Here is a 72089-nt window from a genome sequence, read left to right as displayed (position 1 = left end):
AAACTCACTAAGCTTCGAGCTTACAGTTGTTGATTTTATTTCAGGTATTTATGATGACTGCGGTAAGGCAAAGGCGTGATCGTGCACCTCCTTATATTTTCATGATTGATTCTGGGGATACTCTGATGTCTAAACTATTTTGAAAACAAATTGTAATGACTTAACAGTTTTAAATGTTTTAAAAAGTTTTAAATTGGCTTGAATTTTTGGGGTGTTCCAAGTTGGTATCAGAGCCTTGGTTTGAGTGAATTAGAGGAACACTCATGTGAATCCAGTCTCAAATCAAGGAAAGGATTTTAAATTGAATTTTTAAATGGTTTTCAAAATAAGTAAAGGAGGATGCAAGGTGTACGATCAGCCAGAGCTTGTAAGTAGACCCCAAAATACCATACAGTTATTTGATTATGTGATATGTTAGAACAACATGTTAGTACTAGGCTAAGGATCTCCAGGAATTGCATGATAGAATTGTCTGATTACATGATGCCTGCTAGCCTAGGGTTTCTTTATATGAGATTGACATATTACTGTAGTTACTTGTGTATGCATCACAACTGTATATAATTAAGATCTTATAGCCTGAGAATGTTTAATTTGGCCTTATGTTCTATTCTTATTGATTAGGGCTTAGGGTAGGATCGAATATTCAAAAGTCTATGGGGTCCAGCGTTATGTATGGCTAGCATACACTAGTGCTGCAGGGTTGATGGAAGTTTCATAGATGGGTGGGTTGTGTGAGGCCGGGAGACCAGTTATGAGATATTTAGCATTCCTCTAGGAGTGAGGATTGAGCGCTCGCTATGTTTATGTATATTGTTAGGGCGTGGTGATGATACTTGAGACAAATATGGGTAGGTGTGGAAGGTAGTATGGGCTCGTACTACTGAAAGCACAGGACCCTTACGTATAGCAAGGAAGTCACAACCCCTAGGGTTTGGTTGGGGATTGGCTCTTTGTCATAATATGGGTTATCAGAGACCTTTCTAGTGTGTTACCAGAATGGTGGTTCCGAGACGTCTTGAGAGCGGATTCGAGTTAGGATTGGGAGCTGGCAGCCAGGATAGGCCAACATTGTCAGTGGATCGTGTCGGTGAGATGATCCGGGAGGAGGTGATCGAGATTTGTCCGGGGTCAGATTCCGGAGATGTTTGGGTCTATCAAGACCGCCATGGTTGAATACCTTGATGAGCGCTATGTAGCCATTGTTGAGACGGCTGCCGCAACAACTTCAACAGCTGTAACGACGGCAGGGGGAGGATCCGGTCGAGCTTTGTAGTACCGAGACTTGTTATTGGGACTTATTCTGATGAGCAGAGGGCTACAGTTATCTGGGATCAAGAAGACGATTTGTGCTCGTTATATTTCTGCGGGTGAGCGGGAGAGGATAACACCTTAGTTTCTAGATTTAAGGCTCGGGGGTTTTGCTCGGGGGTTTAGCTCAAGGTCGGGTGTGATTCGCAGGGACTCCGGAAAGGAGTAATGATTGTGTTCAGCTAGAGTTATGCAACTGGAATTAAAAATGGTTTATTGATAGGATTGGAATGTCGTTTTCTAGGGCAAGGATTGTGCCCTTTCAGTTTTCGAGCTCGAAGGAGTGAGCAGACCTAGGACCCTAGGATTAGGTTGTGTTCCAGCTCGGGTTAGTTGGTCGTTGGGATTGGTGACCATGGTTTAGCGCGGGTAAGCGCAGGTGGTTCGATGTGGCATAAGTATTTTGGAGGTCCATTTCACCTTGGATCTCTTGTATCGGATGGTAAGGACTGATTGTGAAATCTATTGCATTTTCGGGATTGTAGACTATGTCTTGGGAGTGGTTGTAGCCTGGTTTAGGGAAAAGGTTGTTTCAGCTACTGCAGTTCATATGTGGATGATTGAGCTGGTGAGTGAGTCAGGGTGCGAGGCCCTGAATGATATGATTTCTAGAGCCGAGAGCAGGAGATTTGTTGGAGCACCTTGGGAAGAAGGGTATTGTATGGGAGGTCTACGGACAGGGGCCCACATGATGGTTATCCAAAATTGTCAGGATTCAGTGGTTTTAGTAAGCGTTATTGATTGGCGGAGGAAGCACCAAGGGAAGTAGCTCATTGTTGAGACATTAGTTGGAGTATCTATCTTTGGACTTTAAGATTTGGGAGTGGGATCATTCGAGCATTGGGGACTGTTGGTGTCCTTGGGATTTAGAAAGTGTTTAGCTAGTTGTTAGAAGTGTGTGATCACTGGGGATTGGCTGGTAATGGAGCATTAATTGGTAAGAGTTGGTTGTATTTGGGTCCATCGTTGGTAGTGAGAAATATTGGAAGTTCTCCAATCTCCATGCATTGTGAAGACTTAGTCGAATCTAAGTGGGGGAGAATTGTCCTGTGATATAGAGGCAGGATTGGTTTTGGAAATAGGATACGTTTCGCATCATTGTCATGAAGGAAGACAACCTAAGTGGCTGTTTGGTTTGTGGGTTGTGTGTATTGGGAGTTCGCTAAAACTCCTGAGCATGTGTATCACGTTTCCTTGGTGATTGATAGGAGAAGTTGGGAAACCAGGTTGGAGTTCTAGTCATGAATTGTGTTCAGTTCAAGTATTCGATCGGGGTGTGCTCGATTCTGATGGATTTTGGATTGATTGATTAAAGGTTTGTTAGCTGCCAGGGCTCGGAAATACCTTCAGCACGGGTGTGCGGGTTATTAAGGTATGTGGTAGACACAATGGTCAGGGAACAGACCATGGATTTCCGAAATGATGGGCGATCGACAGGAGACCTAGGGTTAGGTCGGGGTTAGAATCCACGAAATGGATCAGGAGTTCGGAACCCTAAGTGGGGGAGAGCAGTCTGTATGGAAAGGATCACCAGGGGTGGTCCAAGGAGATGCTCAACTGTTTAGAATGGTCCAGATGACTGAAGGCCTGGTGAGGTGGTCCAGTCATGTTGAAGACTCTATATGTGTTTGTAGATTTATGTGTGGGTATTGAGCATGCTGCTATCCTATATCAATTAGTAGGTCTGTTCCTAAGTATTGAACGTGTTGCTAGAGTAGTGTGAAGACTCAGGTGTAATTTTTGTTTGATTGGAAGTTGTTATTAGAAATCGGATGGAGTACAGCGGATCTTGATGATCTCATCAGTTCGGAGTGTCTCATGGGATTAATCAGTTTGGATCAGGTAATACTCCAGTTAGAGGACTGGGAGTAGATCTAAATGGGTATCCATCAGTTCTAGGAAGGCTTGGGATTAGAATGTTCGGTCGTTCAGGTTTTGGGAACCGGATTAGACCTGGTTAAGCAAATGATAGGACTGTAGGAGCGCCACTACAGTTATGAGACGAAGGGAGCAATGGATTGCTTAAGGTTGCGTGTGATGTCAGGCTACCATTGGTCATGTGGCAATCGCTTCCAGTCATGGGTTGGTAACGATGGGATTCGACGCATGGATCCGATCGGTTGGATCAAAAGGCTATTAGGGCCTCGGTGACATGATAACTAGTGGCAACTAGTTCTAGAGAAGGATTTTGTTCAGAAGTCGAATGAAACAACTATGTGGGAGTCCTTTAACTCCACGACCGGGCCGGAACCCGGTATGTCATATGATTGGTGAATGAATTGAGACCGGAGAGGTCTCGGTAGGTTCTGGAAAGTAGCCGTGTGGCAGCTTACTGCTTCAGGTAGATCAGTTTTCAGACAGTCTATGTGCTTAGGGCGGTATTGACGAATTGGGTCTTCAGGTGGACTGGGATCAACAATAATTATTGGGTATCTCGAGATTTCAGGTTTCGGATTGAGTAAATGTGATCATATTGTAAGGGATTCGTTTATCTCCAGGTTTTAGAGCCCTGCGAGGGCTGGTTATGATCGCCTTGGGAAAGGCTAGGGTTATGTTCAGGATTGTAGCCAAGTAGTTCAAGTTGTTTGGTGTGTAAGGAATGATAAGAAACGATTTCGAGGACAAAATCAAATTTAAGTGGGGGAGAGTTGTAACATCCTGATTTTAATGGAGTAATTAAATAATAAAGCAGGAGTCCCGGAAAGTAATTTTATTATTGTTTTATATTTTTGTTGGAATAGTGTCTAAGGCTGCAACTATATTAGGCAAGTATTTGACCCGGTTGTGCATGGTCCTTTTGGGTTGCCTTCACCATAGCAACTTGATAGGATGATTTATAATGAGAGAAGAAATATTATTAATATATTATGAGAATAATATAAGGAATAATAATATTATTATTTGATTAATATAAGTCATAAATTAATTAGGAATTAATTTGGTGACTTAAAGAGATTAATTAAATAAAAGGGCATAAACTGTCAATTGTATGATAGTTGTACTTTGGGCTATAATCTCTTAAGGATAAGGGTTGGACGAATTTAGGGTTTAGAAGAGCCTAGAATTCGTCCAAGGGCTTATCATAAAGGGATTGGATTGCTTAGGGCTTAAGTTATCCAATTAGGGTTTAAGGGTGAAACCCTAGGAGTCTCACTAGTATAAATAGACCCTAAGGGTTAAGGAAAATCGGCACCCTTGTCTCTAAAGAAACCCTGGCCAATTTCTTCCTCCTCTCTCCTCTCTCCATAATCATCCTCTTGCTAGTTGGTGTTTGTAAGCCATTAGAGGAGTGACACTTGTGACTCTAAAGCTCCAAGGACAAGAAGATTCAAGCAAGTGATTCAAGGTAATCTTCCAAATCTGATTTCTTATGTTATTATACTAGAATTATCATTAGAAGTCTTGGATTCAATGCATGTTCAATTAGAGAAACCTAGATCCAAGCATTAGGGTTTGTATGTGCACATAGGAATGTTCATATGACCAAAACCCATCAGTGGTATCAGAGCCTTGATTGGTTTCTATTGAATTGATGCATTTGGTTGCTTGTTTGTTGCTTGCAAAATTAGAATTTTGTCATTCTGCCTGATGAACTCGGCGAGTCCATTGTGGTACTCGGCGAGTTCGAGCGTCAGAAAGAGCTAATTTCGGGATTTCTTGCTGTTTATCTTTTGGGAACTTACCTTAATCTTAATAGGTCAATATAAATCCGATTTTGAGATATATTTGAGTATATTCTTGACCTAATTGAAGATATTTATCAATTAATTGAATATTAATTTCCTTATGTGATAATTGATTAATTATTTTAATTAAATTGGTAAATTGTTTTGCAAGAAATAATTAAATAAATCAAATATGGATAATTATGTGATTAAATGTTAATTTGGATTATTTTTTATTTGATCCCCTATGTTTTGAAAAGTTTAAAACTTGCCCTCAAGTTTTGAAATTTATGTTTTGTGATTAAAAGTTTAATTTGGACAATTTAAATTTCAAACCCTAGAATTTTACAAGTTTAAAATTCAATCATATACTAATATAATATTACAAGATTAATATGTATATATATGTATGATTAAAAATGCTAGTCTTACCGTTAGTAGGCCTCATTCACGAAGCCGGTCTATAAGGTGGGTATAAGGTTGCGGCCTATAAAATGGCGCTTAATGGGTGTACACTCACACCCACCGCTTGCTTGATCGGTGGAGGGTCGTTAGCCGAACGGGTAGGATAGGGCAACCTCATCTCCTTATTAAAAGTATAATATGAAATACAAAGTAACTACATGTTTTTCAAAATTCCCAATCCTAGTTACTTTAGAAAAAGTGAATTGATGCAATCCCATGAAATTACACTTTGCACCCTTGCTAAGAAGTTAGTGGAGCGTGTGTGGTTTACCGGCACACTAATTAGTTCTAAGCAAAGGTGGAAAAGGGTGATTCATTGTTTATCATAGTTCGATGGAGCGTGTGTGGTTTACCGGCGCATCGAATAGGTGATTGTTACAATGAAGGCACCATGTGAATTTGCATGGTAATTCACACCCACTTTGTGATCCTCGGTATCCCAGTCACAAACGAGAGGGGCATATCGAGATTTAAACATGCCATTGAAAAGTTCAATGAATCTCATCCAAACCTAGGAATTCTCAATACATTTAGAACTTAAAGTTATGTTTTCATGGTGGAGAATTAGTGAATCGTCATTCACTTACCTTCAAATTGTTTGCATGTTAGATTACAACATCCCTTTTCTAATATGTAAATATTGTTGTTGGATCCTAGCCCTAATTTTTCTTATTGGGTGATAATTAGGGATTCAAATTATAATCTATCTTTGTCCTTTCTATTTGTACATGTCGAACGCAAACAACGTTGTTGCTAGCTCGTTCACATTGATGAGCCTTTGCCAAAAGGTGACTTTCGATGGGACGAACTTTAGCGAATGGATAAGATACATTCGCATGACTGCTCGCTACGAGGACAAGGAGTATGTCCTCGATGAGAAGCTCGAGAAGATCAATCCTTAAATCGCTACTCTAGCTGAAATGGCTGCTTTTGAGACTCATGAACGTGATGCGGTGAAGGTTCATTGCATCATGATAGCCACAATGAACGCCGAATTCCAAAAGTCCTACGAGGACATGTATCCGTACGAAATGCACCAAGACTTGTTGGAGAGATACCATCAGAACGCGAGGCAGGAACGTTACAAGATCTTCACTAACATGATCTCCGCTAAAATGGGACATGGAGAATCTCTAACCGTGCACCTGCAAAAGATGCAAAGGTATGTCGATCGTCTTCGCAAGTTGAATGTTGACTTTGGGGAAGACTTGGCTATCGACATGGTGCTTCACTCCTTGCCTCCGTGTTACAATCAATTTAGGATGACCTACCACATGAACAAAGAAGAGGTCACCCTAAGTAAGCTCCAAGGTCTCCTTAGGGTTGCTGAGAGCAACCTCAAGGACAAGTCTGTTGCACCAACTCCCAATCCACCAGCTGCTCCTGTTTTGGCAATTGGGCAAGGTAGGGGTAAGAAGAGGAAGGCTCCATCTAAGAGCCACCGTAAGGGAAAGTCCCGAGATGATTCCTCTTCTAGTGGGACCAAAGTTGATCCCGCTAAGCCTAACCCTAACCCAAAGGAGGCAGAGTGCCATCATTGCCACAAAATAGGGCATTGGAAGAAAAGCTGCCCAGACTACCTGCAAGCCATCAGAGAAGGAAAGATTAAGCCGTCTTTCGCAGGTATATACACAATTAAATCTAATGATTCATCTCATGCTATTTCTTGGGTCCTCGATACCAGGTGTGGTTACCACATTTGTTCTGAATTGCAGTGACTAAGAAGAAATAGGGATGTGGAGCATGGAAGAATAAATCTAATCATGGGGAACAGAAGATCGTCGCCTGTGACCAAGATTGGAGTGTACTCTCTGGTGCTTAGGAATGGTTTATGTTTAGATTTGAACAATTGTTGCTATTCACCAGAAATGGCAAGAAACATCATTTCATTTCATGGTTTGTTTAGACAAGGATTTAGATTATCTTTTAATAATGAGAATGGTTCTATTTATGCTTATCTAAATGGTGTCTTATATTTTGAAGCAATACCATGTAATGGAATTTATGAAACTGTTATGATTGTAGATAACCTAGGAAATGATGTTTTATGCATGGATTCTTCCAATAGTATAGATAGAGCATCCTTGTGGCATTGTCGTCTTGGACATGTCAACAAGAAGCGCATAGACCAACTCCAAAAGGATGGAGTGTTGGAGTCATTCTACCTTAGGGAAGATGACACATGCGAGTCTTGTTTACTTGGAAAGATGACCAAGTCACCCTTCACTAGTACATGTGAAAGGGGTGGGGATCTATTGGACCTCATACATACCAATGTATGTGGACTGTTTAGATCAACCACAAAGGATGGGAACCGCTTCTATGTGACTTTTACCAATGACTATAGTAGATATGGGTATATCTATTTAATCAAGCAAAAGTCAGAAACGTTTGAAAAGTTCAAAGAGTTCAAGAATGAAGTGGAGAATCAATTGGGCAGGAAAATCAAGATGCTTTGATCCGATCGAGGAGGAGAGTACCTAAGTCTCGAATTCCACGACTATCTCAAGGAGTGTGGAATAGTTTCACAATTGACGCCACCTAGGACACCGCAGTTGAATGGTGTGGCAGAAAGGCGTAATCGAACCTTGTTAGACATGGTCCGCTCTATGATGAGTCGTGCTTCACTACCTATCTCATTCTGGGGGTATGCCTTAGAGACTGCCGCCCATATCCTTAACCGAGTCCCTACTAAGAAGGTTGCCAAAACACCTCACGAAATATGGACAGGGAAAGCTACCTCATTAGTACATATCAAGGTTTGGGGTTACGAGGCTTTCGTAAGACGAGATACTCACGACAAGCTCGAACCTCGTAGTGAGCGATGTATTTTCATCGGCTACCCGCAGAAATCCTTTGGATATCTCTTCTATAGACCGAAGGACAATGTTGTCTTTGTTGCGAGGAGAGGAGTTTTCCGAGAGCAAGAACTCATAAGCCAAGGAGACAGTGGGAGGCAAATCGAGCTTGAAGAGATTCAAGATTCGATCGATGAAGGAACCTCTACCGTCGGCACTCAACCCGAGGAGGAAACTCCAGTTGAACCGATTGACGAGTCATTACCTCTTAGGCGTTCCGAAAGAGTTAGAGTTCAACCCCAGTTTTATGGTTTTCATATTACTACAGAAGGGGACACGTATATTAGTGATGGTACACTAATAAATCTAGATGAACCTAATAGCTATAAGGAAGCCATGGCAGGCCCGGAGTCTGCGAAATGGAAAGAGGCAATGGACAGCGAGATCCAATCCATGTATGATAACCAAGTTTGGAATTTGGTTGATAATGTGCCCGGATGTAAGGCCGTTGGGTGAAAATGGATCTTCAAGAAGAAGATCGACGTGGATGGAAACGTACACACATATAAGGCACGATTGGTTGCAAAGGGCTTTACTCAAACTCCCGGAGTTGACTATGATGAGACCTTCTCACCAGTTGCGAAGATAAAATCTATTAGAGTGATGCTAGCAATTGCCGCATTTCATGATTATGAGATTTGGCAAATGGATGTCAAGATCGCTTTCCTTAATGGGAAGTTGGCTGAGGATGTTTACATGGCTCAGCCAGAGGGTTTTGTTGATCCGAAGCATCCGAATAGAGTGTGTAAGCTTGAGAAGTCCATTTATGGACTTAAGCAAGCATCTCGCAGATGGAATCTTTGCTTCGATGAGAAAGTCAAAGAGTTTGGATTTGTACGAAGCGAAGATGAATCATGTGTATATGTCAAAGCCAGTGGGAGTATAGTAAGCTTCCTCGTTTTGTATGTCGACGACATACTACTCATAGGAAACGAAATCCCGACTCTGCAGGAGGTTAAGTCCTGGCTCGGGAAGTGCTTCGCTATGAAGGACCTCGGAGAGGCTTCCTATATTTTGGGAATAAGGATAGTGAGAGAACGAAGTAAGAGACTAATAGGACTTAGTCAGAACACTTACTTAGATAAAGTACTAAAACGTTTTAGTATGGAAAACTCGAAGAAGGGAGAATTACCGATACAAAGTAATGCCAAGTTGAGTAAGACTCAAAGTCCGAGTACCGAAGCTGAAATAGCAGAAATGAGCCGAGTTCCATACGCTTCCATAGTTGGCTCAATCATGTACGTTATGACTTGTACTCGCCCTGATGTAGCTTTTGCTTTGATCATGGTTAGTAGATATCAAGGGAACCCTGGCAGAGCCCATTGGATTACAGTCAAGAATATCCTTAAGTACCTTCGGAGGACGAAGGAATGGTTTTTAGTCCTTGGAGGGAGCGATGACTTGAAGGTGCGAGGGTATAGTGACGCCAGTTTTCAGACCGACAGGGACAACTACCGTTCGCAGTCAGGCTGGGTCTTTACCCTGAATGGAGGAGCATTGACTTGGAAAAGTTCCAAGCAGGAAACCGTAGCTGATTCAACGTGTGAATCAGAGTACATTGCAGCGAGCGAAGCGTCGAAGGAGGCAATATGGTTGAAGAACTTCATCGGTGATCTTGGAGTTGTACCTGCCATAAAGGAGCCCATGGAAATTTTCTTTGATAATGAAGGAGCGGTTGCCTTGACCAAGGAACCGAGGGATCATGGTAGATCTAGACATATCGACAGAAAATATCACTTTATTAGACATCAAGTAGAAGAAGGACAACTTGTGGTTAAGAGGATATCATCATAAGATAATCCAGCAGATCCACTTACGAAGGGACTGAGAAGGGTTAAGCACTTGCAGCATGCTAGGAGTATTGGGTTGAAGGATGATATTAGTATAGATTAGATAGTATTAGAAACGTGTAATCGATAAATGTAATTAACATTTGATGATTGAATAAAAGAGTATTATTTATGAGTAATGTTACTATCTTATGTTGATTGTTTAACTATTGTTTCACTTTGCATTTTTTGACTTCCAGAATAATTGAGTTTATTAAGAATAATCAAATTATTCAAATTGTCCACAATCGTTCATATGTTGGAAGTAGGTATGAATGAAGATTGTCATGAATTGGTGTGTAGATTGTCTAAATGGTATTAGACATAGCTAAAGTTTGCTGCAACGTTCAAATGAGTGCTTATGAACTAGTTTTGAGCATTGGAACAAACCCGCGCTTGCTGGAATCACCTTATGGAATATGATAAAAAGGGTGATCGCAAGACGATAATATCATATGGTCTTAAAACCTAGATATATGGTTTGTTATTTATTAATTGGTTGTACATTGATAATGCAAAACCGCATCAGTAACTTGATGTTATAAAACGCATTGTTGTGTATGGTTGATTAATGAATACGTAAATGCATATAAGTCGAAGTTTATCTGTTAGTTTTATCCTAAGAGGGCAAAAGCGATATCTCGGCCGCTCGACGATTTGATTTAACTTATGTGTCAGGCCCGGTCAGAATTGAATTGATGTGTTCGATTAAGTTCTATGTCGAATAAATCTGAGATCGAGAAACCAATTGCTAGACAAATTGGTTCCATAGATTTGTCAGCATGATATCTAAACAGAGGACTGTACGATCCCTTATCTAAAGGACAGGATTGATAAGATTAGAGTTTGACAGCGTCTTTGAGAGCTACGATTGCTAATCGGATTATACTTGTATATAGTTACTAGACTTATCCAAGTGGGAGACTGTTGGAATAGTGTCTAAGGCTGCAACTATAGTAGGCAAGTATTTGACCCGGTTGTGCATGGTCCTTTTGGGTTGCCTTCACCATAGCAACTTGACAGGATGATTTATAATGAGAGAAGAAATATTATTAATATATTATGAGAATAATAGAAAGAATAATAATAATATTATTTGATTAATATAAGTCATAAATTAATTAGGAATTAATTTGGTGACTTAAAGAGATTAATTAAATAGAAGGGCATAAACTGTCAATTGTATGATAGTTGTACTTTGGGCTATAACCTCTTAAGGATAAGGGTTGGACGAATTTAGGGTTTAGAAGAGCCTAGAATTCATCCAAGGTATTATCATAAAAGGGATTGGATTGCTTAGGGCTTAAGTTATCTAATTAGGGTTTAAGTGTGAAACCCTAGGAGCCTCACTAGTATAAATAGACCCTAAGGGTTAAGGAAAATCGGAACCCTTGTCTCTAAAGAAACCCTGGCCGATTTCTTCCTCCTCTCTCCTCTCTCCATAATCATCCTCTTGCTAGTTGGTGTTTGTAAGCCATTAGAGGAGTGACACTTGTGACTCTAAAGCTCCAAGGACAAGAAGATTCAAGCAAGTGATTCAAGGTAATCTTCCAAATCTGATTTCTTATGTTATTATACTAGAATTATCATTAGAAGTCTTGGATTCAATGCATGTTTAATTAGAGAAACTTAGATCCAAGCATTAGGGTTTGTAAGTGCACATAGGAATGTTCATATGACCAAAACCCATCAGTTTTTTTATATAGTCCAAAATCAATTTATAATTATTGGAATGTTAGTTTCGGGGGTTAAAGGATAATATTGGACTTAATTTGAAAAGATCTTAAATGATTGGGGTTTAAAGAGTAAATTATGGACTTATATCGAAAGGATTTTATGGAGTTAGGGGATAAAGTGTAAGTTCGGACCTGGTTTGAAAAGAATTATAGAGGGCAGGGTTTGTAAGGTAAATTATGGGTTAGTTTTGAAAGAATTATGGGAGTGACGGGCTAATCCTGTCAATATGGGATGAACTTGTATGGGACTCGGGGTATAAAATCCATCATCCCGGTGAACCCTAACCCTAGTGATGAGCAGCCGCCAACTTCACCTTCACCCTCCTTCAAACCCGGCGCCGCACCACCACCCGTTTCCCTCTCGTTTTCCTACCGGCGACATGCCAAACGACCGCCTGCGGAGACGTCGTCGCAACCTGGTTGTGCTACCCTCCTGTTGGACGTCGTGGATCACCGGGAGAGCCACCGAGATCGGTGGCAGTTGTCGTTTCCACTGCTACTCCCCTTTCGTTGAGTCACAACCATCATCGCTGGAGTCATCGAGCAACACCACAACGCCATGCTGACCGTGACGTCGTAAATGACCGCCATACGTCCCTGTCGCCGCCATGTGACTGTGACATCGGTAGCCGCTGCTGCTGGCCGTTTTCCTTGCTAGTGTTATATGATGTCTATGTGCACATGATTGTCCTGGTTATAGGATGATGCTATGTTAGTGACCGGTTAGGTCTGTATCCCGGTTATTGGGATGTTGCTATGATTGGTGATTTGTTAGATCGGTTTGACTATTATATGAAATGAGCTAGCATATGATATTTATGTGTACATGTTTGTTTGATTAAGGGTTGGGTTGAGGCGGTCCTGCTTTGTGCTGTAGGCCAACATACCCGGCGAGCGGTCCGGATAGGCTATAGGCCCTGCGTGGCGGTCCAGACGTGCCGAAGGCTCGAAGAGCTGTCCAGATAGACTGAAGGCCTGTGAGGCGGTCCAGTCAGGATGATAACTCATAATGCATGCTGTTCTATATTGGTTATATGATATGGTTATGTTTGTATGACGTTGGTATTTTGGGGAAACTCACTAAGCTTCAGGCTTACAGTTGTTGATTTTATTTCAGGTATTTCTGATGACCGTGGTAAGGCGAAGGTGTGATCGTGCACCTCCTTATATTTTCATGATTGATTCTGTGGATACTCTGATGTCTAAACTATTTTGAAAACAAATTGTAATGACTTAACGATTTTAAATGTTTTAAAAAGTTTTAAATTGGCTTGAATTTTTGGGGTGTTACAGTTTTGGGAGGAGATGAGCCAAGGAACAACTTAATACCTTCAAAAAGTGCTCCACAGAAGTAGATCTTGAATCCCCATGAACCCTTTGCTTCCTTTAACTTGTTTCCTCAAGTGCTTCCTTCACCAAATCCTTCCTTCAAGCTTAAAATCACCAAGAAACACACTCACACTCGAATCAGGGTTTTTGGGAGGAAAAGTGCTGTAAAGGTGAGGCTAGGGGAGGCTAATGACCCTTTAAATAGGGTGCAATCCCCCGAAATATAGGGTTTCATCTGCCAGCATCTACTAATCGAGTCCCATAACGAACTCGGCGAGTAGATCATTAAACTTCACGGGCAAACCCGCTACTACTCGACGAGTAGGGAGGCGAACTCGCCGAGTAGGCTCTAAAAAAACAAACCAAAATATCATTATTAATACCTGAGGATCAGGGTGTTACAACTCTCCCCCACTTGAATTAGGCTTCGTCCTCGAAGCCCGCTGGTTCAAATAACTCCAAGTAGAAACCTCGCATTTCGTCTTCCGATTCCCAAGTCCATTCGGAACCCATTCGGTGCTGCCATTACACCTTAACCAACTTCACTTCTTTATTTCGGAGCTTCTTTCTCTTCCTGTCCAAAATCGCAACGGGTCTTTCGACGTAATTCAGGCTCCCATCCAACTGAATGTCGTCCAAGGGTATGACTGAGGATTCGTCGGCAACACACTTCCGAAGCTGGGATACATGGAAGGTGTTGTGAATCCGACTAAGCTCCTCTGGAAGCTGTAATCGATATGCCACCTTGCCCACCCGGGCTATGATCCTGAATGGTCCTATGAATCGGGGCCCTAATTTGCCCCTCTTGCGGAACCGAATAATCCCTTTCCAGGGTGACACCTTTAGTAAAACAAAGTCCTCTTCTTGAAATTCGAGGTCTGATCGCCGTCGATCCGCATAACTCTTCTGACGGCTCTGCGCGACCCGCAACCGGTCGCGTACCTACTGAATCAATATGGTGGTCTCGAGTGCCACTTCCATGCTCCCCAAAACCCGATGCCCAACCTTGACCCAGCACACTGGGGACCTGCACCTCCTCCCATATAACATCTCAAATGGTGCTTGGTCAATACTGGCATGATAGTTGTTATTACATGAAAACTCTGCCAGTGGAAGATACGCATCCCAAATTCCTCCGAAATCCAGCACGCATGCCCGCAACATGTCTTCTAGTGTCTGGATTGTCCTCTCACTCTGGCCGTCGGTCTGGGGGTGATATGCCGTACTAAAATGTAGCTGAGTAGCTAGTTCCTCATGGAACTTCTTCCAAAACCTGGATGTAAACTGAACATCCCTATATGAAACCACCGATACCGGCACCCCGTGCCTAGCCACCACCTCCCGAACATAAACGTCCACCAACTTTTCTGCAGATATGCTCTGGGAGATCGGGATGAAGTGGGCACTCTTCGTCAGTCTATCCATGATTACCCATATGGCATCTACTCCCCTCGATGTCCGTGGTAGCTTTGTGACGAAATCCATAGTGATCTCTTCCCACTTCCACCTGGGAATGGGTAATGGCTGAACCTTGCCATGAGGTCGCTGGTGCTCAGCCTTGACCTTCCTACAGGTCAAACACCGCTCCACATACTCGGCGATTTCTCGCTTCATGCAGGGCCACCAATAGCCCCACCTCAAATCCATATACATTTTTGTTGCACCTGGGTGTATAGAAAACCTGGACTTATGCGCCTCCTCCAATAGTCTCTGCCTCACTCCTCCTGACATTGGTACCCACACTCGGCCACACTATGTCAATAAGCCGCGACTATCCTTAACATACAAAGGATACTGCCCCCGAATTCTTTCCATTTTCCAGTTCTCTTTCTTCAACCCCTCGACCTGAACCCCTCGAATCATGTCTATCAAGGTGGGACTTACCGTCATCCTCATACAAATACTCCTGATTTGCGACCCTATCGCCTTACGACTCAATGCATCGGCCACCACATTGGCCTTCCCTGGATGATATAGTATCTCGCAGTCATAGTCCTTTAGCACATCCAACCATCTCCTCTGTCGCATATTCAGGTTCTGCTGGTCCATCAAATACATTAAACTCTTGTGATCGGTATACACAATGAATTTCACCCCATACAAGTAATGCCTCCAAATTTTGAGGGCAAACACCACTGCCCCCAATTCCAGATCATGAGTGGGGTAATTAGCCTCGTGAGGCTTCAACTGTCTCGAGGCATAAGCGATCACGTGCCCCCTCTGCATCAGTACTGCACCCAACCCTGAAATAGATGCATCACAATACACTACTAAGTCATCGAATCCCTCAGGAAGAACTAGAATCGGAGCCTCACATAATCTCCGCCTCAGGGTCTTGAAAGCCCTCTGCTGGTCTTCACCCCATCGGAAAGTCACATTCTTCTTGGTCAAGCGGGTCAATGGCACGGCAGTCTTGGAGAAATCCTGGATAAATCTCCGATAATAACCCGCTAAGCCCAAAAAGCTACGAATCTCAGAGGCATTCCTCGGTACTTCCCATCGCATCACCGCCTCCACCTTTTCTGGGTCAATCGAAATACCCTCTTGATTGATGACATGACCCAGAAACTGCACTTCCCTCAACCAAAATTCGCATTTAGAGAACTTTGCATACAGCTTATCCGTCCTCAAGGTCTCCAATACCTCTCTCAAATGCGGCTCGTGTTGTTCCCTGGTCTTAGAATAGACCAGGATGTCGCCAATAAAAACAATCACCGACCGATCCAGCATCGACCTGCACACTCGGTTCATGAGGTCCATGAAAACGGCCGGAGCATTAGTGAGCCCAAATGGCGTCACCACGAACTCGTAATGCCCATAACGAGTCCTGAAAGCTGTCTTCGGTACGACCTCATCCCGAATCCTCATCTGATAATACCCTGACCGAAGATCAATCTTGGAGAACCACAATGCTCCCTGAACCACAATGCTCCTCGGTAGTCAGTTGGAATACGCGACTCTTCACTGTTGGAGCTTCCGCCTTGGGGCGGCCATCAGTAATCCTCATAATGGCGGGCACGGGCACCGCCACAGATCCTCCTCCTCCACCCTGCAACCTTGGACAATCGGCCTTTTTATGATCTGTATGGTTGCAATGAAAACATATCAAGCCCTTCTTGGGGCAATCCTTACTCAAGTGGCCCTGTTGGCCACAAGAGTAGCATCCTGACATCCCAGTTGTCCGACAAGCCCCACTATGAAATCTCCCACACTTGGCACACCGGCCCCAGCCCTATTGGCCCTTACTCGAAGAATCAGAGGTCTTAGGCTTCTTAGCCTGAGTCCCCGCTACCTGTACCTGCTCAGTCTTCCACTTTGTGCGGGACTCCAACTCCATCTCCCTTTAACGGGCCTTCTCAACCATCTCATTCAGGGTTTTGCATCCTGTAAAACTCACAAACTCCCGAATGTCCTCCCTCAACATAGAGTGATATCGGGTCCTCCTCATGTCCTCATCTGTCGAATACTGAGGAATCAGCAAAGCTCGCTCTCGAAACTTGGCGGTGATTTTCGCCACAGTCTCAGTAGTCTGCTGTAGATCATGAAACTCTCTCACCATCCATTGCACCTCAATAGGCGGTGCAAACTCCTGATCAAAACGTCGAACAAACTCAGTCCACGTCATGCTATCCACACCGGCTTTCCCCATCTAACTAGTAACCTTGCCCCACCAATCTCGGGTCATGTCCCTCAGCATACAGGAAGCAATCCGACCTTTGTCTCCTCCGGGCAAGAACTCGTACGTTGAGCATTTTCAATGTCTGCCACCCAGCGTCTACTCACAATGGGATCCCGGACCCCCAAAAACTCCAGAGCTCCACACGCCTTGAACTCCCTAAACGAGGAAGTTCGAGCTCCACCCTGGCTCGCAGAAATATCGGCCCTGAATGCTCTAAGTCTCTCCTCCATGATCTCCATTATGCCCTCCTTGACCATCCTAAAGATGACTGGGGTAGCATCAAGGATGCCCCTCGTAACCTCGGCCGCGATCAGCTCGCACAGCCTCTTGTCAATACCATCGGTAGGGCCGCCTGACCCAGCCCCGGATCCCGATCCCGATCCCGATCCTGATCCGTGCTCCAAATCGGGTAACCACCATGCTGAACCGTCATAACACAAACATAAAGATCAGGATTCCCATATCGAAATTGTATCCATACCAAGCTTCTTTGGAATTCCCAGGTAGAACATGGGTTCGGGTACGGGTCCTGTGCTTCCAATAGTATAGGACCAGAACTACCTTCCACACCTAGCTGTACCTTTCCCCCTGCTTTACCCAGTACCTCCAAATCTATCATAACCGTAAAACTATGACTCACAGCCCTCGCATGAATCAATCCCTAAACACCCTATGATTGTCCTACTCATAACAATCATACCAATCACTGCATGTTGCTACTAGGCATGCAAATTATACACCAAAAGGATCAAATAGAATTTTGAATAATAGATTCTACCCTAAAACCACACCCAAACAAGGAAAAGGAAATAAGGCTAAATCACTCATTCTGAGGCTGCAGCTCCTAACCGTATATAATTTTTTAACATACACTTAGCAATTTCACATAATCAACAGAGCTCATTTTCAGTATAACATGGCTATTCGAATTGGGAAACTACTTACTTGGCTCGGTTGATCACGCGCATTGTACTCTCTTCTTTTGGGCTTAAAATCCTTTTTAAGTTACTTTTGAAAATGTTTACCACTTCCTCAGTTTGAGTCCTGACACATCCGAGGATGTGTCCGAATCTCTCAAACCAAGGCTCTGATACCAACTTGTAAGAACCCAAATTTTACAAAGAAAATTTTTCGTTTTAATTAATCAACCGATTACATACTCCATAGGTTTTCAAAACATTTGTTTTCAATTCACATTCATTACATCATTGTTGTGTTTTTATGAAAACATTAGAGAGTCCCAAAACATCCAAAAGAGAGGTAGAGTACATATCACATCATCATGCCTTGCCTTTGCCCTTAGGCTCCGAAGTACCTGCAACAATCAACAACCTGTAAGCGAAATGCTTAGTGAGTTTCCCAGAGCATACCACACACAATCCATACAACACATATCCTGATAGCCATAAAAGCTACACACATAACACATAAGCCATGCATACATAAAATCTGTAATAGTGCCATGGACTACCCCACATGGTCTTTACCTAGGACAGCCATGGGCTCCCCCACATGGTCTTACATCCAATGTCATGGGCTACCCTACATGGTCTTCACCTAGGACTGCCATGGGCTACCCCACATGGTCTTACATCCAATGCCACGGATTCCCCCCGGGGTCTTCATACAACATGCAATCACATATCATAGCAAACACAGAGTATCTATCATATTTACCATAATCACATGATGGGCCAGCCTTGGTGCCTTAGACCCAAAGGTATGGTGAGAAGACTCACCTGACACGAATGTTGAACTAACACTTTTTCGACTGAATATACCCCACGAACTGCTCCAACTCAACTACCTAAAAAGTGACATATAATAACCAGTCATTAACCTTAAAGTCCACCCTGGTCCACTTCAGTTAGGATCAAGTCAACAGTTCATGTTGACCCTAACTCGCCGAGTACAACTAGTGACTTGCCGAGTTTCCCGGGATAACATCTACTTGCCGAGTCATCGAGGTGACTCGCCGAGTTCATACGGTCTTGACTGATAATCTAAGGTCCATTCGTCGAGTTTCCTTGCTTGCCACTCGACACATTTATGAACATCTAATCAATTGGGGAATCTTACTTGACTCGCCGAGTTGTTCCTTCAACTCGTCGAGTTCTAGGAAATCTTCATCTGGCTCGCCGAGTTGTTCATCCAACTCATCGAGTTCATAGCAATATTCATCGGGCTTGCCGAGTTGTTCATCCAACTCGCCGTGTCCATGCCTGCCTTCATATGACTTGCCGAGTCTCCCCCTGCGACTCGCCGAGTCCCATCAGATCTCGAGCCATACATACTCCTTTAAGCCATACAATGCTTCCAAATTACAGATCTAGGCTCTTAAGGTATGCTTTCCACGTAAAGTTGCAAACTTTACGTGCATGCAAGGCTTTAAGGACCTAAAATAGCAAATCTAATCTTGGAATTGAGTCATACACTTGAGGGGAGGCACATGCTAGTCTCAATTAATAACTTTATGCATCTCAAGGCCAAAAGGAGTCCAGATCTGAAGTTACAACTTCAGATCTTGGCTTAAACACAAAAGCCTTTTCCTAGAATCCATGCACAAGAGGGTATTGGGAGGAAATGAGCCAAGGAACAGCTTAATACCTTCAGAAAGTGCTCCACAGAAGTAGATCTTGAATCCCCACGAGCCCTTTGCTTCCTCTAACTTGTTTCCTCAAGTGCTTCCTTCACCGAATCCTTCCTTCAAGCTTAAAATCACCAAGAAACACACTCACACTCGAATCAGGTTTTTTTGGAGGAAAAGAGCTGTAAAGGGGAGGCTAGGGGAGGCTAATGACCCTTTAAATAGGGTGCAAGGCCTCGAAATCTAGGGTTTCATCTACCAGCATCTACTCGTCGAGTCCCATAACAAACTCGGCGAGTAGATCATTAAACTTCACGGGAAAACCGCTACAACTCAACGAGTAGGGAGGCCAACTTGCCGAGTAGGTTCTAAAAAAAACAAACCAAAATATCATTATTATCAGGGTATTACATGACGGCAAAAGTTATATGGGATAGATTGAAGGAGTTATATTCCACCGATGAGGATCTTGAGCATTCTATCCAAACTTTACAATTCCAAATCCTTATTTCACAATTCCAAATCCTTATTGCAAGTGTAATAATTCCAAATTCTTGTCACTGCTAGAAAGTGTTAGATTCTAGACTTATCATGCAATGATTCTTTTGTAATGTCTAGGTGCCAAAAGTCACAGAGACTTGACCAATAACATTACAAAATATTCGTTTGGAGATTGTTACAAGACAATTCCATGGAAATGAAGTCTTAGATTCAAATTACATTCCTTTGAACATCCTTCTTGCATAAAAGTTTCTAACATTCTCATCTATTCTTCTACTCCCAATATGGAAACATTCCATATTTTCCATACGACAATTCATTATTAATAGACTCCTGTCTATTCATAATAATGTCAATATGGTCCCTCCATTACTATACTTCCAACTGTCCTTAAGCGACCAATCTTTAGCGAACCCTAGATTGTCTTTAACAGTTGTTTAACCACTTTAGTCATATCCGGTTCTATACCTTTCCCTCTAAATGCCCTAGGCATTTGAAAAATTAGAACACGAGAATATTATAGCATATGAAATCGATCCTATACCCAAAGCATATGGGATACGATTCATAATGTCTAACATAAAGACATGACACTTGATCAGTCTTTTGCTATAATATTTCTATTTACCATGTTCTCATAATTTTGAGTATGAAGAGGGATGCCGTAATCATAACCAAATTTTGAGAACGCAATTAACCTTTCCATATATAGAATTTCCTTATGTTGAACCATTTCAACATAACATTCATATATATATATATATATATATATATATATATATATATATATATATATATATATATATATATATATATATATATATATATATATATTTGACCAAACGTGATTAAAATCTCAATCTAAGCTTTTAGAATTGAAATGAAGTATATTTTCCTCTCCCTTAATTATAGCAAAACAACTTTTCAAACTCTGCAACTTGCAAATTAAAACTTTTGTTTTCTATAGTTAACATTGCCAATTGATTATGCTCCCACTAGCATAATAATTATTATCTTGCTAGCATAACACTTATACTCCCACTAGCTTTGACATGTACTCAAAAATCAGCTAGACTTCTAGAAATCAACACTTTGTTGACTTTCTTACCAAGGTTCAGATTTCTAATATGAAATGATTTGATAAGACTTTATCTAGGCTTCTCAAACTCATACACCTTTCCTTAGATAGCTCACATGTGTCTAAACAATTTAAGAACTTATAGCAATAAGTCTCAAATGTTCAACCCTTTTGCCATTTCTCACAATTCGAATTATGAAAAGGGATGTCGTAATCATAATCGCATTTGAAATTGCAAATATCACAATTGCTATCTCCTTAAATCCACTTAGCAAAAGTGTTTCCTCCCAATCATTTTCATAAAGCGGAGAGAAACCTTATGACACTTAGATTTTATGGTGTATGTGTTCCTATCCATGTGAATTTGTCAAAACCATAATCACAAGACAAGGTTAGTGACAAATCCAAACTCATATGGACTGAACTTGTTCAATCTTAATTTCTTGCCACCTGGCAGCACAAGGGCCTACCATTGCTTCCAAGTAGTTATGAAAAAAACTGAGAACTCATAGAACTCACATTCATAGTCATCTTTAACTGGGATGGGCATAGAAATAAGAATATGTCAACACGATAAATTAGAAACCTCAAGTCGTGTGCTAATGTTTAACCATAGGTTTACTCTTGATTAGTTCTTGAAACTTGTCAAGATCTTTAAGACTCCCACTGCCATCTTGTCATATAAGATTCTCTTGTCAAATCAAATATTCAAGAGTTAGTGCGGATTCTTATCAAGATAAACACTTCACATAATGGCCTTAGTTGGTCTTTGCTTTATCCAAAACATCACAACTTACCAATTTCAAATGTACAAGAGTAAGAAACATATTACTCTACATTTGATGAGTGTTATAAACCTTCTTAATTTAATGTCACTCAACACATAATCTTGGAGTATGACTCTAAGACTTGTTTTTGGAATGAAGTATGACTCATCTTCTTGATATAACCATTTCAACAATTCAGAGTTCTTCTTCTTAGCCATACAAGTGCACTAAGGTGCCCTTAGAGGATCAATTGCGATATGGCTTTCCATAATCATTAAGATGATCATAAAACATGATACTAAAGTACTCTACCATCCTTTCAGATTGGAGAAACTTTTATCCTTCTGCCTAATTTGATTCTTCTTATTCGTCTTGCCATACATTGAAACTTTTCCAATGTTCGGAATTATAGTTGAACTTGTAAGCATAACCATGTTTACTAAACTTTATTAAATCTTGACGAATAGTCTTATCGATCTTTGTGGTGGATCTTGACCAGCGCACACCCAGTGTACCCGATCCCCTAGTCCTTCACTTGACTAACATATACATGTGAACAAGGAATTAGTCTTAATTTACCAAAGATGAAAATTCACATTCATAATACAAGTTGTATGATTCCAATTTTCTATCCAATTGAAACTTGGATGATGAGAATCTTTCCTTAGTTGACAAATTTTGACATTACCACAAACGAAAGAATTAAATTCATATTGCTAACATAGAAACATACAAACATCAATTTCACAAATGCCATTGTAAGGAGATAAAATAAAACAAAATTTTATTTATTATAAAATGCGGAATTTTTTTTCCTTAGAATGCAATTATAAATGAAAACTATGTTATTACATATTTCCTAGCAATCTATCATAACTCCTAAGTAGCAACTCAAAAATCTGATCTCCGAACCATGCGATTGAAATCTATCTTCATGATCAGATTCAGCATACTCTTCCTTTAAGCTTCTTCCCTTTGTATGATCCTACAAAAAATCAAAATGCAACCTTGTCACATCATGTATTAAGAATCAACAGTTAGGAACACAATAGAGTTAGACAGTAGACTTACCTAACGCAAAGTCAAACTTTTCGATTCTACCTTTTCTCAGATGTTTCAGGTAGTCAGGGCAGCTTCGCAACCAATGCCCCCTTTCTTGGCAATAGAAACATACAGACTCTTTGGGAATGGTACACGGGACAATCTCAGACTTAGCCTTTCTCTTTCCCTTGGAAAGAGAAATCTTTTCCGGACTTCCAGTGTTTCCATTGTCAATGTCCATGGAAGTTTGAGGATTAGATCTTCAAATCAAATTTGCTTTTCCAGTGCACCAAATCATTGTTGATTCAGCAACAACAAATCATAGGTAAGATCAATAAGGGTCATGTCGTGGTCTGTCACATAGTAGTCCTTAATGAACTCACTATATGACTCACGAAGTGATTGAAGAACCCAGTCAACCACCAACTTCCTCGAGCTAACGACACCTAATACTGTCAGCCTGTCAATATGTAACTTCATCTCCAAGACGTGAGTACACACAGGCCTTCCATCTTGATGTTTCATTGCAAGTAAGGCTTGAGTGACCTTGAATTTTTCAAGTCTTTGAACTTGTGGGTTAGGGAGAATTATTGGAGGAGGTGGAGGAAGTGAAGTATGACATCCACGATCCAACCGCGAGACATCATCTTCAAGAAGAAATCTTGTTCCAAAGGATTTGGGAAGACCACAGTTGTCTGAACTAGACATCTACAATGAGAGAAATTCAAGTTAGTTGATTTAATCCTTAATATAACACCCAAATGAAATATTAAGGCTAGGACCCAACACAATATTTTACAATTTGAAAAAGGGATGACGTAATCCAAACTGCAAAATATTTGAAGGTAGGTAAATGACGATTTACCAATTTCCACCACGAAAAACGAAAAAAAAAAAAAATTTAGGTTGTAAGTGAATTGAAACTCCTAGATCCTTTGAGATTCATTGAAGAATTCAATGGAATGTTTAAATCTCGAGTGTTCCCTTCAAGTTTGTGACTGGGATGTCGAGGATCACAAACAAGGTGTTAATAACCATGCAAATTAGCTTGGTACACCCAATGTTACAACCACCTAATCAATGTGTCGGTTAACCATACACGCTCCATTGATCTATGATTAACATCAAGCTACCATTTGCCACACACTGTCAGTCCATATTAGTGTGTCAGTTAACCACACACGCTCCACTAACGGCTTAACAAGGTGCAAACTGCAATTTCATGGGTTAGCACCATGTTCACATTTTCCAAAGTAACTAAGATTTAGGAATTTATAAGTGTTTACTTACTTTATATGTATCATTATACTTTTAATAAATGGAGAATTAGAGTCCTATCCTACCCGTTCGGCTAACGACCCTCCACCAGTCAAGGAAGCGGTGGGTAAGAGTGGACACCTATTAAACTGTCATTTTATAGGAAGTAACCTTATACCCCCCTTATAGACCAGCTTCGTGAATGAGGCCTACTAATGGTAAGTTTGACTTTACTCTTATATATATATATATATATATATATATATATATATATATATAATGGTAAGTTTGACTTTACTCTTATATATATATATATATATATATATATATATATATATATATATATATATATATATATATATATATATATATATATATATATATATTAGACCTATAATATTATAATAGTATAAGGATTCAATTTTAAATTTTTAAAATTCTAAGGTTTGGAACTAAATGTTTCAAAAGTTAGACTTTTACATTTACAAATTCCAAAACTTGAGGGCAAGTTTTGTAACTTTCAAAACCTTTAGAATCCATAACTTACGAGTTTAATAAAGGTTTTATGAAAAGACTCTTGATATTTCATAACTTGAGGACAAGTTATGGACTTCATAAAAAACCATTTATGAGGAAAAGACTCTTCAAGTTCATAACCCATGAATTTAAAGATTTCTTTAAAAGAAAACTTTTCATTTTCCATAACTTGAGGACAAGTTATGGAATTCATCAAAATCATTTAGATCAAAATTCTAACAAGAAAATCAAATAATTTTTCTACGATCTAAATTAAACTCATAAGAACAAGACAATTCACATCAAACAAATTTCATGTAATTAGCCTAATCATATAAACTAATACAAAATATGAAACTTTGACAATTATCTTATAAATTGGATAAGCATGATCATTACCACATCAAAAACAGGTTTATAAGTTCAAAACCAGTTTAGGGTAATGATCCTAGTCCAATTCCAGCAAAACTCGAAAAACTGCATTCTGGGGGCACCAACTCGTCGAGTGTATGAACCAACTCAGCAAGTTTGATGACTTTGTACTTAGACTCGGCGAGTCCCCCAGTGGAATCGTCGATTCCACTGTCGAGAACAATAGAAAATCGATTTTTAAAGCATTTCCAAGCAAGTAGCATCAAGTATAATTAAAAACAAGCCTAGGCTCTGATACCACTACTGTGTTTTGAGCATTCTAACACTCCTAAGGTGTGCATGCAACCCTAAATACCTTGGATCTATGTTTTCTCTATTATACATGCAAACTTGAGCTTTCCAAGGTATTACCATAACTAGCGTACAAAACTTTATACTTGGGTAATAAAACAAGTTAGATGACATACCTTTTTTTGTAGTTGCAAGCCTTGGACATTTAAGAACTTAGTACCCCAAGTGTTGCACCTCAAATGGAATCACACAACACCACTGTAACACTCTAAAAATTCAAACCAATTTAAACTTTGCAAAAACTACCCATTTTCATTAATTCATTACAAAAAGGTTTTCAATTCATTTATTATCAGAGTATTTCCCGGAACCACATCATAAGTACATAAAACATGAGGAGCGGTACGATCACGCCTTCGCCTTGCCACGATATCCTAAAGTACCTGAAACAATACACTGAAAACTGTAAGCCCGAAAGCTTAGTGAGTTACCCCCAAAATACCAACCACAATACCATACACATATCATAACATAAACACAGAACAGAACAGCCATGCACTTCGGGTCTACTGTGTGACTTGTCCGCCCGCATCGGGCCTTTAGTCGGCCTGGTCCACTCCCCGAGCCTCGGCATGTCTAGTCCGCCCTCTCGGGGCCTACAGCCTATCCGGACCGCTCGTTGGGCCTTCGGAATATCTGATCCGCCCTGGGTATGTTGGCCTATAGCACAAAGCAGGACCTACCTCAACCCAACCCCAGACGAAACAACCATGTGCACATAAACATATAATCATATAGCAATTCATAACCCATCAACCAAACTAACAGATCACATAACATAGCACATCCCTACCAGGATACCGATCTAACCAGTCACTAGTAGAGCATCATCCTAAAACCTAGATACCGACCCTAACCAGGTCTCAAACATATACCATCCTAACTACCAGGATGCAAACATAGCAAAACAATAACATAACAATGATGGAACATGGACCTCCGGCAGCGGTTCTGGTCTTCTGCTGCGGCGGAGATCTGCAAGTCACAATCATAGAGACGCGTTAGAGCCGTCCCATGGACTGTGCCCCAGGAGCGGACTCCGACGGTCAAGTTAGATCAGCTAGAAGATCTGAGATGGCCCTCCATAGCTGGAGAGAACCATCTTGGTGCTGGTGGCTGACGGCGGCGGGTGGCGGCTGAGACATGGGGGAAGAGTCTAGGGAAGGGGTCCAGTGGTGGCTGAACCACTCGGGAGAGAGTCCCCCTCCATGGAGGAGGTACTATTCATTATATAGGGGACAATTAGTTCAGGCCTTGGGCCAGCCCAATTCAGGCCCAACTAGCAAGGAGTTGGGCAAGGCCGCCCGAAGGCGCCGGGCGGGGCTGGCGGGCGCGCCCCAGGCAGGGCTAGCGGGCGCGCACCAGGAGAGGATGGCAAGGGAGTGACAGGCAAGGGAGCGCCTGGCCGATCCTGCAGGAGAGTCCCCAGCAGGGCTGGCAAGGGAGTCCGCAGCAAGGGATGGCAAGGGAGTCTCCAGCAAGGGCTGGCAGGAGCACGCCAGGCCAAGCTGGCGCGCTAGAGCAGTCTAGGCCACACTAGTGGACCATTCCTCATCAATTCCCCCCAGTCTGGTGTTATTGGTACGCGGCCAATGACATCGGACTGGAACTAGTCATATAAGCCAACAGGAGAGTCCCCAGCGAGGCTGGCAAGGGAGTCCCCGACAAGGTTGGCAAGAGAACGCCAGGCACGGCTGGCGGGAGCTCGCCAGGCTAGGCTAGCACGCTAGAGCAGTCTGGGCCATGCTAATGGACCATATCTCATCAAGTCCCCCCAGTCTGGTGTTATTGGTATGCGACCAATGACATCAGACTGGACTTAGTCATATAAATTGTGCGTCGTCAAGTCCCCTTAGTCTGATGCGATTGAGTTGCTGACAATCGGATCGGACTAGTTAAAGCACCAAAGCATTTAAATAATAAAGAGAAATGACTGAACCTCGCCCATGAAAGTCGTGGGGTTATGCGATGAGCCAAACGCTGCTTGAGTTGATTTGATACTCCTTCATTGAGAGGAGTGCGAGCTGATCGGTGAGATGCAACATAACTGTTGTTGCGATCGTGCAGACCGAGGCTGCTACAGAGTGTTACGCGACACTGATGTCGGTGGAATGTCGGACCGGGGTAGCTAAGAAGCATAAGCTTGCCATTCAGTCCCTGAGACTACTATCCGACGTGATTTTTGTGGTAGTCATGTGAGATGGGATGCCACCAGTAACCATCTACATAGTCTGCATTGCGGCGTACCAACCCTATCCCCCCCCCCTTTCTTAGGGGAGGCAAGGAATAGATTCCGAGAGCTTAGCGACTAGGTTGCTTAGCGAGGGTCACGTAGTAAAACTATTGTCGATAGCCAGACAATAGAATTTTTGAGGAACATGTAGTGAGGCTATAGGTAGGGTTACACAGTGGGATTGTTTCCGAGAGCCAGGAAACAGAGATGACGTGGGCTATGCGACGAGGCTACATGTAGTAGGTCCGGATTTCCATCCGATAAAAGGGCCAGCCTTGGTGCCGTAGACCCTGTCGATATAGTGAGGATAACTCACCTCGCAATTGCTGAGTGAAGAGATAAGATCACGCTACTCCAACCTCCGACACGAACTCCACCACTGGACAACACCAAAATACTGAATTCAGCAAATATCAACAATTACCAAAATACCCCTGGAAGTCAACTGGTCAACTCTTGGTCAAAGCCAAAGTCAAACTTCCTGACTGACTCTACTCGCCGAGTCAACCCGCTGACTCGTCGAGTCCCCATGCTTTGTAAACTCCCATATCGCGACTCAACTCGCCGAGTCGCCCCAAGACTCGCCGAGTCCAACAAACTCTGAGTCCCTTCATGCTCAACTCACCAAGTCATCCCTCGACTCACCGATTCACGACTTAACCAGAAAGGTTGGGGTTCCATGACCAGACTCGCCGAGTCCAAGAACAGACTCGTCGGGTCCTAGGCAATATTCAACAAAATCACCGAGTTGTTCTTCCAACTCATCGAGTTCCTGCCTATCTTCATGCAACTCGTCGAGTACACCCATGTGACTCGCCGAGTCCCTACGCGACTCATGTCTAATCTCTAGTCCGACTCGCCGAGTCATCTCCCAGACTCGCCGAGTCCATACGTGAAGTTCCATAATCTCGAGTCATAGAGCCACTCCCTTACTCCAAACACTAGATCAGGGTTCCTATGGTTCATTAGCAACATAAAGTTGCTACCTTTATGTGCTTCCATGACCCATTCAACAAAAACCAAGTTAAAATGGAACTTAACTCATTAGGGCTGGCTTTTGCATGGCTAATCAAAGGGCTTTCTTCACATAGCATCCATATGGGACTCAGATCTGGAGTTTCAACTCCAGATCTAACTCATGCATCAAGATCTCAACATAATTTCTTCCAAACAAACCCTAAAGCTCCAAAAAGGTGGATCTAGAAGGAGTAAAGCCAAGATGACGAATCCTTACCTCAAAACAACCTCCAACTGAAGAGTAAACCAAATCTCCTCAAGCCTCCTTGATCCAAGCTCCTTAGCCTTCAAGATTTCCTTCTTAAATCACTTATCCAAGCTCCAAAATGATCCCAAGGCTCTTCTCTTATGACTTTTAGGGATTATGATCCTCAGAGGGGTAATAAGGGGGCGAAATTGGGGCTTAAGGCTCCTTAAATAGGATGAAAACCCCTAGAATTAGGGTTTCTCATTCCAGCACTGACTCGCCGAGTCTAGCCGCCGACTCGCCGAGTCAATCACTTAACACGTGACCAATCGCGACTCGACTCGCCGAGTCTATCCATAGACTCGCCGAGTCGATCTTCCTTATTTACACTAAGAACCCTAAACTTGTGTTTTTGAACTTGGGGTGTTACAATTCTCCCCCACTTAAATTAGGCTTTGTCCTCGAAGCCTGCTGTAGCATACAATTCCTAATAATACTCCCACAATGCACCTCATGGTATCGACTGACCCAGGTTCTTCCGACCACTACTATCGAACCTCTATAAAGTCCAACTCTTCTCTCCCCGAGTTCCGACAACTGATTCAAGCCGGCCACCGGCTACTTTCTCTGATAACAACACTCATTAACCAATGATCACCTGATGATACTTTCATCACCCCAAATCACAACAATCACTTGACCCTTACAAAGCTAGACATCACCCTGAACCACTGGGTCCTGACCCGGTACCAAGCTGCTACCCCTATACTCAACTGACATATCCAATTGTAACAACCCAAAACTGAAATTGTAACCACGAAGCTTAGTGAGCTCCCCTAAACTACCACATACCATACAATACATATAAATCACATACTGGGCCTTGCCCACTGCATCGGACCGAAGTCCGGAAACTACATCGGACCAAAGTCCGGAACTGACTGGGACCTTGTCCCCTGCATCGGACCGGAGTCCGGAACTAGCTGCGTCGGACCGAAGTCCGGAACCGACTGCATCGGACCGAAGTCCGGAACTAACTACATCGGACCAAAGTCTAGAACTGACTGATCATAGCATAGCATAAACACATATAAACTAGCATAACACATATCATCTAGCATAAACACATATACTAGATACTGCATCAGGCCGTAACCCGGAACACATAACACATAAATCTTGTCTGAGCCACGAAGACATCAAACACACTATCTACAGCATCGGACCGAATTCCGGAAACTACTGCTACCCGTTCCTACTGGAAGGAAACTCACCTCGTAATCTGGCTGCTGAATGAACTGCTCGGGAAACTGTCTGCTGCTGCTCCGGTATCTCCCAGCTATAATTTCCATAAGTACACTCAATCAACCACTGATAACTATACTGAGGGTAAAATGACTATTTTACCCCTGGTCAAAGTCAACATACAGTTGACCTGACTCGTCGAGTTGGGTCACCAACTCGTCGAGTCCTTACTCTCACTTTCATGCTTCTGCTCGCTACTACTCGTCGAGTTTGGCATAGACTCGACGAGTTCCTCTTCGATACTAACACTCAGTCAATCTGCATCCAACTCACCGAGTTGTATGAACAACTCATCGAGTCCTCCTTCAACACATGAACACTTTGGCTGTGACTCGCCAAGTTGTATGAACAACTCGTCGAGTCTGTTCTTGAGGTATGAAGATTACCTTGGACTCGCCGAGTCAGGGCATTGACTCGCCGAGCCCCTCCATGAATGAGTCCAATCTTCGACTCAGTGAATCCACCTATAAATCACTGGTTCCACTCGGCATGACACATAAAAGGGGAAGAAATCGGGGACTCGCGACTCAACTCGCCGAGTCTGAAGAACAACTCGCCGAGTCGGTTGCATGCAACACTACTCCGATGATTCTGCTCAAATCTAATGCATACTACTTATAGATTTGGGTTCATAAAGCTTAGTTACCATGTAAAGTTTCCAACTTTACGTGTACATATGCATGAAAAGGGATTTAAAGGCTCAAAAGACACTTAAAGGAGTAGATCTAGGGCTTTCAAGCAAAATGGCTCCATAAAGATGTTAGATCCACGACTTTGGGACTGAAACATGGCTAGACCCAAAGGCCATTCACCCCAATGTGATCTCTTTACCATAAATAAGCTAAGAAATGGATAAAATGGTCTAAATGTGATTCAACAAAGGAGAATCAATCATAGAAACAGAGGAAATCCGATAATTACCTCAATTACTCTGCAATAGATGCAAGATCTTGGATCTCCTTCTACTCCCGTGGATCTAGCTTCCTTCTTTTCTTCAAAACTTCAAGAATCACACAAGAAATGCTCAAAATGCTCAAGGAAAGGTTAGGGTTTGCTAAATGGTGCTCTGAGGGTGAAGGGGATGAGGTTGGGGCTCATAACATGGTTTAAATAGGGTGTAAAACCCGGGGATTTAGGGTTTCATTCAGACTGATGGACTCGCCGAGTCCAGGATCCGGACTCACCGAGTCGCCAACTTAAACGTGCTCGAAATCCCGTCTCTACTCGACGAGTCGAGCCACTGACTCGTCGAATACCTCTTGAAACTTGAAGAAATAATAATATTAAATAACATACCAGAATCGGGGCATTAAAACTCTCCCCCACTTGTCTCAGACTTCGTCCTCGAAGTCTGCTGCTGTTGCATCTGGTAATAACTCTGGGTAGTGCTCCCTCATCTCCTCTTCTGCCTCCCACGTCCACTCAGATCCATTCCGGTGCTGCCACTACACCTTTACCAACTGAACCACCTTGTTCCTCAAGGTCTTCGTTTTTCGATCCAAGATCACAATCGGTCTCTCAATATAATTCTGGCTGCCATCAACCTGAATGTCCTCTATGTATACGACTACTGACTCGTCCACCAAACACTTCTGCACCTGAGAAACATGGAAAGTGTTGTGGATCTGGCTAAGCACTGCCGGAAGATCCAACCGATAGGCGACCCGACCCACCCGGGCCAAAACCCTAAAAGGACCGATGAACCTGGGGCCCAACTCGCCCCTCTTCCGAAACCTGATGACACCCTTCCAGGGTGATACCTTCAAGAGGACCATGTCGCCCACCTGAAACTCCAAGTCTGAACGCCTCCTGTCGGCGTAACTCTTCTGCCGACTCTGCGCAGTCTGTTGTCTACTACGAACCTGCTGGATCAACTCCGTCGTCTTGAGCACCACCTCGGTGCTCCCAATGACGCGCTGACCGACCTCACCCCAGCAAATCGGGGTCCTACACTTTCTCCCATAAAGCATCTCGAAGGGAGGGCGATCAATAATCGCATGATAACTGTTGTTATATGAAAATTCCGCTAATGGAAGATATGTATCCCAACTGCCACCGAAATCTAGGACGCATGCCCGGAGCATGTCCTCAAGAGTCTGAATCGTCCTCTCGCTCTGCCCGTCCGTATAAGGGTGGAAAGCGGTGCTGAAATGGAGACGAGTACCCATCTCATCGTGAAACCGCTTCCAGAATCTGGAAGTAAAATGGACATCTCTGTCTGACACCACTGATACAGGCACTCCATGTCGTGCCACAACCTCTCGCACATATATGTCGGCTAGCTTCTCAGCCGATATGCTCTCCTAGATCGGTATAAAATGAGCACTCTTCGTCAACCGATCCACTATAACCCAATTCGAATCCACTCCACGGGTGGTCTTGGGAAGTTTAGTGATAAAATCCATAGTGATATCCTCCCATTTCCACACTGGAATGTCCAACGACTGCATCTTGCCGTGAGGCCTCTGGTGCTCTGCCTTAACCTTCTTGCAGGTCAGGCATCTCTCCACATACCAGGCGACATCCCGCTTCATGCAGGGCCACCAATAGTCGGGTCGAAGATCCCTATACATCTTCATTGCCCCTGGATGGATGGAAAATCGAGACTTACGAGCCTCGTCCATCAACACCTGTCGCACTCCGCCCCAGTACGGTACCCATACTCTCCCATGAAGGGTCAACAATCCTTAGTTGTCATAGTCAAAAGAAGCTACTCGGCCCACAATCCTCTCACACTTCTGCCTCTCCTCCTTGAGGCCCTCGGCCTACGCCTCTTTGATTTGTTCCAACAATGGATTCATCACTATCATCCTCAAACAAATATCTCTGATCGGGGCCACTGCTGCCTTGCAGCTCAGGGCGTCAGCCACTACGTTGGCCTTCCCTGGGTGATAAAGGATCTCACAGTCGTAATCCTTCAACACATCAAACCATCGCCTCTGCCTCATGTTCAGATTCAGCTGATCCATGAGGTACCTCAAGCTCTTGTGATCCGTGTAAATGGTACAGCGGACCCCATAGAGGTAATGTCTCTAAATATTGAGGGCAAACACCACTTCCCCCAGCTCTAAATCATGCGTAGGATAGGTAGCCTCATGAGGCTTGAACTGTCTCGAGGCGTAAGCTATCACACGACCTCGCTGCATCAGCACTGCTCCCATACCTGTGATCGAGGCATCACAGTAGACTACAAAATCTTCTATTCCCTCCGGCAGGGTAAGAATTGGTGCCTCGCACAATCTCTGCCTGAGGGTCTCAAATGCTTCCTGCTGCTCAGGCCCCCAACAAAACGTCACCGACTTCTTGGTCAGTCGGGTTAGCGGTACTGCTATCTTGGAGAAATCCTGGATGAATCTCCTGTAATACCCTGCCAAACCTAGCAAGCTCCGAATCTCGAATGGAGACTTCGAGACCTCCCACTGCATCACGGCCTCTATCTTGGCCAGATCTACCAAAATACCCTTCTGGTTGAAGAGGTTTCCAAGGAACTGCACCTCGCGCAACCAGAACTCGCAGTTGGAGAACTTTGCAAAAAGTTTCTCCCTCCTCAAAATCTCTAGCACCTCTCTCAGGTGCTCCTCGTGCTGCTCCTGAGTCTTGGAATAAACCAAGATGTCATCAATAAATACTATCACAGATCATTCCAGCATCGGCCTGCACACGCGGTTCATGAGATCCATGAACGCGGCTGGGGCGTTGGTGAGCCCAAATGGCATCACCACGAACTCATAATGACCATACCTAGTCCTGAAAGCAGTCTTCTGCACATCCTCGCCTCTTACTCGCAGCTGATGATACCCGGAGCGTAAATCGATCTTGGAAAACCAAGACGCTCCCTGCAGCTGATCAAACAAATCATCTATCCTCGGAAGTGGGTAACGGTTCTTCACCGTTACCTTATCCAGCTCCTGGTAATCTATACACATACAGTGTGACCCGTCCTTTTTCTTGACAAACAAAATCGATGCACCCCAGGGAGAACTGCTCGGCCTGATAAAACCCTTGTCTAGCAGCTCTTACAGCTGCATAGATAACTCCTGCATCTCTGGGGGAGCCAACCGATACGGTGCCTTGGCTATCGGAGCCGCACTAGGGATTAGGTCAATCCCGAACTCGACCTGCCTTTCGGGAGGTATTCCAGGCAAATCCTCTGGAAATACATCCGGGTAGTCTCGCACTACCGGAACATCATCAACTGTCGTCTTGCCCTTCTCCCGGGCATATTTAACATAGGCAACATAACCGACGCAACCCTGTTGAAAATAGCATCTCGCTCTCGCCGCTGAACACAGAACTGGTCCGCGTTGTGGCCTCTCGCCCTGAATCACTAACTCTCCCCCACTGGGAGTGCGAACCCTCACTAACTGCAGCTCACAATCTATCACCGCCCCATTGGGGCTCAGCCAATCCATGCCTACTATGACCTTATTCCCTCGTAGGGGAATAGGGACCAGGTCCACCGGAAACTGCTCATTGAATAACTTTAGAGAACATCCTCTATGTACCCTTGCAACCCTAATGGTCCTATCAGCTGCTATCTCAACCTCAAGTGGACAATCTAGCTCCCCTGGAGCTCTGCTAAACCACTTGCTAAGCGCAAGAGAGACGGGGTATCGGGTAGCTCCCGAATCAAACAATATTATAGTTGAAATGCCATTCACTGAGAATGACCATATACAAAACATATAACCAAAAGAAACAATCAATAATAAATGCAGAGATAAGGGAGAAATACATACCCGTCACCACGTCAGGAGTCGCTTGCGCCTCCTCTGCTATCAGCTGAAAAGCCCTACTCTTCGCCACCGGCGTCTCAACTCGGCCCTGAAGGCCATCTGTAATCCTCAAAGTAGCAGGGGCAGGTGCTCACACCTTTCCTGCAGCTTGTAAACTCGGACACTCAGACTTTTTATGTCCCCTATTATTGCACTGAAAGCAAATCAGATCTGACGCCGCGATGGCGGTGGTAGTGGTTGTACAATCTTTGCTCATATGCCCAGTCCGACCGCACTTGTAGCATCCGGAACTCCCTGACTTGCACACCCCATCGTGCAATCTCCCACACTTGCCATATCGACTGTGGCTCTGCTGACTCCTGGATCTGTGATCTAAAACCTTAGGCTTTTTGCCCGAACTCCCTGTACCCGAAGCCGCCTCCAGATTCCTCTTCCTCTCCATCTCAAGGTCAATCTCTCTCTCTCGAGCCCTAACAATCATGTCATCCAGCGTTTTACAGCTGGACCGACTCACAAACTAGCGGATATCACTCCGCAGCATCTCATGATAACGAGCCTTCTTCATTTCCTCATCAGCTGCGTACTGAGGAACGAGAAGTGCCCTCTCCCTGAACTTGGCGGTAATTTCCGCCACTGTCTCCGTTGTCTGGGTCAAATCCTGGAACTCACGTGCTAACTGCTGCACCTCAATAACGGGTGCGAACTCAGCTCTAAACCTGGTGGTAAAGTCCGCCCAGGTCATGGCATCCAAAGTTGCGTCATTCCCAATGGCATGACCAACCTCCTCCTACCACTCTCGTGCCATGTCCTTCAGAAGACAGGACGCCAACCTGACCTTGTCCCCCTCGGGACACCTGCTCGTGCGGAATGTGTTGGCCACATCCGCGAACCATCTGGTACTCGCTATGGGGTCCCGCGCCCCGTGGTAATCTGGAGCTCCACATGCTCGGAACTCCCTGAAAGTAAGTGTACGCGACCCCATCATGGCTGCCACCTCAGCACGAAAGGTGTCTAGCTTCTCCTCCATCAACTCTAGTATACCCTCCTTGATTGAACCAAAGATCACTGGAGTCTGCTCAAGAATGATATGAGTAACCTCTGAAGTGAATAACTCTCTAGTCTGCTCATCGAACTGCTCGGCTCCCAAGCCCTCCCCGACACCTGAACTGTCGCCTTCTAGTCTAGGGCGTAAAACCACCATTCTGAAAATACATTACAATAAACGTCAGAAACACTGATATATCTCGAGGGATCACTACTACTACAAGCCTTCCAGTCTCATCTCAGCCTTCCTTGATTCAAGTAAAGATCCTCTGCTTCCAGTAGTATGGGCCCATACTACCTTCCACATTTATCCGTACTTTCCTCAAGAAGTGCCTCGACTCCACCAAGCCACTACTATTGCTATTGATCTCTACTACTCTCATCCTAGGCTTGCCCTAGGGAAATCTTTGACTCAACCCAACCAGTCCTTAGCTGCTGAAGGCCTCCTTGTAATGCCAATTAACCATTACCTGAATACCATCACATGTGGCGAGGCTCAGATAATCCTTCGAGTAAAAGACCCGTCCCCACAACAGTTAGACTCAAACAAGAGCTGCGCAGCAGGGACAAATCCAACACTCTGAGATTATTCAACTCTGTTCACATGTGATGTGGCATATTCACCTAATGGTTAACTCCCATCACTCAGAGTCCCACAAAGCATGAAGCAAACAACATTCGGACACGAAAAACTATTCAAGCAATTCTATCCTCATAATGAGAAACTGTACTAGCATACAATGCTAAGCTCATGCTATCAGGCACAACCTAAACAGGATATCCTAATGTTGTCTACCCAGTACTAGCATGCAATTTTCATAAAGCTGAAATACATAAAGCAGGAACATAAGGCATCCTCCTAGATCCTTAGTCCTATACTAACATGTTGTTCTACTGAAATTGAAACAGATCATCATAATATAAACTTATATGGGTAATTTGGGAGTACTTACTTGAGCTCGGCTGATCGCATGCACCACACCCTTTTCTCTTTATCAAAACTCTTTTCTTTCTAAGTTCTTTTTCAAAAATGTTTTTCTTTTAAAACCTTTTACTATTTCCTTAGTTTGAGTTCAGACGCACCCAAGAGTGTATCCGAATCCCTCAAACCAAGGCTCTGATACCAAATTGTAACAACCCAAAATACGACCCATAAATTTTTGTTTTAATAATAATAAAAATCATATACTGAAAGTCATATCATAAAACCATACGTCAAATATCTCAAACCATAATAAAATGTCGTGATACAACTGTATCAAATCAAACTAACTATCAAATCAAACTCCCAGGACAAAAACTGAAGTTGTGGTGCGTGCGATGCCATCATCCCGAGCTCTTCCCTTTACTTGCGGAAGTACCTGAAACCAAAACTGAAACTGTAAGCACGAAGCTTAGTGAGCTCCCCCAAACTACCACATACTATACAATACATATAAATCACATACTGGGCCTTGCCCACTGCATCGGACCGAAGTCCAGAACTGACTGGGACCTTGTCCCCTGCATCGGACCGGAGTCCGGAACTAGCTGCGTCGGACTAAAGTCCGGAACTGACTGCATCGGACCGAAGTCCGGAACTAACTACATCGGACCAAAGTCCAGAACTGACTGATCATAGCATAGCATAAACACATATCAACTAGCATAACACATATCATCTAGCATAAACACCTATACTGCATATTGCATCAAGCCGTAGCCCGGAACACATAACACATAAATCATGTCTGAGCCACTAAGACATCAAACACACTATCTACTACATCAGACCGAAGTCCGGAAACTACTGCTAGCTAATCAGCCCGACATTATGGTCGTAGACCCGTTCTTACTGGAAGGAAACTAACCTCATAATCTGGCTGCTGAATGAACTGCTCGGGAAACTGTCTGTTGCTGCTCTGGTATCTCCCCAGCTACAATTTCCATATGTACACTCAATCAATCACTGATAACTATACTGAGGGTAAAATGACTATTTTACCCCTGTTCAAAGTCAACCTATTGGTCAAAGTCAACATACAGTTGACCTGACTTGTCGAGTTGGGTCACCAACTCGTCGAGTCCTTATTCTCACTTTCTTGCTTCTGCTCGCTACTACTCGTCGAGTTGTATGAACAACTCGTCGAGTCCTCCTTCAACACATGAACACTCTGGCTATGAAACGCCGAGTTGTATGAACAACTCGTCGAGTCTGTTCTTGAGGTATGAAGATTGCCTTGGACTCGCCGAGTCAGGGCATTGACTTGTCGATCCCTCCATGAATGATTCTGATCTCCCACTCATTGAGTCCACCTATAAATCACTGGTTCCACTCGGCATGACACATAAAAGGGGAAGAAATCGGGGACTTGCGACTCGACTCGCCGAGTCTGAAGAACAACTCGCCGAGTCGGTTGCATGCAACACTACTCCGATCATTCTGCTCAAATCTAATGCATACAACTTATAGATCTGCGTTCATAAAGCTTAGTTACCACGTAAAGTTTCCAACTTTACATGTACATATGCATGAAAATGGATTTAAATGCTCAAAAGACACTTAAAGGAGTAGATCTAGGGCTTTCAAGCAAAATGGCTCCATAAAGATGTTAGATCCACGACTTTGGGACTGAAACATGGCTAGACCTGAAGGCCAATCACCCCAATGTGATCTCTTTACCATAAATAAGCTAAGAAATGGATAAAATGGTCTAAATGTGATTCAACAAAGGAGAATCAATCATAGAAACAGAGGAAATCCGATTATTACCTCAATAACTCTGCAATAGATGCAAGATCTTGGATCTCCTTCTACTCCCGTGGATCTAGCTTCCTTCTTTTCTTCAAAACTTCAAGAATCACACAAGAAATGCTCAAAATGCTCAAGGAAAGGTTAGGGTTTGCTAAATGGTGCTCTGAGGGTGAAGGGGATGAGGTTGGGGCTCAAAACATGGTTTAAATAGGGTGCAAAACCCGGGGATTTAGGGTTTCATTCAGACTGATGGACTCGCCGAGTCCAGGATCTGGACTCGCCGAGTCACCAACTTACACTTGCTCGAAATCTCGTCTCTACACGACAAGTCGGGCCACTGACTCGTCGAGTCCCTCTTGAAACTTGAAGAAATAATAATATTAAATAACATACCAGAATTGGGGAATTACACCTTTATCAAACTCACTTCTGGGACTTATTCTGCTTCCTTTCCAAATCCAACTCATTTCTTTCCGAGCTGACAGGATGGCACATCCTTCAGCTCCTGAGCAACTCTCATGAGCTCTCCCTTGTAATCACATACGCATGCTGAACCTTCTCTAACATCCTCGAGGTGGAAAACCCATCACACTGACCATGCCTCCAGACATCCCTCGGATGAATTACGACTACATACATCACCTCCTGATCACAACCATATAGAAAATCCAAGGCTCCCTCCTTGCATCCCTTCCGAACTCTTCTGTTTCTACATTATCGGATATCCTTTCGCAACCTCAATAGACACCCACCCCGGATGTGTTTCTATACCGCTGGTACAATCCCAGTACTTACTGCCAATAGCTGAAGCACCGTCGATACTCCACTTATTCCACTTCCTCCTCCTTGAAGTACCCACGCTCCCTCCGGAGCTACATGGCTTTACTTTCTAGGAAATCCACTCAACGACCTTTACCGCACCGGCACGTGCCACTAAGCTACACTTCACTCTACATTATCCATGTAGAGCAACTGCTTTTCTCGAACTTCCATATACTCTGAATCCGCTCGCAAGGACTCTCGGGTCCATGCACTGCTTTCCACTAACATGATCAATACTTGGGGCCAGATCATATCAATTATCACCCCCTGGTGATGCTTTTCCTCATTCTCCTCGTACTTATCCACTAACACATACAGAGTCTTCAGCATGACTGGACCGCCTTACTAGGCCTTCAGCCTATCTGGACCAATCTCGGAACCTTCAGCATATCTGGACCACCCTCTTGGGCCTTCAGCCTGTCTGGACCGTTCCCCGAGCCTTCAGTCTAACTGGTACGCCCGCAAGCCTTCAGTCTCCCCGGACCGCTCAGACTATCATACATCATCCCGAACTTTGCTTCCTGGAGATCTCTCCCTGTACATACTGCTCTATCCCTCTAGGGGTTCCGAACTCTAACTTCATCTCATCTACTCAAATCCCGACCTAATCCCAGGCCTCACAACAACCAATCACCTTTTCTGCAAACTTTGGTCTGTATACCGCCCCATTTGCCTGTCACTCACTCATTCTAGCCCACACTCTCGGCTGACTGAACACTGTTGAACCCAAACAGCTAATTGATCTCTCATGCTGCCGATCCCCCTGAGAATTTTCCAATTCTCCCCACTTAGAGCACTGATTACCAACCACCGGTGACCCAACCAACATCACTTAAACAGTCCTACTCAACAAATTGTCTTATACTCGAACCGTTTCTGAAACGAGCAACCTCCACAAAATCCCATTCCGACATCGCACATTATGAACTTTAAGGGAGTTCGACTCCCCGCTGAACACTACTCAAAACACAATCGCTATAACCGACAACAAGACCATACAACCAAATTCTGACCAACAATCCCTTGGCTGCTAACTAACTACAACTCCTAGTTACTAACATTCCCAATACCAAAACCCTCGATCGTATGATAATCGACAAAAGGACGAAATAACATAATACCATGAATCATGAAACGAGACTAGCGGATATACCATAATCTATAATAACCACAAGATAACAAGATATCAAGAAGGAAAAATACCCGTGGCTGCGTCCGGATCTGCCCTGACCTCCTCTCCTATAAGCTGAAAAGCACACCCCTAAGCCCTCGGGGCTCTGCTCCACCCTTACCTCCACCCGTAATCCTCAAAGTGGCCGATGCTAGAGCCTGCACCGGTCCTGCAGTAAGTTGTGTACAGTTGGCCCTCATGTGACCAACCTGATGGCACTGATAACAAATCCTCACATCCTGAACAGGGGGTGACTGACGGAAATCCCTCGCATAATGCCCCTCTCTCCCGTATTTGCAGCATGCACCACCGGACCTACAAACTCTGGTGTGACCCTTCCCGCACTTCCTACAAGTGCAGCTACCCTAATCTCCCAACCTAGAATCAATGGTCTTGGACCGTTTCGGCGCCGGCTGCGACTGCATCGGGGCCTGCCTCTGCTCTCGCAACTGCAACTCAATCTCCAACTCACGCCGCCTGGCGGCCTCCTACAACTCTAACAAGGTGTCACATCTCTACGTAGACACAAACAGTCTAATATCCCTCTTGAGCATACTAAGATATCGGGTCATCTGAGCCTGCTCTGAAGCAAATTCAGGGCAAAACATCGCCCTCTCTGTGAACATCTTGGTGATCTCCGTCACCGACTCCGAATCCTGCTTCAGCTCCAAAAACTCCTGAGTCAATCTCTCCTGCTCCACCCGCGGAACATAACGAGTACTGAACATGTCTTTGAACTGATCCCAAGTAACCGCAGCCCGCTGCACATTAGAATAAGATCTCGAAGTCAATCTCCACCAATCCTTCGCCCTGACCCTCAACAGGTTCAGAGCACACCTCACCCTCTGATTAGCAGGGCATGAACATGTGAAGAAACATCCCTCCACGTCTGACAACCATCTCATAGCAACTATCGGATCCTGAACTCCATCAAAAGTAGGGGGCTTTGTGTTGTCAAAATCCCGATACTGAAAGCCTCGACTAGCTCCTCCCCCTGCCGCTGTGGTTGCCGTGGATGCTGTCTCTGCTAGAGCCGCATAGCGCTCATCAAAATACTCGACCATGGCGGTCTTGATCGACCCAAAGAGTTCCGGCAACTCGGCCCGGAACATAGCAGCAACCTCATCATCCAGGATCCCGCGAATCCTAGCATCCAACTCATTCGTACTCATCTGACCGATGACCTCGAGTGGCACCGACCCACCCTGACCGCCCTCTCCTGCTCCCGATCCTGACCCGGATCCACTCCCAGCATGCCTCGTAACCAATATACTTAAAACACCGCAAAACATCAGATACTTCCCACTAACCCGGGAACCAACTCCCAACCCAACCCTAGGGGTTGTGACTTCCTTGATACGCGTATGGGTCTTGTGCTTTCAGTAGTACGGGCCCATACTACCTTCCACACCTACCCATAGTTATATCAAGTATCACCACAACACCCTAATGCTGAACATACATAACAAGCAATCAACCCTCACCCCTAGAGGAACACTGAAAATCTCATACAGAAGGAATCCTAGGCTAGCAGGCATCATAAATCAGACAACTCTATCATACATTTCCTGAAGATCCCTAGCCTACTAGCATGTTGTTCTATCACATCTCATAAACAAATAACTTGTATGGTATTTTGGGGCTACTTACTGGCTCCGGCTGATCGTACCTCCGCGTCCTCCTTTATTCATTTTTGAAAACCATTTTAAATTCTCTTTTGAAAACTCTCCTTGATTTGAGCCTGGATCCGCACGAATGTTTCTACAATTCACTCAAACCAAGGCTCTGATACCAACTTGTAACACTCTAAAAATTCAAACCAATTTAAACTTTGCAAAAACAACCCATTTTCATTAATTCATTACAAAAAGGTTTTCAATTCATTTATTATCAGAGTATTTCCCAGAACCACATCATAAGAACATAAAACATGAGGAGCGGTACGATCACGCCTTCGCCGTGCCACGATCTCCTGAAGTACCTGAAACAATACACTGAAAACTGTAAGCCCGAAAGCTTAGTGAGTTACCCCCGAAATACCAACCAAAATACCATACACATATCATAACATAAACACAGAACAGAACAGCCATGCACTTCGGGTCTACTGTGTAACTGGTCCGCCCGCACCGGGCCTTCAGTCGGCCTAGTCCACTCCCCGAGCCTTGGCACGTCTGGTCCGCCCTCTCGGGGCCTACAGTCTATCCGGACTGCTCGCTGGGCCTTCGGAATATCCGGTCCACCCTGGGTATGTTGGCCTACAGCACAAAGCAGGACCCGCCTCAACCCAACCCCAGACGAAACAGCCATGTGCACATAAACATATAATCATATAGCAATTCGTAACCCATCAACCAAACTAACAGATCACATAACATATCACATCCCTACCAAGATACCGATCTAACCGGTCACTAGCATAGCATCATCCTAAAACCAGGATACCGACCCTAACCAAGTCTCTAACATATACCATCCTAACTACCAGGATGCAAACATAGCAAAACAATAACATAACAACAACTACCCGGATTTCAATCCGATAAAAGGGCCGGCCTTGGTGCCGTAGACCCTGTCGATATAGTGAGGATAACTCACCACGCAATTGCTAACTGAAGAGATAAGATCATGCTACTCCAACCTCCGACACAAACTCCACCACTGGACAACACCAAAATACTGAATTCAGCAAATATCAAGAATTACCAAAATACCCCTGGAAGTCAACTGGTCAACTCTTGGTCAAAGTCAAAGTCCTCAGTCAAAGTGAAACTTCCTGACTGACTCTACTCGCCGAGTCAACCTGCTGACTCGTCGAGTCCCCATGCTCTGTAAACTCCTATATCGCGACTCAACTCACCGAGTCGCCCCAAGACTCGCTGAGTCCAACAAACTCTGAGTCCCTTCATGCTCAACTCACCGAGTCATCCCTCGACTCACCGATTCACGACTTAACTAGAAAGGTTGGGGTTCCATGACCAGACTCACCGAGTCCAAGAACAGACTCGCCGGGTCCTTGGAAATATTCAACAGACTCGCTGAGTTGTTCTTCCAACACGTCGAGTTCCTGCCTATCTTCATGCAACTCGTCGAGTACACCCATGTGACTCGCCGAGTCCCTCCGCGACTCATGTCTAATCTCTAGTCCGACTCGCCGAGTCATCTCCCAGACTCGCCGAGTCCATACGCGAAGTTCCATAATCTCGAGTCACAGAGCCACTCCCTTACTCCAAACACTAGATCAGGGCTCCTATGGTTCATTAGCAACATAAAGTTGCTACCTTTACGTGCTTCCATGACCCATTCAACAAAAACCAAGTTAAAATGGAACTTAACTCATTAGGGCTAGATTTTGCATGGCTAATCAAAGGGCTTTCTTCACATAGCATCCATATGGGACTCAGATCTGGAGTTTCAACTCCAGATCTAACTCATGCATCAAGATCTCAACATAATTTCTTCCAAACAAACCCTAAAGCTCCAAAAAGGTGGATCTAGAAGGAGTAAAGCCAAGATGACGAATCCTTACCTTAAAACAACCTCCAACTGAAGAGTAAACCAAATCTCCTCAAGCCTCCTTGATCCAAGCTCCTTAGCCTTCAAGATTTCCTTCTTAAATCACTTATCCAAGATCCAAAATTCTCCCAAGGCTCTTCTCTTATAATTTTTAGGGCTTATGATCCTCAGAGGGGTAATAAGGGGCCGAAATGGGGGCTTAAGGCTCCTTAAATAGGATGCAAACCCCCGGAATTAGGGTTTCTCATTCCAGCACTAACTCGCCGAGTCTAGCCGCCGACTCGCCGATTCAGTCACTTAATATGTGACCAATCGTGACTCGATTCGCCAAGTCTATCCATAAACTCGCCGAGTCGATCTTCCTTATTTACACTAAGAACCCTAAACTTGTGTTTCTGAACTTGGGGTGTTACAACCACCAACAAAATGGAAGAAACTTGAGAAGAAATATACACTCTAGAAATTGGCTAGCACTTCTTACAAAGACTTTAGGTACCATTTCATGAGCTATGAGACTTCTTATATAGTATGCACATTAGGGTTACACCATGTAACTCATAACTTTCCACATTCCTCATGATCCATGGGTTTTAATCTCCATGGAGTATCCATGGGTCACCACATGGGTTTATCCCAACATGAAGAACAATGGATCATAAGCCCACTTTATAAGAATGAATAATTTAACAAATTAATCCCCATTTATTTAATTAGTCTCTTTCGATCACAAAATTAATTCCAAACTAATTCTTGATCAATACTAATTAAATAATATGATTTCATATTAATATATTAGAACTCATAATATATTAATAAACCATAAATATCCTCTTCTCAAAAGTCCATCCTCCAAATTGTTCTGGTGCCATGCAACCCAAATGGACTATGCTACTCTCGGGTCAAGTACATACCAATAATAGTTATGGGCTTAGACACCTAATCCAACACCATGCACCTTGTAGACCTCATTTTTGGGTCTTTTGAGCTTGAAGACCCATGCATGAATGTAAAGTTTATTACTTTACGTCTAATATGGACCCTAGGAGGTTAGATCTATGTTTTGGATGCATTAAGGCCGACTGAAATCGACTGAATAGTTTTGGACATTGAAGGACTCGGCGATTCGGGTCGCAATTTCCCCTAACCGCTTCTGATAATGAGCAATGTGTTGAGTTGGAAGAAGACTCAACCATTTGGGTTCATTGCGGACCTAAAGATCATGGAACTCGGCGAGTTCAAGAACAAAACTCAGCAAGTTCAAGACTATGTCCCAACTGCATGAAGGAGAACTCAATGAGTTCATAGGGAACTCAGCGAGTACAGGACTAGACGTGCCAACTTAGAAGGAACAGGACTTGACGAGTTCCATGATGAACTCGGCGAGTCAGTAGTAGAAGGTCCCGATTTCGTATGAAGGAGAACTCGACGAGTTCTTGAAAGACTCGGCGAGTAGGGTCGAAACTTTTATCATTCTAAGGATTATGAAACTCGACGAGTTGGTGGGTCAACTCGGTGAGTTGAGTCAACCAGATGTTGACTTTAACCAAAACTTGACTTTTACTAGGGTGTTGACCTTGACTTTGACTTTGATATGAGCTGACCCTTGAAAGGGGTCAAGTATTTGAAATGATAATAAAGGAATGTGTAGGAGTTTAGAGGAGTTGATCCCGGCATCAAGGACAGATCAGAAACTTCATGACATTGAGGTGAGTTACCTTCCAGTAGAAGTGGGTCGAAGGCACCAAGGCCGACCCACTAGTAAGAGTTATATTAGAGATACTTTGTCTTTGTGATAATTGTATGGTATCTAGTTATCTATTATGCTTATGTGCTAGCCTGTAGTGACAAAGAACATGGTTTGGCATGTGGAATTAAAGCTTGCACAATTAAACATGGTGATTTGGGTGTTTAAGAGATATATTGAATCTATATGGTGTTACACAAAAAGGATCTAGATCTACACTACATAAATAACACACACTTACACACTCACTTTTACATCTCTCGAGCACACCTCTACAAGTGGTATGAACCCATTATTTATAGAGGTGTTTACATGTCTCTCTCTCACTCTAACTAACAAATGGGTCTAAAGGCTAAAGCACCACATGCAAGTGGGTTTTACAAAAGTCAAACATTTACAAAGTCATGAATGAATAACTTTGCACCCCAACATTCTCCCCCTCAAAGTTAGGAATGAATGACCCACTTCAAATCTTCCAAAATCAATCACAACGCGGTTCGAGCCTCAAAGGTGACACATGTCGAAACGAACTTCAATCTTCAATTCTTCCATGATTCTTCAATTTGGGCTCTAGGATGTGAGACCATACAAACCAAGCAGCAACGAATGATCAAGAGTATCCCAAACTCCAAATAATCACCCAAATATTGCGCATAAAAACACACCCTAAAAATCTTCAATAAAACCAAACCCATTTCGAATACATCACTTCCGAACTTCCAATTGCATCATCTCGTAAGCTTCAAAACTTCAAGATCACTTCAGTCTTCAAATCCACGTAATATGAAAAATTCAAGTTCGAATTTCCATATAAAACTTCTCCCCCCTTTTTATAATCGAAATTTGATTATAAAACTCCAAAGGAAAAAGAACGTGCTCTATTCGAAATTTTTCGTGTCAAAACTCCCCCTTAACATGTGGCATAAACTTTGTGCTTCAATCCGGAAAACCCAAAAAATAACCAATTTTTATCGTCGTTCACGGATCGCCTTTGACAAAATTTCTCAAAAATGGGTAGAAATTGTCAATTTCAAAATTCTGCAGTGACCCGGTGCGCCCAAAACAGTCAAATATGCGAAACTCTAGCCCATTTGCGAAACCGTGCATAAAGTGTAAATTCACACAAACTGCAAGGACCAGAACTGAAAATGTTGCAATTTCTCAAAATTTTTACCCCAAATGCGAAACTGGGTAAAATTTGCCATCTCGCGAAGACTGCAGGGATGCGAAATGAAAATTTTGCATTTTTGTCATTTATAATCCCATTTTGCGAAGTTGGACCATTTGTGTTATTTTGTGAAAAGATCAGGGACCAAATGCGAAACTATTAGCTTTCTTCCCCAATTCGCATTTATACAGTAAAAACTTCGCATGCTTCGCACATCTTTCATTTTGTTCGTATTTTGACTCCAAAATTGAACAAACCATCAAATGCGAACTCCATTCATACCAATGCGAATCTGAGTTTGATTCACACAAATGCGAATATAGTTTGGCTTCGCATCAACAAATCAACTGTATCACCAAATGCGAAATCCAATCCATAAATGCAAACCCATATGCGAACATTAACCCAATCGACTTCCAATACCCACAATCTTATGTGTGAACCCAATATGCAAAGTCTTCAATCGTTCAATCACCAAATCAAAACCATCGAACTTGATTTCAACACTAGTTTGTTCTTCACTAATAAACCCAATTCATCAACATCGTTGATTCTTAACATCTCGTTCCTGTTCGTCATCAATCATCGACTCCAACTGTTACACAAATCGAAATTATCGATCTATCACACCAAAAACTCCGATCGAACGACACCAAAATCGAATTCGTAACTACAAAATCATGCAAACTCAATATCGATTTTTATTCACGATTCCAAAACCTTCAATCTCTAATAACGAACCATCACGTCAAGTCGATATGAACAAAATTACGAAAATCAAATTCGTTCACAAATAGATTCTTAAAAAAAGTTGATGTAACTCAAATTGATTCTATACCCATCAGATTCTCTTTTGATTTCAAATTCTGGATTCATAAGAATCAAACTTTGACTTTTCAAGTTTGACTCTTCATCCATCTTCAAGAATGTCATTTGACCATCCAAGAACAGATTCAACCATCAATTCAATCATTAAGCATGAAGAATCGGTATCGTTATTCAAGTCGATTTTGATTATCAACAAATCGAATTGAAATGGAATTCGGAAGATATGAGATAAACAGATTTGAAGATACAATCACGGAAAAAAAAAAATTTGGATTGAATCACTAGTAGTCGATCCTTGATGTTTTATGAAGAATGTAAATCATAGTGAATATTAATCTTGAATCGAATGAGTATATGGAACAAACAGATCAATTACACTCGAGAAATATGAACAAAAAGAGAAATCGGAGCAAATTAACCTGTATCGTGAATTGGACTTCAGATGAACAGTACTCGAAACTTTTATGGGCTCAAATGATCATGAACAGTAATGGATTTAATGTGATTATTTGGGCTTGAATTAATGAACAGTAATCACAAATCAGATTGGGCTTGAATTTTGGATTGGTGAACAATAACGAAATTTTGATTTTAGACTTGATCAAAAAAAAATTATTGGATCAACAATGAGATTTGAAACTAATTAGATCCAATGAATCAAAACGTTAAAAAAAAACAAGAACGCAAAGCACGAATCCAAATATTACGAGAGATCATAGAGAGAGACTCACCGAAATTGATCAAATTGCGACAAAAGTTGCCAAACCGAGAATCGTTCTTCAAAAATCACGTTGATCGTGAAAACCAAGCTCTGATACCAATTGTAGTGACAAAGAACATGGTTTGACATGCGGAATTAAAGCTTGCACAATTGAACAAGGTGATTTGGGTGTTTAAGAGATATATTGAATGTATATGGTGTTACACAAAAAGGATCTAGATCTACACTATATAAATAACACATACTTACACACTCACTTTTATATCTCTCAAGCACACCTCTACAAGTGGTATGAACCCACTATTTATAGAGGTGTTTACATGTCTCTCTCTCACTCTAACTAACAAATGGGTCTAAAGGCTAAAGCACCACATGCAAGTGGGTTTTACAAAAGTCAAACATTTACAAAGTCATGAATGAATAACTTTGCACCCCAACATTCTCCCCCTCAAAGTTAGGAATGAATGACCCACTTCAAATCTTCCAAAATCAATCACAACACGGTTCGAGCCTCAAAGGTGACACATGTCGAAACGAACTTCAATCTTCAATTCTTCCATGATTCTTCAATTTGGGCTCTACGATGTGAGACCATACAAACCAAGCAGCAACGAATGATCAAGAGTATCCCAAACTCCAAATAATCACCCAAATATTGCGCATAAAAACACACCCTAAAAATCTTCAATAAAACCAAACCCATTTCGAATACATCACTTCCGAACTTCCAATTGCATCATCTCGTAAGCTTCAAAACTTCAAGATCACTTCAGTCTTGAAATCCACGTAATATGAAAAATTCAAGTTCGAATTTCCATATAAAACTTCTCCCCCTTTTTATAATCGAAATTTGATTATAAAACTCCAAAGGAAAAAGAACGTGCTCTATTCGGAATTTTTCGTGTCAAAACTCTCCCTTAACATGTGGCATAAACTTTGTGCTTCAATCCGGAAAACCCAAAAAATAACCAATTTCTATCGTCATTCACGGATCGCCTTTGACAAAATTTCTCAAAAATGGGTAGAAATTGTCAATTTCAAAATTCTGCAGTGACCCGGTGCGCCCAAAACAGTCAAATATGCGAAACTCTAGCCCATTTGCGAAACCGGGCATAAAGTGTAAATTCGCACAAACTGCAAGGACAAGAACTGAAAATGTTGCAATTTCTCAAAATTTTTACCCTAAATGCGAAACTGGGTAAAATTTGCCATCTTGCGAAGACTGCAGGGATGCGAAATGAAAATTTTGCTTTTTTGTCATTTTATAATCCCATTTTGCGAAGTTGGACCATTTGTGTTATTTTGTGAAAAGATCAGGGACCAAATGCGAAACTATTAGCTTTCTTCCCCAATTCGCATTTATACAGTAAAAACTTCGCATGCTTCGCACATCTTTCATTTTGTTCGTATTTTGACTCCAAAATTGAACAAACCATCAAATGCGAACTCCATTCATACCAATGCGAATCTGAGTTTGATTCACACAAATGCGAATATAGTTTGGCTTCGCATCAACAAATCAACTGTATCACCAAATGCGAAATCCAATCCATAAATGCAAACCCATATGCGAACATTAACCCAATCGACTTCCAATACCCACAATCTTATGTGTGAACCCAATATGCAAAGTCTTCAATCGTTCAATCACCAAATCAAAACCATCGAACTTGATTTCAACACTAGTTTGTTCTTCACTAATAAACCCAATTCATCAACATCGTTGATTCTTAACATCTCGTTCCTGTTCGTCATCAATCATCGACTCCAACTGTTACACAAATCGAAATTATCGATCTATCACACCAAAAACTCCGATCGAACGACACCAAAATCGAATTCGTAACTACAAAATCATGCAAACTCAATATCGATTTTTATTCACGATTCCAAAACCTTCAATCTCTAATAACGAACCATCACGTCAAGTCGATATGAACAAAATTACGAAAATCAAATTCGTTCACAAATAGATTCTTAAAAAAAGTTGATGTAACTCAAATTGATTCTATACCCATCAGATTCTCTTTTGATTTCAAATTCTGGATTCATAAGAATCAAACTTTGACTTTTCTAGTTTGACTCTTCATCCATCTTCAAGAATGTCATTTGACCATCCAAGAACAGATTCAACCATCAATTCAATCATTAAGCATGAAGAATCGGTATCATTATTCAAGTCGATTTTGATTATCAACAAATCGAATTGAAATGGAATTCGGAAGATATGAGATAAACAGATTTGAAGATACAATCACGGAAAAAAAAAATTGGATTGAATCACTAGTAGTCGATCCTTGATGTTTTATGAAGAATGTAAATCATAGTGAATATTAATCTTGAATCGAATGAGTATATGGAACAAACAGATCAATTACACTCGAGAAATATGAACAAAAAGAGAAATCGGAGCAAATTAACCTGTATCGTGAATTGGACTTCAGATGAACAGTACTCGAAACTTTTATGGGCTCAAATGATCATGAACAGTAATGGATTTAATGTGATTATTTGGGCTTGAATTAATGAACAGTAATCACAAATCAGATTGGGCTTGAATTTTGGATTGGTGAACAATAACGAAATTTTGATTTTAGACTTGATCAAAAAAAATTTATTGGATCAACAATGAGATTTGAAACTAATTAGATCCAATGAATCAAAACATTAAAAAAAAAACAAGAACGCAAAGCACGAATCCAAATATTACGAGAGATCATAGAGAGAGACTCACCGAAATTGATCAAATTGCGACAAAAGTTGCCAAACCGAGAATCGTTCTTCAAAAATCACGTTGATCGTGAAAACCAAGCTCTGATACCAATTGTAGTGACAAAGAACATGGTTGACATGCGGAACTAAAGCTTGTACAATTAAACATGGTGATTTGGTTGTTTAAGAGATATATTGAATGTATATGGTGTTACACAAAAAGGATCTAGATCTACACTACATAAATAACACACACTTACACACTCACTTTTACATCTCTCAAGCACACCTCTACAAGTGGTATGAACCCACTATTTATAGAGGTGTTTACATGTCTCTCTCTCACTCTAACTAACAAATGGGTCTAAAGGCTAAAGCACCACATGCAAGTGGGTTTTACAAAAGTCAAACATTTACAAAGTCATGAATGAATAACTTTGCACCCCAACATTCACCCCCTCAAAGTTAGGAATGAATGACCCACTTCAAATCTTCCAAAATCAAGCACAACGCGGTTCGAGCCTCAAAGGTGACACATGTCGAAACGAACTTCAATCTTCAATTCTTCCATGATTCTTCAATTTGGGCTCTAGGATGTGAGACCATACAAACCAAGCAGCAACGAATGATCAAGAGTATCCCAAACTCCAAATAATCACCCAAATATTGCGCATAAAAACACACCCTAAAAATCTTCAATAAAACCAAACCCATTTCGAATACATCACTTCCGAACTTCTAATTGCATCATCTCGTTAGCTTCAAAACTTCAAGATCACTTCAGTCTTCAAATCCACGTAATATGAAAAATTCAAGTTCGAATTTCCATATAAAACTTCTCCCCCTTTTTATAATCGAAATTTGATTATAAAACGCCAAAGGAAAAAGAACGTGCTCTATTCGAAATTTTTCGTGTCAAAACTCCCCCTTAACATGTGGCATAAACTTTGTGCTTCAATCCGGAAAACCCAAAAAATAACCAATTTTTATCGTCGTTCACGGATCGCCTTTGACAAAATTTCTCAAAAATGGGTAGAAATTGTCAATTTCAAAATTATGCAATGACCCGGTGCGCCCAAAACTGTCAAATATGCGAAACTCTAGCCCATTTGCGAAACCGGGCATAAAGTGAAAATTCGCACAAACTGCAAGGACCAGAACTGAAAATGTTGCAATTTCTAAAAATTTTTACCCCAAATGCGAAACTGGGTAAAATTTGCCATCTCGCGAAGACTGCAGGGATGCGAAATGAAAATTTTGCTTTTTTGTCATTTTATAATCCCATTTTGCGAAGTTGGACCATTTGTGTTATTTTGTGAAAAGATCAGGGACCAAATGCGAAACTATTAGCTTTCTTCCCCAATTCGCATTTATACAGTAAAAACTTCGCATGCTTCGCACATCTTTCATTTTGTTCGCATTTTGACTCCAAAATTGAACAAACCATCAAATGCGAACTCCATTCATACCAATGCGAATCTGAGTTTGATTCACACAAATGCGAATATAGTTTGGCTTCGCATCAACAAACCAACTGTATCACCAAATGCGAAATCCAATCCATAAATGCAAACCCGTATGCGAACATTAACCCAATCGACTTCCAATACCCACAATCTTATGTGTGAACCCAATATGCAAAGTCTTCAATCGTTCAATCACCAAATCAAAACCATCGAACTTGATTTCAACACTAGTTTGTTCTTCACTAATAAACCCAATTCATCAACATCGTTGATTCTTAACATCTCGTTCCTGTTCGTCATCAATCATCGACTCCAACTGTTACACAAATCGAAATTATCGATCTATCACACCAAAAACTCCGATCGAACGACACCAAAATCGAATTCGTAACTACAAAATCATGCAAACTCAATATCGATTTTTATTCACGATTCCAAAACCTTCAATCTCTAATAACGAACCATCACGTCAAGTCGATATGAACAAAATTACGAAAATCAAATTCGTTCACAAATAGATTCTTAAAAAAAGTTGATGTAACTCAAATTGATTCTATACCCATCAGATTCTCTTTTGATTTCAAATTCTGGATTCATAAGAATCAAACTTTGACTTTTCAAGTTTGACTCTTCATCCATCTTCAAGAATGTCATTTGACCATCCAAGAACAGATTCAACCATCAATTCAATCATTAAGCATGAAGAATCGGTATCATTATTCAAGTCGATTTTGATTATCAACAAATCGAATTGAAATGGAATTCGGAAGATATGAGATAAACAGATTTGAAGATACAATCACGGAAAAAAAAATTTGGATTGAATCACTAGTAGTCGATCCTTGATGTTTTATGAAGAATGTAAATCATAGTGAATATTAATCTTGAATCGAATGAGTATATGGAACAAACAGATCAATCACTCGAGAAATATGAACAAAAAGAGAAATCGGAGCAAATTAACCTGTATCATGAATTGGACTTCAGATGAACAGTACTCGAAACTTTTATGGGCTCAAATGATCATGAACAGTAATGGATTTAATGTAATTATTTGGGCTTGAATTAATGAACAGTAATCACAAATCAGATTGGGCTTGAATTTTGGATTGGTGAACAATAACGAAATTTTGATTTTAGACTTGATCAAAAAAAAATTATTGGATCAACAATGAGATTTGAAACTAATTAGATCCAATGAATCAAAACGTTAAAAAAAAAACAAGAACGCAAAGCACGAATCCAAATATTACGAGAGATCATAGAGAGAGACTCACCGAAATTGATCAAATTGCGACAAAAGTTGCCAAACCGAGAATCGTTCTTCAAAAATCACGTTGATCGTGAAAACCAAGCTCTGATACCAATTGTAGTGACAAAGAACATGGTTTGACATGCGGAATTAAAGCTTGCACAATTGAACAAGGTGATTTGGGTGTTTAAGAGATATATTGAATGTATATGGTGTTACACAAAAAGGATCTAGATCTACACTATATAAATAACACATACTTACACACTCACTTTTATATCTCTCAAGCACACCTCTACAAGTGGTATGAACCCACTATTTATAGAGGTGTTTACATGTCTCTCTCTCACTCTAACTAACAAATGGGTCTAAAGGCTAAAGCACCACATGCAAGTGGGTTTTACAAAAGTCAAACATTTACAAAGTCATGAATGAATAACTTTGCACCCCAACATTCTCCCCCTCAAAGTTAGGAATGAATGACCCACTTCAAATCTTCCAAAATCAATCACAACGCGGTTCGAGCCTCAAAGGTGACACATGTTGAAACGAACTTCAATCTTCAATTCTTCCATGATTCTTCAATTTGGGCTCTACGATGTGAGACCATACAAACCAAGCAGCAACGAATGATCAAGAGTATCCCAAACTCCAAATAATCACCCAAATATTGCGCATAAAAACACACCCTAAAAATCTTCAATAAAACCAAACCCATTTCGAATACATCACTTCCGAACTTCCAATTGCATCATCTCGTAAGCTTCAAAACTTCAAGATCACTTCAGTCTTCAAATCCACGTAATATGAAAAATTCAAGTTCGAATTTCCATATAAAACTTCTCCCCCTTTTTATAATCGAAATTTGATTATAAAACTCCAAAGGAAAAAGAACGTGCTCTATTCGGAATTTTTCGTGTCAAAACACTCCCTTAACATGTGGCATAAACTTTGTGCTTCAATCCGGAAAACCCAAAAAATAACCAATTTCTATCGTCGTTCACGGATCGCATTTGACAAAATTTCTCAAAAATGGGTAGAAATTGTCAATTTCAAAATTCTGCAGTGACCCGGTGTGCCCAAAACAGTCAAATATGCGAAACTCTAGCCCATTTGCGAAACCGGGCATAAAGTGTAAATTCGCACAAACTGCAAGGACCAGAACTGAAAATGTTGCAATTTCTCAAAATTTTTACCCCAAATGCGAAACTGGGTAAAATTTGCCATCTTGCGAAGACTGCAGGGATGCGAAATAAAAATTTTGCTTTTTTGTCATTTTATAATCCCATTTTGCGAAGTTGGACCATTTGTGTTATTTTGTGAAAAGATCAGGGACCAAATGCGAAACTATTAGCTTTCTTCCCCAATTCGCATTTATACAGTAAAAACTTCGCATGCTTCGCACATCTTTCATTTTGTTCGCATTTTGACTCCAAAATTGAACAACCCATCAAATGCGAACTCCATTCATACCAATGCGAATCTGAGTTTGATTCACACAAATGCGAATATAGTTTGGCTTTGCATCAACAAATCAACTGTATCACCAAATGCAAAATCCAATCCATAAATGCAAACCCATATGCGAACATTAACCCAATCGACTTCCAATACCCACAATCTTATGTGTGAACCCAATATGCGAAGTCTTCAATCGTTCAATCACCAAATCAAAACCATCGAACTTGATTTCAACACTAGTTTGTTCTTCACTAATAAACCCAATTCATCAACATCGTTGATTCTTAACATCTCGTTCCTGTTCGTCATCAATCATCGACTCCAACTGTTACACAAATCGAAATTATTGATCTATCACACCAAAAACTCCGATCGAACGACACCAAAATCGAATTCGTAACTACAAAATCATGCAAACTCAGTATCGATTTTTATTCACGATTCCAAAACCTTCAATCTCTAATAACGAACCATCACGTCAAGTCGATATGAACAAAATTACGAAAATCAAATTCGTTCACAAATAGATTCTTAAAAAAAGTTGATGTAACTCAAATTGATTCTATACCCATCAGATTCTCTTTTGATTTCAAATTCTGGATTCATAAGAATCAAACTTTGACTTTTCTAGTTTGACTCTTCATCCATCTTCAAGAATATCATTTGACCATCCAAGAACAGATTCAACCATCAATTCAATCATTAAGCATGAAGAATCGGTATCATTATTCAAGTCGGTTTTGATTATCAACAAATCGAATTGAAATGGAATTCGGAAGATATGAGATAAACAGATTTGAAGATACAATCACGGAAAAAAAAATTTGGATTGAATCACTAGTAGTCGATCCTTGATGTTTTATGAAGAATGTAAATCATGGTGAATATTAATCTTGAATCGAATGAGTATATGGAACAAACAGATCAATTACACTCGAGAAATATGAACAAAAAGAGAAATCGGAGCAAATTAACCTGTATCGTGAATTGGACTTCAGATGAACAGTACTCGAAACTTTTATGGGCTCAAATGATCATGAACAGTAATGGATTTAATGTGATTATTTGGGCTTGAATTAATGAACAGTAATCACAAATCAGATTGGGCTTGAATTTTGGATTGGTGAACAATAACGAAATTTTGATTTTAGACTTGATCAAAAAAAAATTATTGGATCAACAATGAGATTTGAAACTAATTAGATCCAATGAATCAAAACATTAAAAAAAAAAAAACAAGAACGCAAAGCACAAATCCAAATATTACGAGAGATCATAGAGAGAGACTCACCGAAATTGATCAAATTGCGACAAAAGTTGCCAAACCGAGAATCGTTCTTCAAAAATCACGTTGATCGTGAAAACCAAGCTCTGATACCAATTGTAGTGACAAAGAACATGGTTGACATGCGGAATTAAAGCTTGCACAATTAAACATGGTGATTTGGGTGTTTAAGAGATATATTGAATGTATATGGTGTTACACAAAAAGGATCTAGATCTACACTACATAAATAACACACACTTACACACTCACTTTTACATCTCTCAAGCACACCTCTACAAGTGGTATGAACCCACTATTTATAGAGGTGTTTACATGTCTCGCTCTCACTCTAACTAACAAATGGGTCTAAAGGCTAAAGCACCACATGCAAGTGGGTTTTACAAAAGTCAAACATTTACAAAGTCATGAATGAATAACTTTGCACCCCAACATTCACCCCCTCAAAGTTAGGAATGAATGACCCACTTCAAATCTTCCAAAATCAAGCACAACACGGTTCGAGCCTCAAAGGTGACACATGTCGAAACGAACTTCAATCTTCAATTCTTCCATGATTCTTCAATTTGGGCTCTAGGATGTGAGACCATACAAACCAAGCAGCAACGAATGATCAAGAGTATCCCAAACTCCAAATAATCACCCAAATATTGCGCATAAAAACACACCCTAAAAATCTTCAATAAAACCAAACCCATTTCGAATACATCACTTCCGAACTTCCAATTGCATCATCTCGTTAGCTTCAAAACTTCAAGATCACTTCAGTCTTCAAATCCACGTAATATGAAAAATTCAAGTTTGAATTTCCATATAAAACTTCTCCCCCTTTTTATAATCGAAATTTGATTATAAAACTCCAAAGGAAAATGAACGTGCTCTATTCGGAATTTTTCGTGTCAAAACTCCCCCTTAACATGTGGCATAAACTTTGTGCTTCAATCCGGAAAACCCAAAAAATAACCAATTTTTATCGTCGTTCACGGATCGCCTTTAACAAAATTTCTCAAAAATGGGTAGAAATTGTCAATTTCAAAATTATGCAATGACCCGGTGCGCCCAAAACTGTCAAATATGCGAAACTCTAGCCCATTTGCGAAACCGGGCATAAAGTGTAAATTCGCACAAACTGCAAGGACCAGAACTGAAAATGTTGCAATTTCTCAAAATTTTTACCCCAAATGCGAAACTGGGTAAAATTTGCCATCTTGCGAAGACTGCAGGGATGCGAAATGAAAATTTTGCTTTTTTGGCATTTTATAATCCCATTTTGCGAAGTTGGACCATTTGTGTTATTTTGTGAAAAGATCAGGGACCAAATGCGAAACTATTAGCTTTCTTCCCAAATTCGCATTTATACAGTAAAAACTTTGCATGCTTCGCACATCTTTCATTTTGTTCGCATTTTGACTCCAAAATTGAACAACCCATCAAATGCGAACTCCATTCATACCAATGCGAATCTGAGTTTGATTCACACAAATGCGAATATAGTTTGGCTTTGCATCAACAAATCAACTGTATCACCAAATGCGAAATCCAATCCATAAATGCAAACCCATATGCGAACATTAACCCAATCGACTTCCAATACCCACAATCTTATGTGTGAACCCAATATGCGAAGTCTTCAATCGTTCAATCACCAAATCAAAACCATCGAACTTCATTTCAACACTAGTTTGTTCTTCACTAATAAACCCAATTCATCAACATCGTTGATTCTTAACATCTCGTTCCTGTTCTTCATCAATCATCGACTCCAACTGTCACACAAATCGAAATTATCGATCTATCAAACCAAAAACTCCGATCGAACGACACCAAAATCGAATTCGTAACTACAAAATCATCCAAACTCAATATCGATTTTTATTCACGATTCCAAAACCTTCAATCTCTAATAACGAACCATCCCGTCAAGTCGATATGAACAAAATTACGAAAATCAAATTCGTTCACAAATAGATTCTTAAAAACAGTTGATGTAACTCAAATTGATTCTATACCCATCAGATTCTCTTTTGATTTCAAATTCTGGATTCATAAGAATCAAACTTTGACTTTTCTAGTTTGACTCTTCATCCATCTTCAAGAATGTCATTTGACCATCCAAGAACAGATTCAACCATCAATTCAATCATTAAGCATGAAGAATCGATATCATTATTCAAGTCGATTTTGATTATCAACAAATCGAATTGAAATGGAATTCGGAAGATATGAGATAAACAGATTTGAAGATACAATCACGGAAAAAAAATTTGGATTGAATCACTAGTAGTCGATCCTTGATGTTTTATGAAGAATGTAAATCATAGTGAATATTAATCTTGAATCGAATGAGTATATGGAACAAACAGATCAATTACACTCGAGAAATATGAACAAAAAGAGAAATCGGAGCAAATTAACCTGTATCATGAATTGGACTTCAGATGAACAGTACTCGAAACTTTTATAGGCTCAAATGATCATGAACAGTAATGGATTTAATGTGATTATTTGGGCTTGAATTAATGAACAGTAATCACAAATCAGATTGGGCTTGAATTTTGGATTGATGAACAATAACGAAATTTTGATTTTAGACTTGATCAAAAAAATTATTGGATCAACAATGAGATTTGAAACTAATTAGATCCAATGAATCAAAACGTTAAAAAAAAACAAGAACGCAAAGCACGAATCCAAATATTACGAGAGATCATAGAGAGAGACTCACCGAAATTGATCAAATTGCGACAAAAGTTGCCAAACCGAGAATCGTTCTTCAAAAATCACGTTGATCGTGAAAACCAAGCTCTGATACCAATTGTAGTGACAAAGAACATGGTTGACATGCGGAATTAAAGCTTGCACAATTGAACATGGTGATTTGGGTGTTTAAGAGATATATTGAATGTATATGGTGTTACACAAAAAGGATCTAGATCTACACTACATAAATAACACACACTTACACACTCACTTTTACATCTCTCAAGCACACCTCTACAAGTGGTATGAACCCACTATTTATAGAGGTGTTTACATGTCTCTCTCTCACTCTAACTAACAAATGGGTCTAATGGCTAAAGCACCACATGCAAGTGGGTTTTACAAAAGTCAAACATTTACAAAGTCATGAATGAATAACTTTGCACCCCAACATTCTCCCCCTCAAAGTTAGGAATGAATGACCCACTTCAAATCTTCCAAAATCAAGCACAACGCGGTTCGAGACTCAAAGGTGACACATGTCGAAACGAACTTCAATCTTCAATTCTTCCATGATTCTTCAATTTGGGCTCTAGGATGTGAGACCATACAAACCAAGCAGCAACGAATGATCAAGAGTATCCCAAACTCCAAATAATCACCCAAATATTGCGCATAAAAACACACCCTAAAAATCTTCAATAAAACCAAACCCATTTCGAATACATCACTTCCGAACTTCCAATTGCATCATCTCGTAAGCTTCAAAACTTCAAGATCACTTCAGTCTTCAAATCCACGTAATATGAAAAATTCAAGTTTGAATTTCCATATAAAACTTCTCCCCCTTTTTATAATCGAAATTTGATTATAAAACTCCAAAGGAAAAAGAACGTGCTCTATTCGGAATTTTTCGTGTCAAAACTCCCCCTTAACATGTGGCATAAACTTTGTGCTTCAATCCGGAAAACCCAAAAAATAACCAATTTTTATCGTCGTTCACGGATCGCCTTTGACAAAATTTCTCAAAAATGGGTAGAAATTGTCAATTTCAAAATTATGCAATGACCCGGTGCGCCCAAAACTGTCAAATATGCGAAACTCTAGCCCATTTGCGAAACCGGGCATAAAGTGTAAATTCGCACAAACTGCAAGGACCAGAACTGAAAATGTTGCAATTTCTCAAAATTTTTACCCCAAATGCGAAACTGGGTAAAATTTGCCATCTTGCGAAGACTGCAGGGATGCGAAATGAAAATTTTGCTTTTTTGTCATTTTATAATCCCATTTTGCGAAGTTGGACCATTTGTGTTATTTTGTGAAAAGATCAGGGACCAAATGCGAAACTATTAGCTTTCTTCCCCAATTCGCATTTATACAGTAAAAACTTTGCATGCTTCGCACATCTTTCATTTTGTTCGCATTTTGACTCCAAAATTGAACAACCCATCAAATGCGAACTCCATTCATACCAATGCGAATCTGAGTTTGATTCACACAAATGCGAATATAGTTTGGCTTTGCATCAACAAATCAACTGTATCACCAAATGCGAAATCCAATCCATAAATGCAAACCCATATGCGAACATTAACCCAATCGACTTCCAATACCCACAATCTTATGTGTGAACCCAATATGCGAAGTCTTCAATCGTTCAATCACCAAATCAAAACCATCGAACTTGATTTCAACACTAGTTTGTTCTTCACTAATAAACCCAATTCATCAACATCGTTGATTCTTAACATCTCGTTCCTGTTCTTCATTAATCATCGACTCCAACTGTCACACAAATCGAAATTATCGATCTATCAAACCAAAAACTCCGATCGAACGACACCAAAATCGAATTCGTAACTACAAAATCATCCAAACTCAATATCGATTTTTATTCACGATTCCAAAACCTTCAATCTCTAATAACGAACCATCCCGTCAAGTCGATATGAACAAAATTACGAAAATCAAATTCGTTCACAAATAGATTCTTAAAAACAGTTGATGTAACTCAAATTGATTCTATACCCATCAGATTCTCTTTTGATTTCAAATTCTGGATTCATAAGAATCAAACTTTGACTTTTCTAGTTTGACTCTTCATCCATCTTCAAGAATGTCATTTGACCATCCAAGAACAGATTCAACCATCAATTCAATCATTAAGCATGAAGAATCGGTATCATTATTCAAGTCGATTTTGATTATCAACAAATCGAATTGAAATGGAATTCGGAAGATTTGAGATAAACAGATTTGAAGATACAATCACGGAAAAAAAAATTTGGATTGAATCACTAGTAGTCGATCCTTGATGTTTTATGAAGAATGTAAATCATAGTGAATATTAATCTTGAATCGAATGAGTATATGGAACAAACAGATCAATTACACTCGAGAAATATGAACAAAAAGAGAAATCTGAGCAAATTAACCTGTATCATGAATTGGACTTCAGATGAACAGTACTCGAAACTTTTATGGGCTCAAATGATCATGAACAGTAATGGATTTAATGTGATTATTTGGGCTTGAATTAATGAACAGTAATCACAAATCAGATTGGGCTTGAATTTTGGATTGATGAACAATAACGAAATTTTGATTTTAGACTTGATCAAAAAAAATTATTGGATCAACAATGAGATTTGAAACTAATTAGATCCAATGAATCAAAACGATAAAAAAAAAAAAAAAAAAACAAGAACGCAAAGCACGAATCCAAATATTACGAGAGATCATAGAGAGAGACTCACCGAAATTGATCAAATTGCGACAAAAGTTGCCAAACCGAGAATCGTTCTTCAAAAATCACGTTGATCGTGAAAACCAAGCTCTGATACCAATTGTAGTGACAAAGAACATGGTTGACATGCGGAATTAAAGCTTGCACAATTGAACATGGTGATTTGGGTGTTTAAGAGATATATTGAATGTATATGGTGTTACACAAAAAGGATCTAGATCTACACTACATAAATAACACACACTTACACACTCACTTTTACATCTCTCAAGCACACCTGTACAAGTGGTATGAACCCACTATTTATAGAGGTGTTTACATGTCTCTCTCTCACTCTAACTAACAAATGGGTCTAATGGCTAAAGCACCACATGCAAGTGGGTTTTACAAAAGTCAAACATTTACAAAGTCATGAATGAATAACTTTGCACCCCAACATTCTCCCCCTCAAAGTTAGGAATGAATGACCCACTTCAAATCTTCCAAAATCAAGCACAACGCGGTTCGAGACTCAAAGGTGACACATGTCGAAACGAACTTCAATCTTCAATTCTTCCATGATTCTTCAATTTGGGCTCTAGGATGTGAGACCATACAAACCAAGCAGCAACGAATGATCAAGAGTATCCCAAACTCCAAATAATCACCCAAATATTGCGCATAAAAACACACCCTAAAAATCTTCAATAAAACCAAACCCATTTCGAATACATCACTTCCGAACTTCCAATTGCATCAACTCGTAAGCTTCAAAACTTCAAGATCACTTCAGTCTTCAAATCCACGTAATATGAAAAATTCAAGTTTGAATTTCCATATAAAACTTCTCCCCCTTTTTATAATCGAAATTTGATTATAAAACTCCAAAGGAAAAAGAACGTGCTCTATTCGGAATTTTTCGTGTCAAAACTCCCCCTTAACATGTGGCATAAACTTTGTGCTTCAATCCGGAAAACCCAAAAAATAACCAATTTTTATCGTCGTTCACGGATCGCCTTTGACAAAATTTCTCAAAAATGGGTAGAAATTGTCAATTTCAAAATTATGCAATGACCCGGTGCGCCCAAAACTGTCAAATATGCGAAACTCTAGCCCATTTGCGAAACCGGGCATAAAGTGTAAATTCGCACAAACTGCAAGGACCAGAACTGAAAATGTTGCAATTTCTCAAAATTTTTACCCCAAATGCGAAACTGGGTAAAATTTGCCATCTTGCGAAGACTGCAGGGATGCGAAATGAAAATTTTGCTTTTTTGTCATTTTATAATCCCATTTTGCGAAGTTGGACCATTTGTGTTATTTTGTGAAAAGATCAGGGACCAAATGCGAAACTATTAGCTTTCTTCCCCAATTCGCATTTATACAGTAAAAACTTTGCATGCTTCGCACATCTTTCATTTTGTTCGCATTTTGACTCCAAAATTGAACAACCCATCAAATGCGAACTCCATTCATACCAATGCGAATCTGAGTTTGATTCACACAAATGTGAATATAGTTTGGCTTTGCATCAACAAATCAACTGTATCACCAAATGCGAAATCCAATCCATAAATGCAAACCCATATGCGAACATTAACCCAATCGACTTCCAATACCCACAATCTTATGTGTGAACCCAATATGCGAAGTCTTCAATCGTTCAATCACCAAATCAAAACCATCGAACTTGATTTCAACACTAGTTTGTTCTTCACTAATAAACCCAATTCATCAACATCGTTGATTCTTAACATCTCGTTCCTGTTCTTCATTAATCATCGACTCCAACTGTCACACAAATCGAAATTATCGATCTATCAAACCAAAAACTCCGATCGAACGACACCAAAATCGAATTCGTAACTACAAAATCATCCAAACTCAATATCGATTTTTATTCACGATTCCAAAACCTTCAATCTCTAATAACGAACCATCCCGTCAAGTCGATATGAACAAAATTACGAAAATCAAATTCGTTCACAAATAGATTCTTAAAAACAGTTGATGTAACTCAAATTGATTCTATACCCATCAGATTCTCTTTTGATTTCAAATTCTGGATTCATAAGAATCAAACTTTGACTTTTCTAGTTTGACTGTTCATCCATCTTCAAGAATGTCATTTGACCATCCAAGAACAGATTCAACCATCAATTCAATCATTAAGCATGAAGAATCGATATCATTATTCAAGTCGATTTTGATTATCAACAAATCGAATTGAAATGGAATTCGGAAGATATGAGATAAACAGATTTGAAGATACAATCACGGGAAAAAAATTTGGATTGAATCACTAGTAGTCGATCCTTGATGTTTTATGAAGAATGTAAATCATAGTGAATATTAATCTTGAATCGAATGAGTATATGGAACAAACAGATCAATTACACTCGAGAAATATGAACAAAAAGAGAAATCGGAGCAAATTAACCTGTATCATGAATTGGACTTCAGATGAACAGTACTCGAAACTTTTATAGGCTCAAATGATCATGAACATTAATGGATTTAATGTGATTATTTGGGCTTGAATTAATGAACAGTAATCACAAATCAGATTAGGCTTGAATTTTGGATTGATGAACAATAACGAAATTTTGATTTTAGACTTGATCAAAAAAAAATTATTGGATCAACAATGAGATTTGAAACTAATTAGATCCAATGAATCAAAACGTTAAAAAAAAAAAACAAGAACGCAAAGCACGAATCCAAATATTACGAGAGATCATAGAGAGAGACTCACCGAAATTGATCAAATTGCGACAAAAGTTTCCAAACCGAGAATCGTTCTTCAAAAATCACGTTGATCGTGAAAACCAAGCTCTGATACCAATTGTAGTGACAAAGAACATGGTTGACATGCGGAATTAAAGCTTGCACAATTGAACATGGTGATTTGGGTGTTTAAGAGATATATTGAATGTATATGGTGTTACACAAAAAGGATCTAGATCTACACTACATAAATAACACACACTTACACACTCACTTTTACATCTCTCAAGCACACCTCTACAAGTGGTATGAACCCACTATTTATAGAGGTGTTTACATGTCTCTCTCTCACTCTAACTAACAAATGGGTCTAATGGCTAAAGCACCACATGCAAGTGGGTTTTACAAAAGTCAAACATTTACAAAGTCATGAATGAATAACTTTGCACCCCAACATTCTCCCCCTCAAAGTTAGGAATGAATGACCCACTTCAAATCTTCCAAAATCAAGCACAACGTGGTTCGAGACTCAAAGGTGACACATGTCGAAACGAACTTCAATCTTCAATTCTTCCATGATTCTTCAATTTGGGCTCTAGGATGTGAGACCATACAAACCAAGCAGCAACGAATGATCAAGAGTATCCCAAACTCCAAATAATCACCCAAATATTGCGCATAAAAACACACCCTAAAAATCTTCAATAAAACCAAACCCATTTCGAATACATCACTTCCGAACTTCCAATTGCATCATCTCGTAAGCTTCAAAACTTCAAGATCACTTCAGTCTTCAAATCCACGTAATATGAAAAATTCAAGTTTGAATTTCCATATAAAACTTCTCCCCCTTTTTATAATCGAAATTTGATTATAAAACTCCAAAGGAAAAAGAACGTGCTCTATTCGGAATTTTTCGTGTCAAAACTCCCCCTTAACATGTGGCATAAACTTTCTGCTTCAATCCGGAAAACCCAAAAAATAACCAATTTTTATCGTCGTTCACGGATCGCCTTTGACAAAATTTCTCAAAAATGGGTAGAAATTGTCAATTTCAAAATTATGCAATGACCCGGTGCGCCCAAAACTGTCAAATATGCGAAACTCTAGCCCATTTGCGAAACCGGGCATAAAGTGTAAATTCGCACAAACTGCAAGGACCAGAACTGAAAATGTTGCAATTTCTCAAAAATTTTACCCCAAATGCGAAACTGGGTAAAATTTGCCATCTTGCGAAGACTGCAGGGATGCGAAATGAAAATTTTGCTTTTTTGTCATTTTATAATCCCATTTTGCGAAGTTGGACCATTTGTGTTATTTTGTGAAAAGATCAGGGACCAAATGCGAAACTATTAGCTTTCTTCCCCAATTCGCATTTATACAGTAAAAACTTCGCATGCTTCGCACATCTTTCATTTTGTTCGCATTTTGACTCCAAAATTGAACAACCCATCAAATGCGAACTCCATTCATACCAATGCGAATCTGAGTTTGATTCACACAAATGCGAATATAGTTTGGCTTTGCATCAACAAATCAACTGTATCACCAAATGCGAAATCCAATCCATAAATGCAAACCCATATGCGAACATTAACCCAATCGACTTCCAATACCCACAATCTTATGTGTGAACCCAATATGAGAAGTCTTCAATCGTTCAATCACCAAATCAAAACCATCGAACTTGATTTCAACACTAGTTTGTTCTTCACTAATAAACCCAATTCATCAACATCGTTGATTCTTAACATCTCGTTCCTGTTCGTCATCAATCATCGACTCCAACTGTTACACAAATCGAAATTATCGATCTATCACACCAAAAACTCCGATCGAACGGCACCAAAATCGAATTCGTAACTACAAAATCATCCAAACTCAATATCGATTTTTATTCACGATTCCAAAACCTTCAATCTCTAATAACGAACCATCCCGTCAAGTCGATATGAACAAAATTACGAAAATCAAATTCGTTCACAAATAGATTCTTAAAAACAGTTGATGTAACTCAAATTGATTCTACACCCATCAGATTCTCTTTTGATTTCAAATTCTGGATTCATAAGAATCAAACTTTGACTTTTCTAGTTTGACTCTTCATCCATCTTCAAGAATGTCATTTGACCATCCAAGAACAGATTCAACCATCAATTCAATCATTAAGCATGAAGAATCGATATCATTATTCAAGTCGATTTTGATTATCAACAAATCGAATTGAAATGGAATTCGGAAGATATGAGATAAACAGATTTGAAGATACAATCACGGAAAAAAAATTTGGATTGAATCACTAGTAGTCGATCCTTGATGTTTTATGAAGAATGTAAATCATAGTGAATATTAATCTTGAATCGAATGAGTATATGGAACAAACAGATCAATTACACTCGAGAAATATGAACAAAAAGAGAAATCGGAGCAAATTAACCTGTATCATGAATTGGACTTCGAATGAATAGTACTCGAAACTTTTATGGGCTCAAATGATCGTGAACAGTAATGGATTTAATGTGATTATTTGGGCTTGAATTAATGAACAGTAATCACAAATCAGATTGGGCTTGAATTTTGGATTGATGAACAATAAAGAAATTTTGATTTTAGACTTGATCAAAAAAAAAATTATTGGATCAACAGTGAGATTTGAAACTAATTAGATCCAATGAATCAAAACGTTAAAAAAAAAAACAAGAACGCAAAGCAGGAATCCAAATATTACAAGAGATCATAAAGAGAGACTCACCGAAATTGATCAAATTGCGACAAAAGTTGCCAAACCGAGAATCGTTCTTCAAAAATCACGTTGATCGTGAAAACCAAGCTCTGATACCAATTGTAGTGACAAAGAACATGATTGACATGTGGAATTAAAGCTTGCACAATTGAACATGGTGATTTGGGTGTTTAAGAGATATATTGAATGTATATGGTGTTACACAAAAAGGATCTAGATCTACACTACATAAATAACACACACTTACACACTCACTTTTACATCTCTCAAGCACACCTCTACAAGTGGTATGAACCCACTATTTATAGAGGTGTTTACATGTCTCTCTCTCACTCTAACTAACAAATGGGTCTAAAGGCTAAAGCACCACATGCAAGTGGGTTTTATAAAAGTCAAACATTTACAAAGTCATGAATGAATAACTTTGCACCCCAACATTCTCCCCCTCAAAGTTAGGAATGAATGACCCACTTCAAATCTTCCAAAATCAAGCACAACGCGGTTCGAGCCTCAAAGGTGACACATGTCGAAACGAACTTCAATCTTCAATTCTTCCATGATTCTTCAATTTGGGCTCTAGGATGTGAGACCATACAAACCAAGCAGCAACGAATGATCAAGATTATCCCAAACTCCAAATAATCACCCAAATATTGCTCATAAAAACACACCCTAAAAATCTTCAATAAAACCAAACCCATTTCGAATACATCACTTCCGAACTTCCAATTGCATCATCTCGTAAGCTTCAAAACTTCAAGATCACTTCAGTCTTCAAATCCACGTAATATGAAAAATTCAAGTTTGAATTTCCATATAAAACTTCTCCCCCTTTTTATAATCGAAATTTCATTATAAAACTCCAAAGGAAAGAGAACGTGCTCAATTCGGAATTTTTCGTGTCAAAACTCCCCCTTAACATGTGGCATAAACTTTGTGCTTCAATCCGGAAAACCCAAAAAATAACCAATTTTTATCGTCGTTCACGGATCGCCTTTGACAAAATTTCTCAAAAATGGGTAGAAATTGTCAATTTCAAAATTATGCAATGACCCGGTGCGCCCAAAACTGTCAAATATGCGAAACTCTAGCCCATTTGCGAAACCGGGCATAAAGTGTAAATTCGCACAAACTGCAAGGACCAGAACTGAAAATGTTGCAATTTCTCAAAATTTTTACCCCAAATGCGAAACTGGGTAAAATTTGCCATCTTGCGAAGACTGCAGGGATGCGAAATGAAAATTTTGCATTTTTGTCATTTTATAATCCCATTTTGCGAAGTTGGACCATTTGTGTTATTTTGTGAAATGATCAGGGACCAAATGCGAAACTATTAGCTTTCTTCCCCAATTCGCATTTATACAGTAAAAACTTCGCATGCTTCGCACATCTTTCATTTTGTTCGCATTTTGACTCCAAAATTGAACAACCCATCAAATGCGAACTCCATTCATACCAATGCGAATCTGAGTTTGATTCACACAAATGCGAATATAGTTTGGCTTTGCATCAACAAATCAACTGTATCACCAAATGCGAAATCCAATCCATAAATGCAAACCCATATGCGAACATTAACCCAATCGACTTCCAATACTCACAATCTTATGTGTGAACCCAATATGCGAAGTCTTCAATCGTTCAATCACCAAATCAAAACCATCGAACTTGATTTCAACACTAGTTTGTTCTTCACTAATAAACCCAATTCATCAACATCGTTGATTCTTAATATCTCGTTCCTGTTCGTCATCAATCATCGACTCCAACTGTTACACAAATCGAAATTATCGATCTATCACACCAAAAACTCCGATCGAACGGCACCAAAATCGAATTCGTAACTACAAAATCATCCAAACTCAATATCGATTCTTATTCACGATTCCAAAACCTTCAATCTCTAATAACGAACCATCACGTCAAGTCGATATGAACAAAATTACGAAAATCAAATTCGTTCACAAATAGATTCTTAAAAACAGTTGATGTAACTCAAATTGATTCTATACCCATCAGATTCTCTTTTGATTTCAAATTCTGGATTCATAAGAATCAAACTTTGACTTTTCTAGTTTGACTCTTCATCCATCTTCAAGAATGTCATTTGACCATCCAAGAACAGATTCAACCATCAATTCAATCATTAAGCATGAAGAATCGGTATCATTATTCAAGTCGATTTTGATTATCAACAAATCTAATTGAAATGGAATTCGGAAGATTTGAGATAAACAGATTTGAAGATACAATCACGGAAAAAAAATTGGATTCAATCACTAGTAGTCGATCCTTGATGTTTTATGAAGAATGTAAATCATAGTGAATATTAATCTTGAATCGAATGAGTATATGGAAAAAACAGATCAATTACACTCGAGAAATATGAACAAAAAGAGAAATCTGAGCAAATTAACCTGTATCATGAATTGGACTTCAGATGAACAGTACTCGAAACTTTTATGGGCTCAAATGATCATGAACAGTAATGGATTTAATGTGATTATTTGGTCTTGAATTAATGAACAGTAATCACAAATCAGATTGGGCTTGAATTTTGGATTGATGAACAATAACGAAATTTTGATTTTAGACTTGATCAAAAAAAAATTATTGGATCAACAATGAGATTTGAAACTAATTAGATCCAATGAATCAAAACGATAAAAAAAAAACAAGAACGCAAAGCACGAATCCAAATATTACGAGAGATCATAGAGAGAGACTCACCGAAATTGATCAAATTGCGACAAAAGTTGCCAAACCGAGAATCGTTCTTCAAAAATCACGTTGATCGTGAAAACCAAGCTCTAATACCAATTGTAGTCATAAAGAACATGGTTTGACATGCGGAATTAAAGCTTGCACAATTGAACATGGTGATTTGGGTGTTTAAGAGATATATTGAATGTATATGGTGTTACACAAAAAGGATCTAGATCTACACTACATAAATAACACACACTTACACACTCACTTTTACATCTCTCAAGCACACCTCTACAAGTGGTATGAACCCACTATTTATAGAGGTGTTTACATGTCTCTCTCTCACTCTAACTAACAAATGGGTCTAAAGGCTAAAGCACCACATGCAAGTGGGTTTTACAAAAGTCAAACATTTACAAAGTCATGAATGAATAACTTTGCACCCCAACATTCTCCCCCTCAAAGTTAGGAATGAATGACCCACTTCAAATCTTCCAAAATCAAGCACAACGCGGTTCGAGCCTCAAAGGTGACACATGTCGAAACGAACTTCAATCTTCAATTCTTCCATGATTCTTCAATTTGGGCTCTAGGATGTGAGACCATACAAACCAAGCAGCAACGAATGATCAAGAGTATCCCAAACTCCAAATAATCACCCAAATACTGCTCATAAAAACACACCCTAAAAATCTTCAATAAAACCAAACCCATTTCGAATACATCACTTCCGAACTTCCAATTGCATCATCTCGTAAGCTTCAAAACTTCAAGATCACTTCAGTCTTCAAATCCACGTAATATGAAAAATTCAAGTTTGAATTTCCATATAAAACTTCTCCCCCTTTTTATAATCGAAATTTGATTATAAAACTCCAAAGGAAAAAGAACGTGCTCTATTCGGAATTTTTCGTGTCAAAACTCCCCCTTAACATGTGGCATAAACTTTCTGCTTCAATCCGGAAAACCCAAAAAATAACCAATTTTTATCGTCGTTCACGGATCGCCTTTGACAAAATTTCTCAAAAATGGGTAGAAATTGTCAATTTCAAAATTATGCAATGACCCGGTGCGCCCAAAACTGTCAAATATGCGAAACTCTAGCCCATTTGCGAAACCGGGCATAAAGTGTAAATTCGCACAAACTGCAAGGACCAGAACTGAAAATGTTGCAATTTCTCAAAATTTTTACCCCAAATGCGAAAGTGGGTAAAATTTGCCATCTTGCGAAGACTGCAAGGATGCGAAATGAAATTTTTGCATTTTTGTCATTTTATAATCCCATTTTGCGAAGTTGGACCATTTGTGTTATTTTGTGAAAAGATCAGGGACCAAATGCGAAACTATTAGCTTTCTTCCCCAATTCGCATTTATACAGTAAAAACTTCGCATGCTTCGCACATCTTTCATTTTGTTCGCATTTTGACTCCAAAATTGAACAACCCATCAAATGCGAACTCCATTCATACCTATGCGAATCTGAGTTTGATTTACACAAATGCGAATATAGTTTGGCTTTGCATCAACAAATCAACTGTATCACCAAATGCGAAATCCAATCCATAAATGCAAACCCATATGCGAACATTAACCCAATCGACTTCCAATACCCACAATCTTATGTGTGAACCCAATATGCGAAGTCTTCAATCGTTCAATCACCAAATCAAAACCATCGAACTTGATTTCAACACTAGTTTGTTCTTCACTAATAAACCCAATTCATCAACATCGTTGATTC

This window comes from Lactuca sativa, chromosome 8 (assembly GCF_002870075.4).
Source record: "Lactuca sativa cultivar Salinas chromosome 8, Lsat_Salinas_v11, whole genome shotgun sequence".
Taxonomy (NCBI): Eukaryota; Viridiplantae; Streptophyta; class Magnoliopsida; order Asterales; family Asteraceae; genus Lactuca; species Lactuca sativa.
The sequence above is the reverse complement of the archived record's forward strand: the minus strand, read 5'-3'. Positions refer to the sequence as shown.